Genomic DNA, 72,089 nt, shown 5'->3' with positions numbered 1-72,089 from the left:
AGCTGCTCCCAACCGCCTCTCGTGGCGTGTATGAAACTAGACTTGATGCGGGAGGTCTCTTTCATATCCTGCGAACCAAGGATCGAACGGTCAGAGCGCAAAACCAAAAGGCTCCATGAGGGTTGAAGATCGAAAAGCACTTACGAAATAAGCCGGGCCGAGCCCGTTGTTGATAACGTCTGAGAGGAGCCCCACCACATGCTTCATCCAAAGGCGGAGCTCCTTGACGTGCTCCCACTTCTCTGCCTCCTTCCGATCGTCCAGAAAGGTGTTAGGCTCGGACGGGTCGTGGGAGGCCGGGATACGGATCCGATCGGGGCACCAGTGCTCCATCTCCCGGTCGGCCCGTGCCTTGACGCCGCGGATGAGGCCCTCGACGGTCTCGAGGGAGCCCCCATGGCGCAGGAACAGGTCGACGAGGCATGGGAACCGCCCGTCGTCGTCCACCGTCTTCCAGGTACCGTCCTGGGTCCCCGACGTCCTGATTTCATCCTCCTCGGAGGGAAAGCGGTCCTCCCATGCCCGACGCTCCCGGAGGAACCCTGGGGCGATCCCGTCCATGCCGTAGATCGTCCGCTTGATCTCGGACTCAGGGTCGGTGGGGGTGCGCATCATGCAGGCGAGCGCCACCACTCCATCCGCACGCCCCGGCTCTGCCCGCATCGCGGCGGGTGCCCCCGGGAGGAGCCACGCTGGGGTCGGGGGGCCGTACACCGGCAAATCCTCTTCTTGTTCGCCGGGCCCTTGCGGCTCCGGCAGTACTGGCTGGGCCGGACCTTGGGGCGGGGGCTCGAGCAGCCCCTCCTCTTGGCCCCCCTGCTCCTGCTGTTGTTGTTCCTCCTGCTGCTGTTGCTGTTGCTGCGCCTCAGATTCCTGCGGCTGCCGCGCCGCCTCGCGCTCCCGTTGTTCATCCTCCTCCCTCTTCTTCTTCTGCTCCTCGAGGCTGCGGAGGCCGGCGGGCCAGGGAGTCGATCCCGCGACGTTGGGGGTCGACGCTTCCTCTTCCATAGGGCAAGCGCCCCCAGACGCTTCGTTACCATTGGACGTATCGCTGATGGTGATGGGTTCCACCTCGACCCCCAATCGAGGGGGCTCGGGGGCTCCCTCTGACGCTTGCGTCTGGGGCGCCTCATCACGAGTCGGCGGAGACGGAGTAGGCGTGGGACGAGACGGAGCCCTCTCGACGCCGGCTGGAGGTTGGGAGCTGGAGGAGCCTACAAAACAAAGGGTAAAAAGGTCAGACGTTATGATAACCGACACAAGAACATCGCAACGCCCAGAAATAAACTACGAACCTGGTTCCTTGGAGGCGGCACCCGTTTTGAGCCTCTTTGCCATGGATGGTTGGGCCTGCTCGAGGGTCCGCTTTAGCCTGAGAAAAGATCGGTTTATGAGAAAAGATCGGCACAGGGACAGGAAAACAGAAGCCACAACGTCGAAAGGGCTTACCCCACAGGGAGAACAGCTCGCCTCCCGCCGCCCCGACTAGCGGGCCTCGAGCCACCCCGCGTCAGGGCTCCAGGTCCCTCGAGGGCAGGCGCCGGCCTAGGCGCGTCGGTTCCTGCCTGACGGGCACCGGGACTGGCGCTCCTGCGGCCGACCTCTCCTTTCTCGGAGGCCGCGGCGCGACCGCGAGTCAATGGCCCCTTCGCCTGGGGCCTAGCCTGACCGCTCTCTCTGGGCGCCGGGGGAGGGCGCGGTGCGTCTCGACCCGTCTTAGGCGCAGGAGGTGTCTCGGCCCGGGGGCGAGGAGATCCACTCGGACCCTCCCTTGACATCTCCGTCCGGGGGGCGTCGACGTCGCCTCGAGACGGGCCCTCGAGGATCCGGTCGAGACGTGACGCCATCCCCTCGGAATCATCGCTGTCGTCGTCGTCATCATCGTCATCGTTGGGGGATTCTTCCTCAGGCTCCCCCCTCTGCCTGGATTTGGCCCGACGCGCCTCTAACGCTTGACGGTCGAGGTTCTTCTTCTTCTCCCCCTTCTTGGCAGAGTCCTTAGCAGACTTTAGCTTTTCGGCGGATTGGCGCCGTTTGTCACGATCGACACCGTCCTCATTTACCGGGGGCCTCGAGGACCGGACGTCGATCCGTCCCTGTCAAAATGAAGGCAGACTTAGAAAAGAAAAGGAGAGGGAAAGAAAAGGAACCCAGAATCGAGGTTGCGCGCAAGAAGAAAACATACCAGATCGATCGAGCCGGCATCTGGCCTCATGGGGAAGCCGTTAACATGCTCCGGCTGAAAATCACCGGCAATGGCAGCCCTGACTCGGGCCGCGACTTCGTCATCCGCCGGAGCCTCGTTGGACATCCGGCACGCCTCGAGGTCCCGAGATGGAACGCCGGGGCCCATCTCATCCATCCTCAACGGCCGAGACATCAAAGGGAGAACTCTCCGGTGATGAACGGCCGAGAGAACGAGGGCGGCGGTCAAGCCCTCCGAACGCAGCTTCTTCATAATGTCGAGGAGGGGGTCGAGCCAAGATTGGTGAGCTTGGACGACGCCGTACGTCCAATTCTCCGGTCGCTCCGTGATCAAGCGCCCGGTGTAGGCGGGCAGCAGGTCGTCGTCGTTCCTCAAGTAGAACCATTGGGAGTCCCAGCCGGCGTGGTTAGTCGACAGTCCCACCGGGATGTACTCGCGCGGCCTCTCCGACTTCCCCGTCTTCAGCACGAGATTGAGGCAACCCGCCCGCACAGGTTTCCTCACGCCGGTGGTCCCAGTGGGGGCGTTGAAGAGCTCGCCCCTGTAGAGATGGAGCCAAAGCTCCCAGTGCGGCATCATCCCCAAGTAGCCCTCACACACGGCGGCAAAGACCGCCGCGACGGTGATGGCGTTCGGGGAAAAGTGCTGGAGCTCCACCCCGTAGTGGAAGCAGAGGGCCCGCATGAAGCGACTCGGGGGAGCACCCAGGCCATGGCGGTGGAACTTGGCAAACGATACCACGTAGCCCTCGGGCGGCTGGGGCTCCCTGTGACTCGCCGGCGGCGCGATCCACTCTGGCGACGATAGTGAGGTACGGTGGCGCAGCAATCCCTCTTTCTCAAGCTCTAACAACCGGCGCTCTGTCATCGACGATGGGCGCCAGTCGTCGGCGGCGATGAGTCTTACAGGCATCTTGGCCGGAGAGGCGGTGGATCCGCTACTGCGTGAGGAGGCGTCTGCGCGTAAGACGGCGAGAGAGCTAAGGCAGCGAGAAGGCAAAGACAACGAGAGAATGGAAGTGAGAAAGCGGAAGGAAGAGGAACGGCGGCGGCGCCACGACGTATTTATAGGCCGCAATCCGCCAATGGACAGATCCGGGAAATGAGGTAACGTCCCCCCATTAATGCGCCACCTAACAGTCTTTCCCCCTTCATAGGCCGGGCGTTCCGAATCCCACGCCGATACAGTGTCATAACGTCACCCGCCTAAAAAGACGCGCCCAACGGGCAGAAAGGCGAACCGTCGTGGCCACTTCCTTCCCTTGTAAGCCAAGGGGCGTACCCGCGAGAGTCTCGAGAGGTCGATGGCTGAAGGTGAACCGTCATGGCCGCTTCCTTCCCTTGTAAGCCAAGGGGCGTACCCGCGAGAGTCTCGAGAGGTCGATGGCTGGCCCGTCAAAAGGGTTCGACAGCCGATCTCGAGCACCAGAGTTAGGGATCTCCAGCGAGCGGTCGAAGATCGAGGCCTGCCTCGAAAACTCGCTGGCGATGTCCAAGGTAGGGTCGAGACAGTCGAGAGGAATCCCCCCGACGGGAGGCATCGAGCCGCTGGACTTTATCGAATGAGACCGGTATCCCCGACCACGTCGACCCAGCTTTATGAGGATGCCTCCGGGCTACAGCTGACCCCCTCGAAAGGGGCACAGGTTCTCACTTGGACTACCCGCTAGGAACTCGATCTGGAGTGGAAGACGCTCACTCTATCGAGAGTACGTCGAAACCTCCTCGCAAGGCAAAGCCGATCAGAACTTTCCACCACTGGTGTCGACAGTGTCTCTGCAAATTAGGCAAAATAACCCTCGAAGGAGTTAAATACTCCCTCGAGGGCTCGGGGGCTACCCCCGCGGGGTCGCTCGCGCGCCCCCACGGAACCTCGACTGTAAAAACAAAAGTCTCCACTCGAGCGCCAGCGCTCAAATGGAGACTCGGGGGCTACTGTCGAGGGTATCAACAAGGGGTACCCTCACCAATACATGTAACGACACCATCCGTACATAAGACTAGATCTTCGATTCGACGCTCCGTCCACACATACGCGCAACCATCGACGGCCGCGGCCTCGAAGACGGAAGTAGCGTCGAGCGAATCGATCAGGGCTCGAGCGCCAACTGCCGTCGAATACGGAAGCGGGCTCGAGCGAATCAAGAGGCGTCGAGCGCAAGGACACTGTCCGCCGCCTGACGCGCGCACGAGAGCCAGGGCATTTAATGCACCTGACGCTTCCCCACCTAACACACGGGTCACGGGAGACGTGATAAGGGAACAAGCATCTGTCCCATCGTTCTTTTTGTAGCCTTCCCACCAGACGACCCTGGACGTGTCAGAACGCGGGAAACGAGGATGGAACGTCTAGTCGGGACCCCCTCGAGACATCTGAAGTCAGCGCTCCAGATATCGGCGCAATGTACGGCATCCGAACCTCGACCAGACAGGGATCCTTCCAGGGGACGAATTGGGCGTCGACTGACTACATCCCAACCACTCCGCCGGGTTTGCCGTCGGGTCGTACGAGCGTACATCCGGTAAACCAATCCAAGACGGGGCGCAGAGCAGGATAACAGGGCACGCGTAATCATCGCCAGGCTACCAAGACGGGACGGCTCGAGGCCACGCCGGTACGGAAGCCTCGAGTAGGTCAGCACTCCATGCTGCTATTGACTCCTATTCTGACGCCTATACATGTACCCTGGGTCTCTCCTTGGAACTATAAAAGGAGGGATTCAGAAATAGAACGACAGGCGGAATACCACGCTCATACGTAGTAGAGCTCCACACTTCATACCGCGCTTGTATTCACCCCTGTACAAGCACTTAGGTGCAAGATAATACAAACTCTCTCCCCCCCGCTGGACGTAGGGCCTTCTCTTGCCCGAACCAGGATAAATCTTAGTGTCTTCTTGCATCACCATCTGGGAAAGGGAGCACGCATACAAATTTACTCGTTGGTGTGACCCCCCGTGGGGAAAACACCGACAACATAAAACTATTATATATTACTCAAAACAAAAACTGTGTTTGGTTTCATGGTTATGCATTTTTTTTATTTCCGAATACTAGTAAATAAAACTAAGAAAGAAAAATAATACTTATCTTGATTTATTTTTTTTATTTAGCAAACTAAGCAAAGATATATATATATATAAGCATAAAATCTTTATTTGGGTTTTTATGATTATGCATCTTTTTATTATTTGAGTAAAGTATAAACGTGAGTAGAACACTTAGCTGGATAAATGGGGGTGCTCTCCCCCAAGCTGGATTTCGACATAATTTCTTCTGATGTAGCTAGCAGGTGGCGGAGGTGTATTTGAATGTCGGCAGCACTCTGACAGCAATTAGGATGTCCTTCGTCTGCTAGTCTTCTTTGATCCTTGAATTCTGTGGAGCTCAAATAGACAACAAAGCTTTGTGGAACTAGTTAAGTGTTAGTATAAATATCTAGCCTTTATCATGTTGAGCCTCCTCAATAAATGTTACTCATTAGTAGGATCATAATTTTATTTTTATAATTTTATTTTTATAGGACAGGAATATATTTATTTTATTTTTATGCCACCACAGTGAATGTACTTATGGGTTTTATGCCATGAGCATACTCACATGGGGCTTACTATTTTTAACATTTTTATTTTCTTTTTAAGATGATATGAACCTGATTAACTAAGCAAACTATTTTAAATAATTGAAAGGGAAAAAGGATAACTACCAAGTTTAACTCTTACCAAGGCGTTCGGTGTTTTTAAGTCCTCCGAACGGGACTCTCTATTTTCTCAGTTGTCCTGGGATTCGCTGGATGGCGTAGTCAGTGGTTCCGGCAGCGCCTGGTCTTCATGTATAACTATCTTCTCTCTCCACACCTGACACGGTGCTACGGTCTCCTCAGGACAGTTCTGTTCAAGTTGTATGTCTTCAGACCTTACCACTTCTCCTTCATAATCCGCCCATTCGTCCTTGATAATATGCCTACTCTGGTTGCGGTTGCGTCGTCTTCTTCTTGTCCTGACCTGCTTAGAGTCTTTCAACTATGTAGTTAAGGTTAGTAAAATAGCTCTGTACCTTGTCAGAGGAGAAGTGCATGTGGACTTCTCTGGTTCCAATATAGATGATTGCTTTAACGGTGCTGAGGAACGGTCTTCGAAGGATGATGGGTGGATCGTACTCGTCTTCAACCTTTTGGAATGTCTGATCTGCCATCTGGAGCTGAATGTATGTCGGTTTTAGGGGCATGGTTCCAAAGAGGAGCTGATAGGTGACTGCGGCCATTATGTTGACGCCTGATCCGGTGTCGTAGAGTGTATTATGAAAAGAATATCCGTTGATTTTGCACTCGATGCTTGGAACACCAGAGTCGTCCTTCTTGATCAAGAAAGGTGACTTGAGTCAACGATCTTGACCTCCTTGAACTCCAGTGACCATCTTAGCTGACTTGGTCCACATTTGCTTGTTCTTGTTCCTCCTGTTGGTCCTCTTCCTTAGTTCATGTCGGGATTGCTCTGAGATTTGTGTAGTCTTGTTCTTGAAGGAAAACGTCTCCTTCCTCCCCTTGATGTAGAAACTGATCTTGGCAGCACTAGCGTAGATGACAACTCCTGAGGTGTTCAGGAATGGCCTCCCTAGGATGGGTGCCCTCTCATCAATACCAGTCTCTATCACCATGAAGTTTGCTGGGGCGTATAAGGTACCAACTCGAACGCAGAGGTTCTTCAATATTCCCTTTGGGAAACTTAGTGTCTAATCTGCAGGCTTGGGCATAATGTTGACGCTGGAGCCAAAGTCGCAGAGTGCTTCTAGGAAGTCCACCATGCCGATGGAGATCGGGATGACGGGGCGTCCTGGGTTGTCTCTCTTGACCGGCAGAAGGTCAGTAATTACTTCCACTACGGGGTTACTCCAGTAGTTACGTCCTCAAGCATCTCAGGGCAGTGATTGCCTGAGTGTCTAGTATCTCCAGTGTGTTTGTGCTCCTAGATCTAGGTTCTTCACTTGGTTTAGTCTGGGAGTTGTAAAACTCCTTCATATTTTGTTCGAAGTGTACCTGCTCATAAAGACAAGGCAGAGATCAAGTGCATGGGCCCTGTTGGTGGAAAACACCAACAGAACCAAAAGTGTATTTGTTCTTCTCTAACCTTAAGCATAGTGAGCAAGACAAAGTTGAAGGATAATAAGATCATGAGTGTAGCATTTAAAGCATTTGTCAGATCAGATCGCTCAACCTAATGGAAAGATAATCTATCTATATTTATGTTGTTTTGTTTTTTTTTATAAAATATATCTTCCAAAGATTGAGTGTGCAACATTTTAGCTCATATGATTAGGAGTGTGGGATCACAAAGGTGGAATGACTAAACATATTGAATCGACTGGGTCGGTTAATCTAGATTTGTAAATCATACATGTTTGTCTCTTTTATTCATGTGAACGCCAGAACCAAGGAGAAGCTTATAAAAGTGATAGTCAAGTACCTTAAGATGTTACCTTACTTGAAGAGTGATGGTACGGTATCTCCTTGTGGAAGCTTTCCTTTCTTAGCGGTTGTGCATCGTGTTTGTAGCACCCTCCATGGATCATCTCTTGTGAGCTATGCCTTCCTTGTGTAAATTGTTAAACTTCATGTGCCTCTCTCTTTGTCAAAAATGTGAGTGTATCTCAGGACTTCCCAGGTCGATAGTGAAAGTTTTCCTGCAGGGGTTAGTCCAACAAAATATCCCATATCTACTATAGCATACTATCGGCTCAAAAATCAACCTAGACACCATGTCTAATTTGATTCAGGAGGGCTTTTTTAACCTAAGCACCATGCTTAATTTAAAACCCCTTGGAAGTAAGATCATCATTCCTAAACTAAGCACCAAGCACAATTAAGAGATAAATGAAACTACTCCAAACCTAGACATATACTAAAGCAAATAAAGGTAGCATGAGAGCATTTATAGAGATCTACTCAAGTGGAGATGAAGTAGTGTGATTAGTATTTAACAAATTGAGCATGTCTCAATGGTAGGGTCAACCAAAATAGCAACATGGCAAAGGATGTTTTTATGTAAAGTACTCCCCCAAGCTTTAATTTTGCAAAATTCAAGTTTGGATGAATTTAATTCAATGTTGTATGATGATTGGTTGGACATACCTTGTGCTTGTCATTCATCCGATCTTCTTGCTCGAATCCTGGAAAGGTTAGTGACAATAATACCCGAATGAATATTTTTACAATTATCCTGATATGCTCAACACACAAGGTAATGTTGTAAATAATTAAGAGCTCATGTTACAATCTGATCAGTGCTTGTTTTAGGACACTAAGCTTGTCCTTGGGAAACCATCAATTTATGTCAGTGAAGTGGTTTCCCCTCCAACGCTGACCTATATCAAGATCAACTCAACGAGATCTGCAAAATTTATTATAAACATATGCATCGACAACCGCCCTTTTAAAGTTTTTATAAATAGAAAGGAAGAGGGGGTTGGAGATCTCGAATGTGGTGATGTTGGAGAGACCAATGGATTGTGAAGATGTTGCATATGAGCATGGAGTAAATGAAGTGGCTATAAAATAAATTCCATGCTCATTAATGCTTAGAGTGAAATCCATGTGGTACGGTGAAAATGATAAGGTGAGTATGGTAAAAAAGGAAAAGAAAAAGGATATACGGGCGACTTGGTTCGAAACTAGCACAGCTACCGTTCCCCGGCAACGGCGCCAGAAAGCTTGTTGGGTATTTTAAACGCAAACAGAAAAATCCGCAAGCGCACGGATACCGATGTAGCTTTCACCCAGGAGTATTCCAGAGTATCGATTTTCCACAGAGAACGTGAGTGTACTAATTAAGATCCAAGATCGCCCAAGGATAACTATATAATTATTTTTGGTGGGAAGAGAGGAAGTTTCCTGAGAGTTCTCTAGTTGATCTAAGAATCAAGAATTACTTCAAGATTATCTATATCGGGACATCAGAGCACTAACCACAGAAAGAGATGAGAAGGGGGCTAGGAAGGTCTGACTACGGTCCTACAAACACCGATCCGAACGTGGTGGAATACGTCGACCGTTAGGGCTGCCACTACCCTAGGGCTACCACAATAATCCGTAGAATTGGGTGCAATTCCAGGTAATCACAAGACTAAACACCACGTCTAATCTATTAATTACTACTCTAGCGTTATAAAGACTAGAGCACTTGATGCAAGCGGGAATCCAATAAATAACTTGAATGTAAATAAAAGTAATTAGAGAACTCAGGAGTTATGAATTGAAGAACCTGGAGAACGATGAAGAACGAACCAGTTGCTGCAAAAGTACAATGTTGAGGAAGATCCGACAGATCCGGCTCCTCCTCCGCTCTCCTCTTCTCTCTCCCTATTTTCTAGATTACAACTAGAACTAACTCGAACTAGAACTAGAGGAACTAGAACTAGAACTAGATGAACTAGAAGTAGATCTAGATGAACTAGAGGTAGAACTAGAAGAACTAGAGGGATCCTCTCTACTTGGATGAAGAATTGAAACCCTAACTTTGATTCTGTAGAAGATGTATGCCTCTAGGGGCTGGTGGGGGTCTGCTTATATAGTCCAGGAAGAGTAGCCCCCAAGAAATCTAGGAAGAGTAGCCCCCAAGAAATCTAGGAAGAGTAGCTCCCAAGGAATTTCCACGTTATTCTCCACCATCCGATCAAACCGACCTTCATCGTGTGATTTTCCTCGATCCTTAGAGTCGGTGGAGCATAATCCCCGAGACTCGTGCTGATTGGCCAGCAGAGGAGGGCGGGCGCCCAGGGGGGTAGGGCGGGCGCCCTGCCTCCGGGCCCGCTCGGCCTCCCGTTCGTTCCCGTGGCTTCTGGAGTCTTCTAGATGATAGAAAATTGCGCGGCACGTTAATATCTCTATGTAATCCCGACGTGTGGGCCTTTCTTCCGTATTTCCTGATAACCCCCTGCAGAAATAGACAAACACCAAAACTCGTGGAATTCTGTCAGATAAAACCCTAAGTCTGGGTGTTGGTTGCATTTGGATCCTTTTCCATGATTAATTGATGGTTAAATGTGAGCATTAAGGACCGTCAACAAATACCAAGATATGTATTGCCTTCTGCTTGTTAGATTTGCATTATGAAACATCGTGCAAGCACGGGCAATATTCTATATTTTAAAAATCAGTTTCCCATCTCAGTCAGTAACCTTTGTTCATACACGATGTAGCTTCTGCTTGAAGAAGGGAAAGATACCACAGGATTGCCATATATAATGGTAATTCTGATTTGACTTCTATCCACATATATGAAACATGTTGTTATTGCTGTTACTGATAAACATATCTGCTTCTTTTTTTTCACTTTCTTTGCCAATGCAACAGCATGGGAGCAAGGATACAAGTCAGTTGTGCACCTTCTCATGGACAGGCTGAAGCGACAAGCTTACTCTGAGTAGTATGAACCCAATGCTGCTTCTTGCTAATGAATTAATGAGAATTGTAATTTCTACCTGTTGGGTGAGGAATATGAACATTGTTTTTTCTTTGTAAAAATCAACTTCATAGGTATGTTGCCTCTTTCGCTTCTTTCTGTCTACTGGCTTGTGGTAATGAGAATTTTCAATAAAATAAGCAAACAGACAAGATCTGTAGTCTTGTATTATTAGTTGATTATTAATTTATTAGTTACGTGCCTTTATAAGTTGTCTAGTATAGTCAATTAGCTTTGAACTTAATGTGTCCTGTAGCGTTAGCACAGGCAAATATTAAATGTCGTTGCCTTTTGCCACATTCAAGGAGTGGTTTATCGAGATTTCAAACAGGTTTAGTAAATTCTTGGTAGATATTTTGAAGAGCCATAGAAGTGAATATTTTGATAGCTTTCCTTGAAGATCTCCAAGGCATGTTTAAGAATTTAGGCAGATTCTAAATTAGACAGTTAATGCGAGAAATAAATTTATTATGTATGCAAAAGTGTTTTCAGATTGTATACATGTTGAAATACAATTTTGTAAAAGTTGAACTATAAAAAAAAATCATTGTTCGGTTGTTTTAATGTGTAACCCAAAAATAAAACTGTGGCATTAGCTCGGGCATTATACTAGTATAGATATGGAGGGACTACCCGGGAATCTTCCGGTCCGAACGTTCGGACAGGAGACGCCGTCCCATAATTCCCGCGCGATGACTCCCGCGCGCGTGAGACAGGTACGTATGTTTTCTTTTCTATTTTTCTTTCTTTTTCTTTTCTTCTTCTTTTCTTTCTTTTCTTTTTCCCTCCCGATAGTTGCTGTTAGTTTTCTTCTCTTTTTTTCTTTCTTTTTTCTTTTTCTTTTTCTTGCTATATTTTTTTCTTTAATTTCTTTTCTTTTTTCTTTCTTTTTTTTTCATTTTATATTCCGTTTGGTTCTCTTTTTTATCTTTTTTGTGCTTTATTTTTATTTTCCTTTTTTGTTTTATATTATTCTTTGTTTTGTATCTTTATATTTATCTTTTTTTCTTATTTTTATTATTTTTCTTTGATGTTTACGTGCTGATGTTCTATTTTTTATTTTTTATTTTTTCTTTTGATTTTGTTTTTCCTTTTATTTTTTAATTATGTTTTCTTTTATTCATGTTTTATTTCTTAATCTTTCATTGTTTCTTTTCTTTAATTTTTTTCCTTTTTACTTTCTTTTTTTCATTTTATATTCCATTTGATTCTTTTTCTATCTTTTTTGTGCTTTATTTTTATTTTTATTTTTTGTTTTATATTATCCTTTGTTTTGTATATTTTATCTTTTTTTATTGTTATTATTTTCTTTGATGTTCACGTGCTGATGTTATATTTTTTATTTTTTTCTTTTGATTTTGTTTTTTCTTTTAAATTTTAATTATATTTTCTTTTATTCATGTTTTATTTCTTAATATTTCTTTGTTATTAATATTTTTTTTTGCATCATATGCGATGTTCTACAATACATTAAGTGTTGTTTTATGGTTAATTCAGCGATGTTTACTTAGTATACATACAATGTTTTATAATGTGTTGAGTGATGTTCTATTGTGAATTTAGTGATGTTCGCTTAGTATGATATATCTAGTGATGTTCACGTAATATATATACGATGTTCCATAATGTATTTAATAGTGTTCTATTGTGTATTTAGTGATGTTCAGTTTAGTACACATGTGATGTTTTATAGTTTATTTTTAGGATGTTTTAAAACTATCCATATGATGTTCTTTTAAATTTTTCTCTATTACGTGTTTTTTTTCCTTATGCTTTGCTCTAGATTTTATTTTTTCTGTTTACATGATGTATTTATTTATTTATTTTAAATATTATAATATCAGTTTCATGAATCTAAACTAGAACACTATTTTTTAAACTGAGAACATTTTTCTTACGAAGATGGAACATTTATTTTATAAACCTAGAACATTGTCTATCATAAATAAAAATGTTATATCTTTATAAGATAAATGATTATTAATAAAATTTTATCTAAATATATCCATGTGAGATCTTGTTTTGAAAGATTTATTATAAGAAACACTATAGTGTAATCGGATTTTGATTTAGATATTTAGTTTAGGAGCTATGACTTTTTAAATTTTGTTGATGAAAGTGGAGAATATATGGATGAGGTGGGCTCTGTAGGATGGACAGCCTCAACCGCTAGCTGTACTACTCTGATCCATCAGCCAGGAAATGTTATTGGCAGTCGTGCGCCATCAGCCGGAAAATTCGGGTGCCATACACGCGCAGACTGCTGGACGCAGAAAAATTTTGGGCGAGTGTCTGCCCGACGCGGGATTCGGTCCGAACGGCCGGACCGCAAGCGCCCCCGCCCCGGTACTACCTGCCTATCTCCAAGGCAAGCATCCGATTTTATAGTCGTAGCGTTGAGATTCTTGCATGGGCTATTGGGCTTTCTAGTTGAGGTCCAACTAAACAGGCCCATAAAGCATAAACGGAAGATCCGTGGGATTAGGAACTGTGTAAGAGAGCAAGTCAAAGAAATGACAGACTTTGAAGAAAGCATTGATTAATTCAAGGTTTCAGCGAAGTTATCATTCCCTCGTTATTCCACAGTTGCAATTAGGCCGGTGTCAGTGGAGTTTTATTAAAGTTTCATGTACATTAAATATGTTAATATGATGTTATATTAATGAAGAGGGAGATGATAAAAGTTTTATGAAAGTAGAGAGCGTTTCATCCCCGTAAAACTCATATGCACTGTTTCCAAAATATGGATGTATTAGAAATGGGTTATGAAAACTCACACTTAAGATTGCCTTAGGTCCTATTTGGTTGCTGGTGATTTTTTAACATCTATATATCATATTGAATATTTGGACATATACATAGAGTACTAAATATATACTATTTACAAAACTAGAAACATAACTAGAAAATAATTTTTGAAATGAATAGTCCATAAATAGAGTCTAATTACCAAATAAGACAAAAATACTATAATAATAACTGTAACATCTCCAACATAACACCCCTAAGACAACCCGGTCCCAGCTGAAGTTGACATGTAGGGATCTGTTCAATGCTAGCGACAGGCCGGGCATGAGAAAAATAAATAAACCTGATTTGAATTTTTGGCATGATGAGGACCGGGGGTGATTTCTAGAGATGGCCCGGTCAAGAGCGGAAGCCATTTCTTGCGAACTAGAGACGCCCGTCGTCTAAGGCCTCGTTGTCCCATCAAAAACTTTTCATCCTATACTATTGATACATGCATAAAGTATTAAATATAAATAAAATAAAAAACTAATTACACAAATTAATTAGATTTTACAAGATAAATCTATTAAACCTAATTGATCTATAGCAACACATGTGGTAATGATATATTAATTAGACTTAACAAATTCATCTCACGGTTTCGTGACGGATTCTGTAATTTATTTTTCTATTAGTATCGAACACATCATACAATACTCCCCTTGTGTCCTCCGATGTGACACCCAAAAACTTTTCAACCTCAAACTAAACAAGAATCAAACTATTTCTACCTTTAGTTCCGTTTGGCAGAGCTCCATCTCTGAAAACGCAGCTCTAAAGCAGGTGCTCCACCATAAAATAGCTCTACGGTGGAGCTGATCTCACACTAAACCGTTTGGTAGAGCTCCAACTCTAAGATAGACCTATATGTAATAATTGAAACGGTAATAGAGGCACAAATGAAAAAACATGTTTCTTCTTCCCCCTTCCTCTTGCAAGGGGGGCTGGAGTGGGGGAAGAGCGGTCGGGGACGGGGCGCATGGGGCCAGGCGTGTGGCCATGTGGGCACAGATTGCACAAAGAGTTCATGAGCAACCATGGTGATCGTGGTCTTGGGCTCTCGTAGTGAGCCGCTGTGCGCTGATTTAGGGTCAGGATGGCAGCAGTAAAATGGGCCTAGTGGAGCACGTCCATGGGTGGCTAAAGGCTGCGGTACAGGCCCATCGGGGCAGCTAGGGTGGTAGGGAGGTGAGCGTGGCCAGGGCGGCGGGGAAGCGAGCATGGCCACGGTGTGACGGTCATCACAAAGGAGAAAGAAAGAAATTAACATAAATGAACCGATATCTATGTGTAAATTTGTTATTTTTATATCTCACAAACGAATTTGAATTTGGACAAGTTATTTTACAGGATTGTATATAATCATATCATCTACATATGTGATTTTTTTGTGACTTTGGACGACTTTTTTGTTGTGGTTGCATGGTTTTTAACGAAGGTTGTGGTTTCCACCAGATATATTCCCAATATATATCCCTCTAATCTGAGCATGTTTTAATCTATTTATGATAATAGTTAGTATCTAAGAGGAACTCCAATCCAAAAGACTCTTTATATCCTTCCTAATTGTTAGGAATAAAGATTTTGCTAAAAAAACACCCTTCAACAGCTTCTTTAATTGATTATTCAAATACAGTCATCCTCTATTTCAAATTTCTCGCTAGTCAAAGATAGATAGTGGGAATGACTCTCTAGAGTACACAAAAGATATAGAAATAGTTGTTAGAGAGTGAGAAGATATATAAAGCAATTTTTATACAAATAATCCTATAAATGATGATTTAGAGTGTAAATTTTAGAAAGTGATGAAGATATAAATGATGAAGAAAATCTGAAATTAGTAGTTGGGATCAAGGATCTCTAGGTAACTATTAGCAAAGTGAAGGTGCTAACAATGGGCCATTAAAGCAACACCAAAAGACTTTTATACTTTCCTATTTATAATAATAAAGATTTTAGTAAAAAAAATATCCTACAATAGTCTTTTTAATTGGATATCCAAATATAAACATCCTCTATTCTAGATTTATGGTTAGATAAAGATGAAGAGCGAGAATAACTCTAAGTGCGCACAAGATGTAGAAAAGGGATTGTGGGGTACTAATATATATAAAGCGCTTTTTACTTAAATAACTCTCTAAAAATGATGATTTAGATAGAAAATTTAGGAAGACTCCTAGATGCTCCAAAAAAGTTGTTATACCAATGAGTTTTTTAGGTGGCTACAAAAGTTAGGTTTCTCCAATGGTTTTAAAAATCTCGTTCCTAGTAGAAGACAGTTTTACATCAGAAATCTCAGACTATTGCCACATAACATTTTTACTTCTTTCTCTCTTATACATTTATGTTAAGAACCTTGTCCTTACTCCTCACATGCTTCCACCTTCAGATTGGTCGATTGATACACGTGTGTATATTTCCAAGTGATTGGATCTATTTTTTTAAGTGTGAAAAGATTTAGAGTTGTTATAGGGAGTTGTTGGAGAGTAGTGGCATGCTGAATATGTGCTCACATGGAGCTTATATGTGGTCTTCCAAATTTAAATTTATTTTTGAAACTTAATTTTCTAAATATAGAGTAGAAAATCTATTCACAGCTTAAACTGATTTTAAATTCATTTTTCACACAATAAAAACTAATCCAGTGGCGCTGAAAGCCAAGAAATTGAGTTTAAATATGAAGCAATTTTTTATTTAGTTAAATTGACAACAACTTAACTAAATAAAAATCCTAAAGTTTTTCTTACATTTTATTAATGTCGGTGTTTTTCCCCCGGGGGTCACACCAACGAGTAAATTTGTATGCGTGCTCCCCTTTCCGGATGGTGATGCAAGAAGGCACAGAGATTTATCCTGGTTCGGGCAAAAGAAGGCCCTACGTCCAGCGGGGGGAGAGAGTTTGTATTATCTTGCACCTAAGTGCTTGTACAGGGACGAATACAAGCGTGGTATGAAGTGTGTAGCTCTACTACGTGTGCGTGTGTTCTTGTGTTGTGATCTCCCTCTCTTCTATTCCTGAGTCCCTCCTTTTATAGCTCCAAGGAGAGACACAGGGTACATGCCTAGATGTTAGAGTAGGGATCGATAGCCGCATGGAGCGCTGACCTACTCGAGGCTTCCGTACGGCATGGCCTCGAGCCGTCCCATCTTGATAGCTCGGTGATGATTACGCGTGCTCCTGTGTTCTGCCCTGCCAGCCGCCTTGTGCTGGTTCTTAGGTCGCATGCTTGTACGGTATGATGGCGGACCCGACGGGGTAGCTGTGACGAAGTCAGTCGACGCCCAACTTGTCCCTAGGAAGGGACCCTGTTTGGTCGAGGGTCGGACGCCGTGTAATATGCTGGTATCTGGAGCGCTGACCTTGGGTGTCTCGAGGGGGTCCCGATTAGACGTTCCATCCTTGTTTCCTGTGTCCTGACTCGCCCTGGGTCGTTCGGTGGGAAGGCTGCAAAAAGAACGATGGGACAGAAGCTTGCTCCCTATCACGCCTTCCGTGACCTGCGTGTTAGGTGGGGAAGCGTCAGGTGCATTTAATGCTTCGGCTCGCGTGCGCGCGTCGGGCGGCGGACAGTGTCCTCGCGCCCGACACCTCTCGGTTCGCTCGAGCCCGCTTCCGTCATCGACGGCAGTCGTCGCTCGAGTCCTGAACCGATTCGCTCGACGCTATTTCCGTCTTCGAGGCTGCGACCGTCGATGGCGGCGCATACGTAAGATTAGAGCGTCGAATTAAGGTTCTCGACCCTCGTACGGGCAATCTCATAATGCGCATCGCTGAGGGTACCCCTTACCGATACCCTCGACAGTAGCCCCCGAGCCTCCATTTGAGCGCTAGCGCTCGAGTGGAGGTTTTGATTTACGGTCGAATTTTCGTGGGGGCGCGCGAGCGACCCCGCGGGGGTAGCCCCCGAGCCCTCGGAGGAGTTTTTGACTCCTTCGAGGGTTATGTTATCTAATTCGCAGAAACGCTTTCGACACCAGTGGTGGAAGGTTCTGACTGGCTCGTTTTTGCCCGGGGGTTTCGACGTACTCTCGATAGAGCGAGCGTCTTCCATCCCAAATTGAGCTCCTAGCGGGTAGTCCAAGTGAGAACCTGTGCCCCTTTCGAGGGGGTCAGCTGTAGCCCGGAGGCGTCCTCATAAAGCAGGGTCGACGTGGTCGGGGATACCGGTCTCATTCGATAGAGTCCAGCGGCTCGATGCCTCCCTTCGGGGGGATTCCTCTCGACTGTCTCGACCCTATCTTGAACATCGCCAGCGAGTCCTCGAGGCGGGCCTCGATCTTCGACCGCTCGCTGGGGATCCCTGACTCTGGCGCTCGAGATCGGTTGTCGAACCCTTTCGGCGGGCCAGCCATCGACCTCTCGAGACTTTTGCGGTTATGTCCCTTGGCTTACGAGGGAAGGAAACGGCCGTGGCGGTTCGTCTTTCTGCCTGTTGGGCGCGTCTTTTTAGGCGGATGACGTTACGACACCGTATCGGCGAGGAATTCGGAGAGTCCGGCCTGTGAGGAGAGAGAGAGAGCTGTCAGGCGGCGCATTTATGGGGGGAGTTACCTTACTTCTCGGATCTGTCCGTTGGCGGACAGCTGCCTATAAATACGTCGTCGCGTCACCGCCGTTCCTCTCCCTTCCGCTTTCTCGCTCTTGTTCCTTTGCTGCCTTTGCTTTCTCGTCATCTCACGCGCACACGCCCCCTCGAGCCGTAGCGAACCCACCGTCCCGTTAGCCGAGATGCCTGTAAGACTCGTCGCCGCCGACGACTGGCGCCCGTCGTCGATGACGGAGCGCCGGCTGTTAGAGCTCGAGAAGGAGGGACTGCTGCGCCGCCGCACCTCGCTGTCGTCGCCAGAGTGGATCGCGCCGCCAGCGAGCCACAGGGCGCCTCAGCCACCCGAGGGCTACGTGGTGTCGTTCGCCAAGTTTCACCGCCACGGTCTGGGCGCGCCTCCAAGCCGCTTCATGCGGGCCCTCTGCTTCCATTATGGGGTGGAGCTGCAGCACTTCTCTCCGAACGCCATCACCGTAGCAGCGGTCTTCGCCGCCGTGTGTGAGGGCTTCCTAGGGATGATGCCGCACTGGGAGCTGTGGCTCCACCTCTACAGGGGCGAGCTGTTTCACGCCTCCACCGGAACCACGGGCGTGAGGAAACCCGTGCGGGCGGGTTGCCTCAATCTGGTGCAGAAGACGGGGAAGACGGACCTGCCGCGGGAGTACATCCCGGTAGGGTTGTCGACCAACCACGCCGGTTGGGACTCCCAATGGTTCTACCTGCGGAATGACGACAACCTCCTACCTTCCTACTCGGGCCGTTTGATCTTGGAGCGCCCAGCGGACTGGACGTACGGCGTCGTTCAAGCTCATCAGCCTCGGCTCGACCCTCTCCTTGACGCCCTGAAGAAGCTTCGCCAGGAAGGTTTGACCGCCGCCCTCGTCCTCTCGGCTGTCCATCATCGGAGAGTTCTCCCTCTGATGTCACGACCGCTGAGGATGGACGAGATGGGCCCTGGCGTCTCGTCACGGGACCTCGAGGCATGTCGGATGTCCAGCGAGCCTCCGGCGGACGATGAAGTCGCGGCCCGAGTCAGGGCCGCAATTGCCGGTGATTTTAAGCCGGAGCATGTCAACGGCTTCCCCATGAGACCTGACGCAGGCTCGATCGATCTGGTACGCTTTCTTCTTACGCGCATCCTCGATTCTGGGTTTCCCTTCTCCCCTCTCTTTTTTCTAAGTCTACCTTAGTTTTGGCAGGGTCGGATTGATGTCCGGTCCTCGAGGCCTCCGGTAAAGGAGGACGAGGTTGATCGCGACAAACGGCGCCAATCCGCCGAAAAGCTGAAGTCTGCCAAGGACTCCGCAAAGAAGGGGGAGAAGAAGAAGAATCTCGACCGCCAAGCATTAGAGGCGCGTCGAGCCAAATCCAGGCAGAGGGGGGAGCCTGAGGAAGAATCCCCCAACGATGACGACGACGAGAGTAGCGACGACTCCGAGGGGATGGCGTCGCGCCTCGATCGGATCCTCGAGGGCCCGCCTCGAGGTGACGTCGACGCCCCCCGGACGGAGGCGCCGGAGGAGGGTCCGAGCGGATCTCGTCGTCCCCGGCCCGACGCTCCTTCCGCGCTCAAGGCGGGCCAAGACGCACCGCGCCCTCCCCTGGCGCCCAGGGAGAGCGGTCCGGCTAGGTCCCAGGCGTCGGGGCCGCTAACTCGCGGTCGCGCTGCGGCCTCTGAGAAAGGAGACGTCGGCCGTAGGAGCGCGAGTCCCGGCGCCCGCCAGGCGGGGACCGACGTACCTAGGCCAGTTTCTGCCCTCGAGGGGCCTAGCGCCCCGACGCGGGGTGGCTCGAGGCCCGCTGGTCGGGGTGGCGGAAGGCGAGCCGTTCTGCCCGTGGGGTAAGCCCTTTTGTTGTTGCGGTTTTTGTCCCCCCATTCTTTCACCCTTCCTCACATGCCGACTTTTTCTCAGGCTGAAACGGACCCTCGAGCAGGCCCAACCATCGATGGCCAAGAGGCTCAGAACGGGTGCCGCCTCCACGGAACCTGGTTCGTAGTTAATTCCTGGGTGTCGCGACATTCTTACGTCAGTTATCATAACGTCTGACCCTTATCCTTTGTTTTGTAGGCTCGTCAAGCACCCAACCTCCAGCCGGCGTCGAGATGGCTTCGCCTCGTCCCACGCCTACTCCGCCGCCACCGACTCATGATGCGGCCCCCCAGACGCGAGCGTCAGAGGGAGCCCCCGAGCCCTCTCGATTGGGGGTCGAGGGGGAACCCATCACCATCAGCGATACGTCTGATGGCAACGAAGCGTCTGGGGGCGCTCGACCCATGGAGGAAGAAGCGTCGACTCCCAACGTCGCAGGACGGACTCCCTGGCCCGCAGGCCTTCGAGCCCTCGAGGCGCAAAGGAAGATGGTGGAGGAGGAGGGGCGGGAGCGCGAGGCGACGCAACCGTCACTGGAGCAGCAGCAGCAGCGACCCCAGCCGGAGGAGCAACTGCAGCATCAGCAGGAGGAGCAGCAGCAGCAGCTGGGGCTGCAACGGCAGCTGGGGGGCCAAGAGAACGAGCCACTCGAGCCCCCGCCTCAAATTTTGGCCGAACCGGCGCCGCTGGCGTCGCAAGAGCCCGGCGATCAAGAGGGAGATTTGCCGGTGTACGGGCCTCCCACCCCAGCGTGGCTCCTCCCGGGGGCGCCTGCCGCGATTCGGGCAGAGTCGGGGCGAGCGGACGGAGTGGTGGCGCTCGCCTGCATGATGCGCACCCCCACCGACCCCGAGTCCGAGATCAAGAGGACACTCTACGGCATGGACGGGATCGCCCCAGGGTTCCTCCGGGAGCGTCGAGCATGGGAGGACCGCTTTCCCTCTGAGGAGGATGAGATCGGGTCGTCTAGGAGCAAGGACGGTACGTGGAAGACGGTGGATGACGACGGGCGGTTCCCTTGCCTCGCCGACCTGTTCTTGCGCCACGGGGGTTCCCTCGAGACCGTCGAGAATTTTCTCCGCGGCGTCAAGGTGCGGGCTGATCGAGAAATGGAGAACTGGTGTCCCGATCGGATTCGTATCCGAGCTTCCACCGACCCGTCCGAGCCCAATATCTTCCTCGACGACAAGAAGGAGGTCGAGAAGTGGGAGCATGTCGAGGAGCTCCGCCTTTGGATGAAACACGTGGTGGGGCTCCTATCGGACGTCATCAACAACGGGCTCGGGCCAGCTTACTTTGTAAGTGTTTCTCGAATTCCAATCTTTATGGTGCTTTCTGGTTTCCGTATTCTGATCCATCCGACCCCTGATTCGCAGGATATGAAAGAGACCTCTCGCATTAAATCTAGCTTCATACATGCCACGAGGGGCGGATGGGAGCAGCTTCCCCTCCTCAAGGATCAACTCCTCGAGTCGCAGGAAAAGCTGCTTAAGGCTTACAAAGATCTCATAGCACTCGAGGAGGAGAAGAAGGCGAGGGAGGCTGCTCTGGCCGAGGCCCGGGAGGTCTCGAAGAAGGCGGAGGAGGAGGCAATGCGGCTACGGGAGCGGGCTCTTACGGTCGAGGAGGCCGCGTCCAGAGCCCGGGAGGAGGCCCTGTCCTACAAGAGCGTCATTGCGGATCTGGACAAGGAGAAGGGCCTTCTCCAAACCGACCTGGACTCCCTCCGCGATACCTTCCAGAAGATGAAGGTGGCGTACGTGGACAATGAGGTCGCCAGGGGTGCCGCCGAGGACGCAAAGAAGAAAGCCCTCGAAGACCTCGAGATGGAGCGAGCTCGATCCCGCAGTTTCTCTGACGACGTCGAGCGTCTGAAGGGAGAACTGCTGGAGAAGAGTGGAGCCGTCGCTCAGGCTGGCAGGGTGATCGAAGATCTCCGTGTCGCCAATACTGAGCTGACGCGTTCCAACAGAGAGATCGAGCGTGCCAACACCAGATTGGTTGGCGAGAACACGGCTCTAGAGGAGAGCATCAAAGGTATGTTCCCTTTGTCGAATTTCTTTTTCGAGGTGTGCTTGAGTTTTTCCTAAAGCTCCTTTGTATTGGCATTTGTAGGGCTCAAGGACGAACTCCTGGCCGCCCAAGCCGAGGCTCGCAACGCCAAGGCTCAACTCGAGGCTGAGGTTGCTTTGAACCGTCGAGTGCGGACGGCGATAAGCGATCTCTCGACCTCTTGGGAGGTCGAGCCTATGGATGAGTCGAGGGAGGACTCTCGAGGCGACGCACTGGTCGATCAGCTGTGCTACTTAGGTGCGACGCTGCGAGATCGGGTGCGGGATGCCCTCCACATCGGGGTGAAGCGGGCGATGGCGGTTGTGTGCTCGGGCTTCTCCTACGACATGGAGGTAGTATCCCACGGCTTCGTCACCGACATCTCTAAGACCGACGCGGAGAACGAAGAAAGGCTTCACGCTTTGATCGACGACGCGGAGGCTCCTGGAGAGAGGCTGGCCAAGCTATTTGAGCCTGAGGTGCTTCCTCCTGAGACTGGCTCGGGCGGAGGTGAGGGTGGCGAGGATCGTACCATGGACTGAGGCCTACGAGCCTGTTCGGGGTGCCTGGGGCCCCTTGTATAAGACTTTGTTAATCCTGTTTTTAAGCGATACAGTATTTTTGTGGTTGTTAAATGTTTGTTTGTCTTTCCACTCGAGGTTCTTTTATTTCTTTTTGCGCCTACATATGTGTTCCTTGTTCGATTTTTCGTAAAAGACAGCTTCGATCGCCTCGAGGGTGAGGGAGTGAGTAGAGTTTCCATAGCCCGGGGGCGTAGGTGTTCTCAGGCTCGCTATCCTTCGGTCCTCGAGGGGCTCGAGGCGCCTCAACTACTCGATCGTTCAAGGTTTACTAAGTAGGAAAGAGAGGAACTTTTTGGCTTTTTCGACGCTTGGGGAGGGGTCGTCCCTCTGGTAGCCCCCGAGGGGGTGCGGACTATGATGGGTCATGGTCGGCATCCCCTTTTGACGTCGAGATTATAACTCGTAACTATTTTTGGTACAGAAAGAAGCCGCTCGAGGGAAAGACTTTATTTATTCATGCGTTCATTTACAAAGTCTTCGTACAAAATGTAGGATCGTAAGTCTAGGACTTCTAGGGGTAGAATCGACGTAGCTGTTCGATGTTCCATGCGTTGGTGAAGACTGCCCCCTTTTCGTCCGCCAATTTGTACGTTCCTGGCTTAAGGACCTCGGCCACCACATACGGGCCTTCCCAAGGTGGGGTCAGCTTGTGGCGTCCTTGGTTGCTTTGCCGGCGTCGTAGGACAAGGTCGCCTACGTTGAGGTCCCGCTTGCGCACGTGCTTGTCGTGGTAGCGTCGGAGTCTCTGCTGATATCTAGCAGAGTTGAGGAGGGCCATGTCTCGAGCCTCCTCGAGTTGGTCGACCGCGTTTTCTTGAGTTTCTTTGTTCGATTGCTCGTTGTAAGCCTTGAGTCGAGGTGACCCATACTCGAGGTCTGTGGGGAGGATAGCCTCAGAGCCGTAGACCATGAAGAACGGGGTGTATTTGGTGGCCCTGCTTGGCGTTGTCCTTAGGCTCCATAAGACTGAGGAAAGCTCCTCGACCCATTTCTTGCCGAATTTCTTCAATCGATTGTAGATCCTTGGCTTGAGTCCTTGCAAAATCATGCCGTTGGCACGCTCGACCTGGCCGTTAGTTCGAGGGTGGGCTACTGCGGACCAGTTCACACGGATGTGATGCTGATCGCAGAAATCCAAGAACTTTCTGCCAGTGAACTGGGTGCCGTTGTCGGTGATGATGACATTGGGGATCCCAAACCGATGGATGATGTCGGAGAAGAAAAGGACGGCCTGCTCGGAGCGGATGTTGGTGATGGGTCGGGCCTCGATCCATTTGGAGAACTTGTCGATAGCCACCAGCAAATGGGTATATCCTCCTTTCGCCTTTTGTAGAGGTCCTACTAAATCGAGCCCCCACACCGCGAACGGCCAGGTGATGGGGATCATCTGAAGAGCGTGGGCGGGCAGGTGTGTCTGTTTGGCGTAGAATTGGCATCCATGACACGAGCGTACGAGCTCGATGGCATCCGCCACGGCCGTTGGCCAGTAAAAGCCTTGCCGAAAAGCGTTTCCTACAAGGGTCCGTGGAGCGGCGTGGTGGCCACAAGCCCCTGAGTGCAGGTCGTCGAGGAGTTTTCGGCCTTCCTCTATGGTGATGCAACGTTGTAAGACCCCCGTCGGGCTCCGTCGATATAGCTCGTTGTCTTCGCCATAGATCACATATGATTTTGCCCGTCGAGCGATACGACGAGCTTCTGTCCTGTCTTCTGGCAACTCACCGCGGATAAGGCAGTCGAGGAACGGTGTGCGCCAATCGAATGGTCGACCCGGTCGTCGTTCTATTTCCATCACCTCTTCCTCCATCAAGAGCGCATCGACAGCATTGGTTGGTCGGGCGATGGTGATGTCGACGCCAGCCCCCGTGCCTAGGTCGACGGATGGCTCGTGAAGATCCTTTGAGAATGCATCAGGCGGCACTGTGCCTCTGGTAGATGCAATCTTGGCGAGTTCGTCGGCTGCCTCGTTGTAGCGTCGAGCGACATGGACAAGCTCGAGGCCGTGGAATTTGTCTTCGAGTCGACGCACCTCCTTGCAGTATGCTTCCATTTTTGGGTCATGGCAACTCGAGGTTTTCATTACCTGGTCGATGACGAGTTGGGAGTCGCCTCGGACGTCGAGGCGACGGACTCCTAACTCGATAGCGATCTTGAGACCGTTGACGAGGGCCTCATATTCTGCGACATTGTTAGATGCGGCGAAATGAATCCTGATTATGTACCTCATGTGGACGCCCAAGGGTGAGATGAACAGTAGGCCGGCCCCGGCCCCAGTTTTCATGAGTGACCCGTCGAAATACATTGTCCACAGCTCCGCCTGGACCTGAGTTGGGGGAAGCTGGGAGTCCATCCATTCCGCGACGAAGTCTACCAGGGCTTGCGATTTGATGGCCTTTCGAGGCGCATAAGTGAGAGTCTCGCTCATGAGCTCGACCGACCACTTTGCTATTCTTCCCGTGGCCTCCTTGCTCTGGATTATCTCGCCCAAGGGGAAAGAAGAGACCACCGTGATAGGATGACCAAGGAAGTAATGTTGCAGTTTGCGGCGGGCAAGGATTACGGCGTAGATCAGCTTCTGGATTTGGGGGTAACGTGCTTTGGTCTCCGAAAGCACCTCGCTGACGAAATAGACTGGCCTTTGGACCGGCAGCGCGTGACCCTCCTCTTGTCTTTCGACCACCACCGCCGCGCTGACGACCTGGGTCGTCGACGCGACGTAGAGGAGTAGCGGCTCCGCAGGTTGAGGTGGAACCAGGACTGGTGCCGAGGTCAGCGTCTTTTTCAGTTTTTCAAGTGCTTCCTCGGCCTCGGGGGTCCAAGAAAAGCGCTCGACCTTCTTTAGGAGTCGATATAACGGTAATGCCTTTTCTCCTAGCCTCGAGATGAAACGGCTCAGAGCCGCCAGGCACCCCGTGACTTTCTGTACACCCTTGACGTCTCGGATCGGCCCCATTCTCGTGATGGCCGAGACTTTCTCGGGGTTGGCCTCGATGCCGCGCTGTGAAACAATGTATCCTAGGAGCATGCCTCGAGGCACGCCGAAAACGCACTTCTCGGGATTAAGCTTGATCCGGCTGGTGCGTAAGCAGCTGAAGGCAACCTCGAGGTCCTGGATCAGGTCTTCTCGTTGCTTTGACTTGACGACAATGTCGTCGACATAGGCCTCGACCGTTGAGCCTATATGTTCGCCAAATACGTGGAGCATGCAACGTTGATACGTGGCTCCCGCGTTTCGAAGCCCAAATGGCATGGTCACGTAGCAATACATCCCGAAAGGTGTGATGAAAGAGGTCGCGAGCTGGTCGGACTCTTTCATTTTTATTTGGTGATAACCAGAATAAGCATCAAGGAAAGAAAGGGTTTCGCATCCCGCGGTAGAATCGACAATCTGATCTATGCGTGGCAATGGAAAGGGAACTTTCGGACATGCTTTATTCAAACTAGTATAATCGATACACATCCTCATTTTCCCATTCTTTTTCTTAACTAATACAGGGTTCGCTAACCAGTCAGGATGATGAACCTCCTTGATGAATCCGGCCATCAAAAGCTTGTGGACTTCCTCGCCAATGATCTTGCGCTTTTCCTCGTCGAATCGGCGCAACCGCTGCTTCACTGGCTTGGAACCGGCTCGAATCTCCAAGGAGTGCTCGGCGACTTCCCTCGGTATGCCCGGCATATCCGAGGGACTCCATGCAAACATATCAGCATTTGCACGGAGAAAGTCGACGAGCACGGCTTCCTATTTGGGGTCGAGGTCGGTGCTGATCGTCAGCACCTTGCCGTCGGAGTTGTTGGGGTCGAGCGGGATCTTCTTAGTTCCTTCCGCCGCCTCGAAGCTGCCCGCATGACGTTTAGGCTCTGGAGCCTCAGCGGCCATGGCTTCGAGCTTTGCAACGAGCTCGGTGGAGCTCTCGACCGCCTCTCCGTACTCGACGCACTCGACGTCGCACTCGTACGCGTGCTCGAAGGAGGAACTGACGGTGATGACGCCTTTGGGACCAGGCATCTTCAGCTTCAAGTATGTGTAGTTGGGTATAGCCATGAACTTGGCGTAGCCCGGGCGCCCGATGATGGCGTGGTACGTGCCTCGGAACCCAACCACCTCAAAGGTGAGGGTCTCCTTCCTGAAGTTGGCCGCCGTGCCGAAGCAGACCGGTAGGTCGATTCGACCTACTGGCAGTGCCTTTTTCCCTGGTACGACGCCATGGAAACCGCCGGCGCTTGGCTGGAGGCGTCCTCTATCGATGCCGAGGAGATCGAGGGTCTCGAGGTAGATGATGTTGAGGCTGCTGCCACCATCCATCAGCACTTTCGAGAGTCGGGTGTTGATGATGATGGGGTCGACGACGAGCGGGTAGACGCCTGGGGCGACTACCTTGTCAGGGTGATCTTCTCGGTCGAAGGTGATGGGAGTGCTTGACCAGCTAAGATACTGGGGCACCGCCATTCTTGCTGCAAAGACTTCGCGACGCTCCCTTTTGCGCTGCCTCGCGGTCAACTGAGTCGAAGGCCCGCCATAGATCATGTAGCAGTCGTGGACGGCGGGGAAACTGTCGTCATCTTTGTTGTCCTCCTTGCCGCCAGCCTTCTCCTTCTTGGAGTCCTCGCGCGTATCTTTTTTGAACCCCTGACCGTCGAAATGCTTTCTCAGCATACGACAGTCCTTGAGTTTGTGGTTAGCGCCTCCCTTATGGTAAGGGCACGGCTCCTCCAACATCTTGTCGAAGATGCCTCCCTCCGGAGGGCCTCGCGGCTTCTTTCGATCCATCACGGCGACGAGGTCGTCACCCGAATCTCCTTGGTGGAACTGCCGCACTTTCTGCTTTTTTTTATTTTTCTTGAGGCCTCGACTGGAAGTCCCATCTTCATCGACGGGCTGCTTGCCTTTTCTTCCTTCTGAGCTGAAGAAGGCGCCGACTGCCTCCTCCCCCGCCGCGTAGTTAGCTACTACGTCCATCAGCTCGTCGACGGTCTGAGGTCGATTGCGGCCTAATTCCCGCACCAAGTCTCGACTGGTGGTGCCCGAGACAAACGCCAAGATGACGTCGTGGTCGGGGATGTGTGGCAACTCAGTGCGCTGCTTCGAGAAGCGTCGAGCGTACTCCCGAAGAGTCTCTCCCGAGTTCTGCTTGCATTTGCTGAGGTCCCACGAGTTCCCTGGCCGTATATAGGTCCCTTTGAAATTACCCTCGAAGACTCTGACCAGGTCAACCCAGTTGTGAATCTGATTGGCTGGGAGTTCCTCGAGCCATCGACGGGCGGTGTCGGAGAGGAAAAGGGGTAGCTGTCTGATGATGGCTCGATCATCCCCCCGAGCGCCACTTAGCTGACAAGCCAGCCTGAAATCGGCTAGCCACAGCTCTGGCTTGGTTTCTCCATTGTACTTCGCGACGCTGGTTGGGGGTCGGAATGGACTAGGCAGGGGCGTGCTGCGAATCGCCCTGCTGAACACCCGCGGGCCCGGTGGCTCGGGGGCCACCCAGTCCTCGTCGCTGTCGTACCTCCCACCGCGATGCGCGCTATAACCACGTTCTTCCGCGTCTCCGTGCCGGCGGCGTCTATTTTCTTTGACGTCGTGTCGCGCGTCGTGTCGACGTTGATTGCCGGCAGGGAGGATGAGAGCGGTCTTTCTACCTCGAGGGGGAGGTTGTTGCTGGACAGACAACTCCTCTTCGATTTGAGGCTGTTCGTCGCGCTTTTCTGTGGCAACCCCTCGTCGTCGAGATGCCGAACTTTCGGCTTGTTGAACTGCTGCCACCTGGAGCAATGTCTGAACTTCATCTCGAATTCGTCGGGCCTGGGAATTTGATGGTTCTGGCATGTTACGTAGCAGCATCGTCGCTGCCACTACATTCTGGCCTGCTCGAGGGAAACGGCCGACAGGTTGCTCCGCCTCTGTGTCACCGACGATCTGTCGATGTACCTCTCGAGCGCGTCTGCGGACACTTCCGCCCGGCGGGTAGGGCAGGTCTTGTTCGAGGATTTGCTCGAGCAGGACGAGGCGCTCGCGATCTTCGTCGAGCTTCATCTTGAGCTCCCGCAGCTGCGCGAGCTGCGCAGTTCTGTCTTCCTGAGGAAGAGGGTCGAGCCGTCCGTCGTTCCCAGGCGTCCTGGGGTCTTCTTGCGCCGCGGGGGCTCGACCACCCGCAGCAGCATCCCGTGTCTCGTCGGTGGTTTCTGCCGCCCCGTCGAGGTGATAGCATTCCCTCGTAGGGTCATAGCTGTCTGCCTCGGAGTCGGAGTCCGGTTCGGCAGCGTGGAAACTCCCACGTCCTTCCTCCAGCCATCGTTGCCTGAGGGAGGTGATCGAGTATCGTCCGGGGCCTAGACGGCGGAGGCCTCGTACTCGGGAAAGGTCCGGCAGTTCGGACGCCGGCCACCGCGCTTCAGGGCTACGTGGGATGACCATTGGTCTTTCCACGTACGTCTGGGCGTTTGGGCATATCGTCTTGGCGAGCGACGCCGCGGCGTTGTCCATCCCGAACGGCAGTGCCGCCCTTGGAGAGAACAACCCGTGTGGAAGTAGCCTAGCTGCGGTGGGGGAGGGCGCGCGAGGCGCGTCTCCCCCCGTCGTCACGTGGTGCTGAGTCGTCGTGCTTGTTGCTCGGTCACACGGTGTCACTGACTTGTGGCCCACATCCTGCCTTGCGCGAGTTGTTGGTCGCGCTGAAGCAGAGGGGCCGCGGTGGTGCTGCCCGCGCCTCTTCTTAGGCGGGGAAGCGTGGTGGTGAGGACGTCTTGGAGCCTTCAACCGTGCTGGCGTAACGCGGACTCCTCCTGGTCCTTTGACTGAGAGCAAGATCATGTCGTAGCCGGAGCCCGTAGACATGAACTCGAGACTCCCAAACCAAATCACCGTGGAGTGCGGAAGCGGCGAGGCAGGAGTAGCCATCCGGAAAGTGGTGGGAAATCGGTGAAAAACACGCAGGACCCCTACCTGGCGCGCCAACTGTCGGTGTTTTTCCCCCGGGGGGTCACACCAACGAGTAAATTTGTATGCGTGCTCCCCTTTCCGGATGGTGATGCAAGAAGGCACAGAGATTTATCCTGGTTCGGGCAAGAGAAGGCCCTACGTCCAGCGGGGGGAGAGAGTTTGTATTATCTTGCACCTAAGTGCTTGTACAGGGACGAATACAAGCGTGGTATGAAGTGTGTAGCTCTACTACGTGTGCGTGTGTTCTTGTGTTGTGATCTCCCTCTCTTCTATTCCTGAGTCCCTCCTTTTATAGCTCCAAGGTGAGACACAGGGTACATGCCTAGATGTTAGAGTAGGGATCGATAGCCGCATGGAGCGCTGACCTACTCGAGGCTTCCGTACGGCATGGCCTCGAGCCGTCCCATCTTGATAGCTCGGTGATGATTACGCGTGCTCCTGTGTTCTGCCCTGCCAGCCGCCTTGTGCTGGTTCTGAGGTCGCATGCTTGTACGGTATGATGGCGGACCCGACGGGGTAGCTGTGACGAAGTCAGTCGACGCCCAACTTGTCCCTAGGAAGGGACCCTGTTTGGTCAAGGGTCGGACGCCGTGTAATATGCTGGTATCTGGAGCGCTGACCTTGGGTGTCTCGAGGGGGTCCCGATTAGACGTTCCATCCTTGTTTCCTATGTCCTGACTCGCCCTGGGTCGTTCGGTGGGAAGGCTGCAAAAAGAACGATGGGACAGAAGCTTGCTCCCTATCACGCCTTCCGTGACCTGCGTGTTAGGTGGGGAAGCGTCAGGTGCATTTAATGCTTCGGCTTGCGTGCGCGCGTCGGGCGGCGGACAGTGTCCTCGCGCCCGACACCTCTCGGTTCGCTCGAGCCCGCTTCCGTCATCGACGGCAGTCGTCGCTCGAGTCCTGAACCGATTCGCTCGACGCTATTTCCGTCTTCGAGGCTGCGACCGTCGATGGCGGCGCATACGTAAGATTAGAGCGTCGAATTAAGGTTCTCGACCCTCGTACGGGCAATCTCATAATGCGCATCGCTGAGGGTACCCCTTACCGATACCCTCGACAATTAAGTTGTTTGCATTTTAGTTAAATAAATAGTTTCTTTATAAATATTTTCAAATAACTTTTTTAGAGATGTCATTTTCATCATAGTTGGATCAATTTTACTATGTGATAATAAATTATAAAATCCGTTTAATCTGGTCTCTATATTAAAATTGATAGGTTTCAAAATTAATTTTAGATTTGGATGATCACATGTTGGTTCTTTGTCAATATACATTTAGGATACCTGTTCTAGACCTGTTTGGATGTCCACTAAGACCTGAATAGAGATTAAGGCTGAAACGATACAGTTTGAAAGTACAAGGATCGATATGACACACCTTGATAAGTTATGGATTAAAATGATGAACTTTGTGAGTACGACGACTGGTATGATATACCTTGACCAATTGAAGGACCAAAAAGATGCATTTTGTGAGTATGAGAACCGGCATAAACATCTGCACAAGTTTGAGGACCGACCATGTATTTTACTCTATTTATTATATCTACTTATATAGTAAAATTTATGTATATAGAAAACTAGAACTATTTACAATTTAGAACGGAGGGAGTATTAGATAACTAACATTAGCACTAGTGAACTCAAATAGGAATACCCGTACATTGCAGCAAGAACTAAAATTAACACCACGATAATTTTGGTTTGTTATACCCTAAATAAACACGATATTTTGAATGCTTTTGTTTCTAGTGATAGTAACCCAGCAATTATTTAAGACATTCTTGTGATGATACATCTTTTTAGGAAGCCATCTAGCGCACTTTATTGATTTGAAAATAGAGTTATATCGTTCACTAGGGTTTCAATAATGAAGCTATGTGGTTCATCGACCCAAATACACGAATTCTGAATAGCTAAACTCATTAAATTGTGTGCTACGGTATTAGTATCCTTATTACAATAATGGCTGAAGCTAACCTGTAGAGATAGAATTAAAATCTTACCAGAGTACCATACATTCATTTTATATTGGCGCACCAGCTGTTGCTAGGAGAAACCTCCTGCTTCATTTAGACTAAAGCAATTCAAATCTCTCATTGGAAAAATATTCTCTGATGACTGTAACCGTGTATATCCAAGCTTGATATCTTATTTACGGACTAATTTCATCAACCAAACAAAAAGACTAAGGCTCCGTTTGGTTCTCCTTGCTAAAGTTTAGCTAGCTAAAATTATTTTAGCTACTCTTACGTGACTAGTAGAACTAATTTATTTTAACTTCTTTTAGTCAATGTGTTTAGAACTTTAGCTACTAAAGTGACTAAAATTTAGTTGGCTAAAATTTAGCAATGGGAACAGGGTAAAATGACGATGAACCCCTTCATTGCACGTACCGAAGTCTACCTTTGCCAGGCTGTTTTTCTACTTCTTTCTATTTCTATTTCCTCTATTTTCCATAATTCCGTAACTTACTTCCGTTGCTATGTGTACCAAACAAAACTATGGTAGGGGCTTTCCTTTCCCATCATTTTGCTAGAAGAAACAGCCAGACCAGGAACTTTTCTTTCGTCACGGGGCATGCGGATCGTGTAGATAAAACGGAGGGTGAAGAACGCAGAGGAGTCAAACGGCAGAGGAAAAACAGAGGCTGAGAGCAGATCACAGGAGGCAAGCCAAAAGCTGTGGTGGACGACTAAGGCCTTGTTTAGTTGGTGACACTGTAGCACTTTTGTTTGTTTATGGTAATTATTGTCCGACCATAGACTAACTAGGCTCAAAAGATTTGTTTCGTCAATTTCGACCAAACTGTGCAATTAGTTTTTATCTTCATCTACATTTAATACTACATGCATACGTCTAAAGATTCAATGTGACGAGAAATCTTAAAAATTTTTGGATTTTTGGATGGAAGTAAACAAGGCCTAACTGACTAAGCCTCAACAAACCGCTCTCATCCTCTTCTCTCTCTAGCGCGTGGGAAGCCAGACCAAGGAAAGAGAGGAGATTGACAGACGATGGTAAATGAATAGTGGGCCCAATTGAGAATGACCCCGAACATAGGAAAGGACCCATCTGAGGAGATGACCCCGCCCGTAGAATCTATTAGGCCTTGTTTGGATGTTGTCGTATTTACTTTAATCCATGTGTGTTGGTGTGGATTGGAGTGGAATTTAGTTCAAGTTCCACTCCAAGCCACCTCAACACATGTGGATTGATGTGAATACGACTACATCCAAACAAGGCCTTAGTTGTAGAGGTAGAGATATTGAGAATTATTAACATTTATCATATTATTAGATAGACTAGGTAGTGTACCTGTGCGATGCTATAAGATAACTAATATTTTATACTAAAAACACATAGATCACATGATAAGATAATAATATAAAATTCAAATCTTAAAATGTCATTTAATCCAAAAAATAAAGTATGTGAAATTAATGCAGTCATGGAGAGCTTAGCATCATAGGGCTCACAAATTCTACTTTATAGATTTTTCCATGATATGGCTAAGATAATTATATTGGCGGATAATGTTTTATATCGGTAGAAAGAAATCTCTAATATCCATTTCTTTTGTGCGCCAATGAATCCAGCAGTAAATTCTGCCACATTTACATACTACCTTGTTCACATATTCGAGTATATATGTAAATAAACTAAATATTAGTGCATGTCTACTTTATAAGCCTTTCCGTGATGCTACTAAAATAATATTTTATATCGGCAGGAAGAAATATCTGATATCTATTTCTTCCGTGCGTCAATAAATCTATCGATAAGTTTTGCCACATCTCCGTACTCTCTGTTCACATATTCAATTATATATGTAAATATTAGTGCCTTCCATATAGATAATACTATCTGTCTTGAAAAATCTCCCACAAAAACTTAAAACAAAAGTATGTTATACTCACATTCTCACAGTCTCGCTCCACGGCTCCACCTCCCTCTGCTGATGACGTGATGATGACCCTCCCACTGTCGTCGGCCTCATCTCCTCTGCCTCCCTTGACTGCGACTTCTTGTTCTCCAACCGGCCACGCTCCCTCCGCCATTGCTTGAGCTCACCATAGCACCACTCGAGGTCACCCCAGCCGCTCCCTCTCCTCACACCTCGGCCATGTCCCCTGCGCTGCAGCTCAATAACGCACCCGTCCGTGACTCAAGCTTGCCACGAGAAGCTCTATTTGCTTGTGCACATGCAAATTTGTCAATGCTCTGTCCCTTTTCAGCATGAGTGATTTTTGTTTCATAAGAAACATATTTCAGCATAAATAGGTGGACGAATCAAAAAATTATGATTATGATTTTCTATACTTTTTAACTTTGCTATTTTATTTTTTCGTGTCTTTTGAAATTAAAGACATCGTTTGTCCCTACCTTAGTTAAATTTTGATTAGCATTTTAAAAATCGTAATATTTAGGATAAAATAAGAAAAGACCAAATACCTATAACCTTATCCACACTCACACTGTCACACCTACACGTGCACCTGCTCTACTCTTGCCCCGAAATCACAGCCTCCTTTGAGTCCCCTTCCCGTCCCTCTCGCCTTCCTTTGCTCCCTTCATCATCTTCGACGTTGAAGAGGTTGACGAGATCGTGGACCCCGATGGGGACTCCCTCATCGTCGACGCCCTCGAGGTCTTCTCCCTGCCGGCTCCTCCCGCGCACACCGCTCTCGCTCCCCATCCTATCACTACACTGTCCCAGTCCCCAATGCTAACCCCAACCCCGATTCCACCTCCGGTGCGGACCTCGGCATCAACAACGCCTCCGCACCCATCCCCGCTGAGTGGGCGGTTGCAGTGGACGAGTACCTTCGATGGCTCAAGTTGCTTCTGCGGCCGGACTGGTTGGAGTCCTGCACTGCGGCACTTTCCCTAGGTAATCAACCACTTTCCCTCCATCTGTATGTTCAGTTCCACCAAAAAGTATCTACTGGTGTCTTTGCTAAAGGCTCTTGCATCGCTGTGTGACGTAGTTGGGTATTTGGAAGTGCATGAAGCCACCGGCGCCTTCTCTGTCACCACGTCCGACGCAAGTCACTGCCATGGTAATGTGTCCATTCTAATTATTCCATTTCTGTTAGTGTCATAACTTTGGTAATCATAAGGGAGTGGAGTTTAGTTTTGGTAATTAGACAAAAATAATTAATTAGGAGCTTCTCGTGAATGCTCTGTAATTTATTTGATATGGAACCTAATAAAATGTATTGTGATCATATCTCTTTGTGTAGAGAACATTTGTCCATTGTTCTGTTTGATTTGAGCTCAGTACGCTCATTATGCGCTTCTAGGAGTGAGGGATGGCTTATGCTTGGCCTGTTTGGTGATTTAAGGGGCAGTCAAGTTCTTGTTTGAATGTCAATTTGGTACCATACTTCACACTTCACACAGGGGAGTGTCGGCTTACACCAACTTGCGTACAGAATTTGCCATTGAAGTACACAACAAAGGAAGGAAAAAAGCATTTGCTGACTTGACTTTATACTGGAGAATTTGCAAATCTTCAGGAAGTGTTGGAGATGAGCACTAGCATCTTCGTGTGCCTTCCCACAGAACTGGTTGGATTGCACCATGTTGATAAGTCCAGGCTTGAGCTCAAAGTTGCCATCGATCTCTGCAGCAGGTCCAGTGCGTATGTTGTCCGCAGTGGGAGCTGAGAACTCGCGGATTGATTTGTTCGCCATGGCTTCCAACTCTGAAGACAAGTTCCGGTGATCTTCTTGATTGGATGAAGCTTCTTGCTGAAGTGTTGATGATCTCTTCTTGAGCTTGGCTCTTGTTTTTCAGAATAACGCTTCGGGATTGTCAACAAAATTTTCTGAAAGATGTCTTCTATTCATACATTACCCTACATAAGATAAAATAGAAAAATATCGGGGTAAAACTGTATGAGAGAATTGATAAGCTCAATCATATTAGTGACGCGAATGATAACTCAAAATTCTATATTCATTCCTCATTAGTAATCAACCTTCCCCGGCAACGGCGCCAAAAATGCTTGTTGGGTATTCTTAACATCATTACCAAAAGTAGACTTAGTTTTCTAATTCTGATAATGGTGCCAAAAATGCCAAACCTATCCCTCATACCACTTAAGCCAAGTTGTCATCCCCAGCATGACATGAGAGACGCGGTATTGAAATATGCAATTGCTCTTCTAAATAAATAATGAATGGGATCTGCAAGCGCACAGATTAATACCGATGTAGCATTTTAACCGGAAAGTATTCCAGGTATCGTTATTTATATTTTTACCACTGGGAAGGGATTAGCAACCATCAATATTGATTACAGAATGGAATATGAGATTGAGTATCTATCATTGCATGTATAATGGAGAATATTTATCCAATTCTTTCATACAGGGATAAGTGTCACATAAAAGATATATGAAGTAATGAATAGTGACAAAGATAATTAATCTGATCAGCATAACTAGCCACATAATAAATATGATAAGCACCTCAATTAGATACTCTAGAAAGTCATTAGCATGGAATTAGAACGAACTACAAGAATATTTCCTAAGTTATTCTCAACTATATAGTCTAGCATTATCATAGTTAGTGCAAGCATACTTAGCAATCATTGTAAGACAAGACTACGCCCATGCATAGTGATATTATCAAGGTAAATGAGAAACATAGCAATCACTCCCCTGTAATAATGTTGCTCTGCCAGCCCAATACACGAGAGGGGGACTATATAAGAATCAATGAAGCTGTCACTATCACGAACTACCCCACGATCTGGCATATTGTGTACAATCATAGATAAATACGGTATAAGCACCACGCCTACACAATATATCATTTACCCATGGATCCGATGGATAAACGCTATACGATCCTAAACATGTATATAGATCCAATCTAACTAAGCCAAGTATATAACCATGATAAACTAAGAACAATATAATCTTGAATATAACCAAGTAGAGCAAAGTCATAAGCAATATATTAAAGTAGAACAAAGTCATATTCATAATATTGAACAACCAAGAAGATTAGAAGAACAATTAGAAGCACAATTAGAGAATTACCAAGAATCCTCTTGGCAGATCCGGAAACCAATCGAAGATTGACTCCTTCTAGTTCTAATCCTATGTAGCTATGCTAATCTAGATATCTAATTGATGTGGTGGCTCTAATCTTGATCAGAGGCTTCTTCTCCCTTGAGGAATAATGAATTAGGGTTGACAGCCTCCCTCCTCCAGGGGCCAGGAGGTCTGGTTTTATAGTCCCTTCAAGTGAATATGGGCCGTTGGATCAAACCGACATTGATTGAACGGTTATCCTTGATCCTTTAGGTCGGTGGAGATTAGTCCCGAAAGAGAGTCCTGATCCAACTCAGAGAGGGGGCGGGCGCCCAGGTCAACTGGGCGGGCGCCCAGTGCCTGGCCCCGTTCGGCCTCCGCTTCCTTCCCGTGGCTTTTGGAGTCTTCTAGATGTAAGATAATTGTGCGGCATGTTGATATCTCTATGTAATCCCGACGTGTCGGCCTTTCTTCCGTATTTCCTGATAACCCCTGCAGAAATAGACAAACACCAAAACTCGTGGAATTCTGTCAGATAAAACCCTAAGTCTGGATGTTGATTTCATTTGGATCCTTTTCTTTGTTTATTTGATAATTAAATTTGATACTTAAGGACCGTCAACAAACTCCCCCAAGCTTACCTCTTGCTCGTCCCTGAGCAAGGATAATCTCAGTGATGGATCAGAAGTTGTTGCAATATCTTTAAAAATTGACGGTACACATGCTTTTAAATAAGATCTCATTTCTGAGTTAGAGTAAACTGTCAAGACTTAAAACTTATTCATTTTACCTTTCACCATGGGACTTGTAACCGTCACTTCTATCTTGAGTAGTTAAAAGATAGAACAGTCTAGTCAAGTGCCATGTCTCTTATTCTTGATCAGCTATAGCTCTGGAGTTTTTGCAGATTTTCAAATAAAACTCAGAGATTCCTTGTATGACTCTCTTAGATCTCTCTTTTGTGGTATTTCTGGATCCTTACCAAGGCAGTGATGGTATATGCCTTCTCTCAAAAAGTATGTAGTATTTGTGGTATGAGGCATTGTGACATTGCCTTCTCTCTCATCCTACTCTAATAAGGCTTTTGATATCTAGAGCTCATAGGTGGGAGATAAAGTATACATACTCACAAGACATTTATTGTATAGTCAAACCATGGATCCAAAGAAACAAATCAATAAGTCAAATCAAGATGTGTATGTGTGGTGAATGAATGGTGTATGGTGATGATGGTGATAACAATGGTCTAAATCTTTTGCTCTTTGAGAGGATACATACCTTCCTTGCTTTTTGAAACTTTGTGAGGAGAATGAGATGCTCTATATTTTATTTTTCTTTCCTCTCATGTGGGTATTTTGTACCCCTAATTCTACTGTCGGACACTTGTCCATTTTTACCTCTCGTCTCACTTTTTCTTTTCTTTCGAGGTTCCGGGCACTTGCCCCTTTTTATTTCCTCGTACCTCTTTTTTCTTCTCTTTTTTTAGAGCACTCATCTCTTGAGATAATATAGCAAGTGGTAGTAACAAGATAACTTGAGCATTTATTTCACAGGGGAAAAATAGAAATATTTTTGCCTATTCTCTTCCGGATTAGGAGTAGAATATTTTTAGGTGATTCTGGAGATGGAAATGAATGGATATATGTGGATGGTACTTCTGGGGTAGAAGCAGCATATGTGAGTGAACGTGCAAGTGAATCTTGAGTTTAACCACATGACAAGCTCCTAAGGGTCTACACAGCTTGACCACACTCAATGCTCATAAGTAGTAAAAAGTAAATGTGTGGATCAAAGTCTAACAAGCATGTATATATGGCTGTGGTAGGAATTTAAACTCTCATCATACAGGAACTCATCATGCAATATGTTAAAGATTTTTAAAAGATAAAATTCTCCAGAATTCTAGCATCTCTAGGAACAGATAAACAGCAGCTCAACCTTCCCATATCATATCCGTTAACAATTTAGACTTCAGATCAAGTTTTCTTCCCACAAGTTTAGGTTTAGAGCAAGCTTTAAATTATAACAGTTATGTCTAAACTTGAGAGAGAACTTCAAAATTTTAAAATTAGGCAGAGCAACTATTCATCATATCCATGCTAGAGTTTTATTATTAAGATTCAGATTAGCATAGCCACTTTATTTATTTATTAAACATACTAAGCAAAAGACATATATATATAAGCACAAAATCTTTATTTGGTTTTCCATAATTATGTATATTTGTATTTTAATATAGTATAAGTATAAAGATAGAAATACTTATCGGGATAAATGGGGGTGCTCTCCCCCAAGCTGAATTTTGACGTAATTTTCCTTGATGTAGCTAGCAGGTGGTAGAGGTGTATTTGAAAGTCAGTAGCATTCTGACAGCGATTAGAATGTCCTCTGTCTGCTAGTCTTCTTGATTCTTAAATTCTGTGGAGCTCAAATAGACAACAAAGCTTGTGGAACTGATTAAGTGTTAGCATAAATATCTAGCCTTTATCATGTTGAGCCTCCTCAATAAATGTTACTCTCTATTTTTATATTTTTATTTTATAAAGCAGAAAAGAAATATTTATTTTATTTTTATGCCACCACAGTGAATGTACTTATGGGTTTTATGCCACTCGTATATTCACATGGGGCTTACTATTTTTTCACATTTTTATTTTCTTTTTAGGATAGTATGAACATGATTAACTAAGCAAAATATTTGAAAATAATTGAAAAGAAAAGGATAACTACCAAGTTTACCTCTTGGCAAGGCGTTCGGTGTTTCTAAGTCCTCCGAACGGGACTCTCCATTTTCTCAATTGTCCTGGGATTCGTTGGGTGGCGGAGTCGGTACTTCCGGCAGCACCTCCTCTTCATGTATGGTTATCTTCTCTTTCCATTCCCGACTCGGTGCTACGGTCTCTTCTGGATAATTTTGTTTAAACTGTACGTCTTCTGACCTTACAACTTCTCCTTCATAGTCTGCCCATCCGTCCTTGATGATATGCCTCCTCTGGTTGCGGTTGCGTCTTTTTCTGACCTGCTTAGATTCTTCAACGATATAGTTAGGGTCAGTAAAATAGCGGCGTACCTTCTCTGAGGGGGAGTGCATATGGACTTCTCCGGTTCCAATGTAGATGATTACTTTAACAGTGCTGAGGAACGGTCTTCCAAGGATGATGGGTGGATTGTATTCATCTTCTCCCATGTCAATAACCTGAAAGTCTGTGTAGACAAAATGATCGTCTATTTTGACTAGGACATCAGTTACTGTTCCTTTAACTTCTCGAAATATCTGATCTGCCATCTGGAGCTGAATGTATGTTGGTTTTAAGGGCATGGTTCCGAACAAGAGCCGATAGGTGACTGCGGCCATTATGTTGACGCCCGATCCGGTGTCGCAAGTCGTCTTATAGAAGTTGTATCCATTTATGGAGCAATAGATGCTTGGCATTCCTGGGTCGTCCTTCTTGGTCAAAAATGGTGACTTAAGTTGATGATCTTGACCTCCATGAATTGCAGTGACCATCTTAGCTGACTCGGTCCACACTTGTTTGTTCCTGTTCCTCCTGTTGGTCCTCTTCCTTGATTCATGTCTGGATTGATCTGGAATTTGTGTAGTCTTGTTCTTGAAGGAAAACGTCTCCTTTTTCCCCTTGATGTAGAAACTGATCTTGGCAGCACTAGCGTAGATGACAGCACCCGAGGTGTTTAAGAATGGCCTTCCTAAGATGATGGGTGCCCTCTCATCATTACCGGTCTCTATCACCACGAAGTCTGCTGGGGCATATAAGGTACCAACTCGGACACAAAAGTTCTTCAATATTCCTTTTGGAAAACTTAATGCCTGATCTACAAACTGCAAACACATGGTTGTCTCTAATAAAGGATATGTAAAGAATTTTTCATAGAGTACCCTGGGTATAATGTTGACACTAGAGCCAAAGTCGCAGAATGCTTCTGGGACGTCCACCATGCCGATGGAGATCAGGATGACGGGGCGTCCTGGATCGCCTCTCTTGACCGGCAGAAGGTCAGTAGTGAATTTAGTGATGGGGTTACTCCAGTTATTACCTGCATCAAACATGTCTACAAGATTTGTAGATTCTAATCCTTCCAGTTGTGATGGTATACCGGGGTTAGTAGTAGGAACAACAGCAGCTATTTGATTTAACTGAGATTCAATCATTTTATTAAAGCTAATTTGATTCTTGATGGCAGTAGACAAATTATCCATTCTATTATTTATATTTTCTAGCATTTTATCATTAGATGCCAATTTCTTAGATAGATTATCCATGAGCTTTCCTTGATTAGACACTAACTCTCTCAAAGGTGGAAAATTATTATTATTATTGTAAGAATTGTTACCTTGATAATTACCTGAGTAGTTAGGCCTCTGTTGATTCCAACCTTGATTTTGTTGAGGACGGTTGTAGTAGTTGTTGTTGTTATTGTTGTTGATGTAGTTCACATCCTCAAGCATCTCAAGACAGTGATTGCCTGAGTGTCCAATATCTCCACACTCCTCACAAGTCATGTGAGAGTCGTAGATGTGCATAACTTCTTTCTTATCTCCAGCTCTATCGTCGAGCTTCTTGATGAGCAGGTCTAGCTTTGCAGACAACATGTCTACCTCCTTGAGTTGATGCATATCTCCACCTCTCTTGCGTGTCTGGGTTCTTTCTTCATTCCAGCTTTGGTTGGACGCTATCTTCTCCACAAGAGCTGTGGCTTGTGATATGGTGAGTGATAAGAATGCTCCTCCAGCTGCAGCATCCATGGTTTCTCGGGCACTGTTGCCGAGCCCATGATAAAACGTCTGCATTAGTAGCCAGCTCTGCATTCCATGATGGGGACATTCTAGGATGTAGTCTTGGAAGCGCTCCCATGCTTCTGGAACAGATTCATCATTTTGTTGCTAAAAACTTGTAATCTTCCCACAGAGAGCATTGGTCTTGCCCATGGGAAAGAACATAGCCAGAAAGTTTATTGAGCAGAGTGCCCACGTAGTATTCTTCTCCTTTGTAGCGTAGAACCACTGCTTCGCTCTTCCTAATAGTGAGAATGGGAAGAGGCGAAGTAGTATAGCATCTCTGGGGACTCCTGATATGGTAAATGTGCTGCAAATCTCCAGGAAGTGTTGGAGATGAGCACTAGCATCTTCGTGTGCCTTCCCACAGAACTGGTTGGATTGCACCATGTTGATAAGTCCAGGCTTGAGCTCAAAGTTGCCATCGATCTCTGCAGCAGGTCCAGTGCGTATGTTGTCCGCAGTGGGAGCTGAGAACTCGCGGATTGATTTGTTCGCCATGGCTTCCAACTCTGAAGACAAGTTCCGGTGATCTTCTTGATTGGATGAAGCTTCTTGCTGAAGTGTTGATGATCTCTTCTTGAGCTTGGCTCTTGTTTTTCAGAATAACGCTTCGGGATTGTCAACAAAATTTTCTGAAAGATGTCTTCTATTCATACATTACCCTACATAAGATAAAATAGAAAAATATCGGGGTAAAACTGTATGAGAGAATTGATAAGCTCAATCATATTAGTGACGCGAATGATAACTCAAAATTCTATATTCATTCCTCATTAGTAATCAACCTTCCCCGGCAACGGCGCCAAAAATGCTTGTTGGGTATTCTTAACATCATTACCAAAAGTAGACTTAGTTTTCTAATTCTGATAATGGTGCCAAAAATGCCAAACCTATCCCTCATACCACTTAAGCCAAGTTGTCATCCCCAGCATGACATGAGAGACGCGGTATTGAAATATGCAATTGCTCTTCTAAATAAATAATGAATGGGATCTGCAAGCGCACAGATTAATACCGATGTAGCATTTTAACCGGAAAGTATTCCAGGTATCGTTATTTATATTTTTACCACTGGGAAGGGATTAGCAACCATCAATATTGATTACAGAATGGAATATGAGATTGAGTATCTATCATTGCATGTATAATGGAGAATATTTATCCAATTCTTTCATACAGGGATAAGTGTCACATAAAAGATATATGAAGTAATGAATAGTGACAAAGATAATTAATCTGATCAGCATAACTAGCCACATAATAAATATGATAAGCACCTCAATTAGATACTCTAGAAAGTCATTAGCATGGAATTAGAACGAACTACAAGAATATTTCCTAAGTTATTCTCAACTATATAGTCTAGCATTATCATAGTTAGTGCAAGCATACTTAGCAATCATTGTAAGACAAGACTACGCCCATGCATAGTGATATTATCAAGGTAAATGAGAAACATAGCAATCACTCCCCTGTAATAATGTTGCTCTGCCAGCCCAATACACGAGAGGGGGACTATATAAGAATCAATGAAGCTGTCACTATCACGAACTACCCCACGATCTGGCATATTGTGTACAATCATAGATAAATACGGTATAAGCACCACGCCTACACAATATATCATTTACCCATGGATCCGATGGATAAACGCTATACGATCCTAAACATGTATATAGATCCAATCTAACTAAGCCAAGTATATAACCATGATAAACTAAGAACAATATAATCTTGAATATAACCAAGTAGAGCAAAGTCATAAGCAATATATTAAAGTAGAACAAAGTCATATTCATAATATTGAACAACCAAGAAGATTAGAAGAACAATTAGAAGCACAATTAGAGAATTACCAAGAATCCTCTTGGCAGATCCGGAAACCAATCGAAGATTGACTCCTTCTAGTTCTAATCCTATGTAGCTATGCTAATCTAGATATCTAATTGATGTGGTGGCTCTAATCTTGATCAGAGGCTTCTTCTCCCTTGAGGAATAATGAATTAGGGTTGACAGGCTCCCTCCTCCAGGGGCCAGGAGGTCTGGTTTTATAGTCCCTTCAAGTGAATATGGGCCGTTGGATCAAACCGACATTGATTATACGGTTATCCTTGATCCTTTAGGTCGGTGGAGATTAGTCCCGAAAGAGAGTCCTGATCCAACTCAGAGAGGGGGCGGGCGCCCAGGTCAACTGGGCGGGCGCCCAGTGCCTGGCCCCGTTCGGCCTCCGCTTCCTTCCCGTGGCTTCTGGAGTCTTCTAGATATAAAATAATTGTGCGGCACGTTGATATCTCTATGTAATTCCGACGTGTGGGCCTTTCTTCCGTATTTCCTGATAACCCCCTGCTGAAATAGACAAACACCAAAACTCGTGGAATTCTGTCAGATAAAACCCTAAGTCTGGATGTTGATTTCATTTGGATCCTTTTCTTTATTTATTTGATACTTAAGGACCGTCAACATTGTTCTCTGTTTTGTGGTCAGAGATATTCTCTCCTCTATGTACCTTGTAGAAGTGCTCTTCTGACTACATGGATAATTACAATTGAGAAATGATTCAGTGATTGCAGGTTATATCTTGCACAAGGAAGCATCCACATACACCATTTGTTTCCTTGCTTGTGATCTGCTTGGGCATGAATGCCAAGGCACAGACCCAGCGGTGCTTCGAGCAATTCCTCTTCGCCGAGATGATCTCCTCAGGGCTGGGGTGCTGCCAAAGGGCGTTGGGGGCATGCATGCTGAGTTCCTTGATGGCCCCTTCATGCTTCAGGTTTGACATTGCATAATCCAATTTGGTGAAATGGTCGCTATACTTTGCCCTGGTGAGCTATTTGCAATTGAGATCCATACTGTTTCTATGCTCCTATTGGTGATGAGAATGTTTGATCGAGAAAATATGAAGTGAATTTAAAAAGTGAATTAACTTTACATACTTAAATCATCTTCAAAATTATGAAGAAACCCAAAGCAATGCTTAAAACATCTTCAAATTTATCTCTCTGTACTTTTCTTTAACCAAGGATTTCCCGTTTCCATTATCAAATGGAAATACACATGCTATTCTCCCTCTTATCTCACTCCAACTGCTACCCTTAATTTAATTTGATCCCGAGCCATTGTATGTATTTGGTAATATCAAACACAAGACATATCCTGGTACAGATAACCTGGTTAGTGTACTCACGCAGCTTTATAGCCAACTGAATGAAATGCACAATTTCTCAAGTCAAGTATCCATCCAGAGTACAATGAAATTTAATTGTCATACTGCAAATAGCAGTGAGTATACAGAGGATGTTTAGTTTCTTAGAACAGTTGCACTGCAGAGCATCAACTGGATGTTTAGTTTCTAATAATGATTTAGAGACAATATTGTTTATCCACTGAATTCTCACACTAATGTTGGCCCATGAAAGTTGAACCAATCAAAATTCAGAACAAATATCATAAGACACAAATGAATATTTAGGGATGTAGATAAAGTCTGAACGAATTAACAGGGTAAGCTTCAATATACAACTACTCGCACTATGACCTCAGATACACCTCTGAATTTTCTGAACTTTGATATATATAGCACTGACTACCATTATTCCTATTCCATAAAGATTTGTGACCAGCTACTGAAGATAATATATTGATTCGCATAGGCTCCTAGTTGGCACACAAAATAAAGACAACGATGACAATGAACAGAAGCAGGGGACTGAAGGAGAATGATGAACACCACAGTTTCACTAGAGGAAGGGAGGGAACACCTGGATTGCAGTGGCCAGAGGACCCCGTGATTCAGCACTGGGCAGGCACGGGCGTCGTCGGCGCGGCGAGGTCTTGGTCGCAGACGGCGGTGGGATCTCACGGCGCGCGTACGTAGTCACACGACCTGTATGGTCACGGACTTGGTCGCCGAGGCCGATCGCGCAGAAAGAAGGTCGCAGAGACGCACGATGGTGATTGCGATCCCACCTTCCAACGTCGAGGGTCGAGCGGATGTCGCACGGAGGCGGCAGCACTGATGATGGAGGCTGCAGGATCCCAAGATCGTGTCCATTCCAATGCCGATGGTCGAGCGGTTCGCACGTAGGCGGCGGCGTTAATGATGATCCCATGCTTGGGGATTTCCTTTTTTACAGGATTGCTAGTGTGGGAGGGCACAAGTGTTTCCTTTACGGTGATTGAGGAAGGGTCCATCATGCAAGAGCGTTGGTTGATCGCAGGGGGTTTCCTTTTACTTGGTTTCCTTTTACTGTGTTACCTTTACGGTGATTTAGGAAGGGTCCATCATACACTGTGTTGGCTGATCACAGGGGGGTTTCCTTTTACAGGATTACGATGCCCGGTATAGCAAGGGGATGGGTGGAAGCGACCTAAAAAAATATCGCACCATTTGGTGGTCTTACTTTTGTTCTTTTTAGTTGTAGAAGATACTCTCTGTTCTAAAATATAGTTTATTATGCTTCTCAAATTTATACTGAAATATAATCCATTCTATGTTGTGCTTATGCACAAATTTTATTTAAAACAAAACCATAATTTGAGAAGAAACTTTTTAATTGGTTTTGAGTATTCTCTCAAATTATCTTAAATCTTTTTAGAATAAATTATAATATAGAATGGAGGAAGTATACTATAGAAATATATTTTATTATAGATTTAAGTATACTTATTTGATAATATAAATATTAATTTTTATTAGCTTATAGTTTAACTTAAAATAAAACGTGAATGACATGTCCTTTGGGATGAAGGTAGTATTTAATTTATAACAAACATCACTATTATCTATATACCTATATCTGTATCTATATCTATACCTATACCTAATACTAAAGAGGCAAAATTTCTGCCACCAATTTTTTTTGATTCAACCTAATCCTAAAGCAGCTTGGCTTCGGTCATCAGCTGTGGCGATCGAGACCAGGGGCACCAGGCTTTTTTTCCCCTGAACAGTAGACCACGAACTGACGTGGGTAGTCTTAAGCGCCGGAAAATTCCCTGCGAGTTATAGGTAGCAAATATGTCCGTACGTTGCAACGGGAGAAAAATATTAAATGGCCATAGAAAGTGATGACATAATGTTACATATCTATTTATATTTATTCTTTTCATAAAATTTAAATTCCACTATTTTATTGATAACCATGACATCTATGGTATTACATAGTTAATATTTACAATAATATGTAGCTTAAAGACATATTTATTTAATAATAAAAATAGAAATTAGTCAAACCTTATCTTACTCTAATATTATCTCTTAATATAGCTTAGTATTATATCAAAACATGAGAAGTTTGTTGCTAATTTTTTTTATTTAGATTAGATTTCTATGAAATATGATATATCAGTTAAATGTGTGTAGATTATGAATACGTGCGCTTATAAAGTGTTCATATGACATAACAACACATCGTGCAAAGGTAGTGTAAGAATCCTCAAGCATAAATTTAGGTAAATTAGTAAATTAGTGAGATATGCAGAAATAGTGCTAAAACTTTTACCACAAATCAAGCATCACATTAAATAGACTACCATAAAAATTTCATAATAATTGGAGCAAGATAACTATAATTTCAATTTTACACTAAAAAAACATAGGCAAGCATCTTCAACAAAAAAATATACTACAATTTTTGATATTTTTTTGTTTACTGCATTGATCTACATATGTGAAGCTGAACAAATTTTTTTTGTAATTTTTAGATTTTTCTATGAATTACTACGCATTTATCAATTTCAGTCGATCAATTTTACACTAAAAAGCATAGGCAAGCATCTCCAGCAAAATAAAATAAAATAAAATTTGTGATATTTTTTGTTTACTGTATGGATCTACATATGTAGAGCTGAACAAATTTTGTTTTGTAATTTTTAGATTTTTCTATGAATTACTATGTATTTATCAATTTTCAGCCGATTGAAATAATAAAAGAAAAGTAAATTGCAGCTGAACAAATTTTGTTTTATAATTTTTAGATTTTTCTATAAATTACTATGTATTTATCAATTTTCAGCCGATTTAAATAATAAAAGAAAAGTAAATTAATAGAATAAATATTTTGTATTAGGCCTTTATAGTTTCTTTAATCTCAATGTGCTGTAATATATAAAGGAGATTTTATATTGGAAATCTAAAAAACTTTTATTTTTTTTCCTCTTTGCTATCGGAAGCCACGATTCCATCATCCAGATGCAGGCGGTCAGAGTCGGCACCGAGGCAGAAAAAATTTTGGCAGATTGAAATTTTTACAATTTAGTAGTAGTATATATAATATAAGGATATATATCCCCATATGTTATAGTAACTCAATTATCGTAAATATATATACATATTATCGTAAATTAGTATATAAAATTATCGTAAATAGAGGTGGCTACAAAATAACATAGTTTGTAGCTAGCTACAGAGTATAATATATATATATATAAGTGCTATTCTACACTCTAGGTGTAGAATAATATTCCACACCGAACTGTTATACTGAGCAAAATTCAGTATCGCTCAGTATTCGTGTTTCAGTATTGTTCAGTATTTCATGGTCCTGAGTGTTGGACAAGTTGATACTTAACACTCTCCAGTACTACTCAGTATTTTTTCTACTCAGTTTTGACTTGCGGTGTAGAATAATATTCTACACCTAGAGTGTAGAGTAGCGCTACCGTGTGTATATATATATATATATATATATATATATATATATATATATATATATATATATATATATATATATATATATATATAATAAACATTCACTTGATCAGGCCATCACGAAAGCGGCGAGTTAGGCCCTGTTTAGTTCCCCATCCAAAATTTTTTCATCCATCACATCGAATTTTTGGACACATGCATGGAACATTAAATGTAGATAAAAAAAATAAACTAATTACACAGTTTAGTTGAGAATCGCGAGACGAACCTTTTAAGCCTAGTTACTCTATGATTAGCCTTAAGTGCTACAGTAACCCACATATGCTAATGACAGATTAATTATGCTTAATAAATTTGTTTTGCAGTTTCGTGACGAGCTATGTAATTTGTTTTTTATTAGTTTCTAAAAACCCTTCCCAACATCCTTCCGACACATCCGATGTGACACCCAAAAAATTTTCATCCCTAATCTAAACAGGCCTTAGAAGGCCCAGGAAGGCAAGGCAGGACATACACGCCTGTACACGACACACGCGTTTCATTTTATCGGGGCTGAGGAGTCGCCAACTCACGACGCCGCCGCCTGACAGTTGACGCCGACGCCTATTCCGAATCCGACGCGGTGAGGCGTGACGGACGTCGCTGCCCTCTAGCCTCCAATTTTTTTACTTTTTGACTTTTTTAAAAAAAAAATCAAATTTAGTCTCCTCCGAAACTTAAACTCAAGTTTGGACCCAGTGGTTCGGCGCCAGGACTCGTGGCTCCGAGGTTAGATATCTCGACGCCATAGATCTTGGCTCCGAGGTGGTAACCCAAATACAGCATGGCAGCGTATGTGGTGATGACGTGGCTGATAGCTCGGCACCACAGATCTTGGCTCCGAGCTCGGAGCCACAGATCTTGGCGTCGAGGTCGCACAATTAGTCGCCACCGGCCCGTGAGTCCCAACTCACTGGCGCCCGTGACCACCAAAAAAATTTCGCTTGGCCAACCCGCTGGTGCCATCGCGCCCCCGTCTGCGCCGTCGCGGCTCCGTCGCGCCCCCGTCGCCAAGCCTTCGGCGCCTCCGTCCCCCAGTCGCGCCCCCGTCTCCCGAAGCCCAGTCGGTGGCCGTCTCCCGAAGCGCAGTTCAATCGGCGCCTCCGTCCCCCAGTCGAACCGGTGCCCCCGTCCCCAAGCCGGCGGCGGCCGTCTCCCGAAGGTAGCCTCGCCCCGCTGCTAGTCCACGGCGGCCCCCGCTGCTAGCCGGCCACCCGGCTTGTGGCTGGCCGGTGGCGGCTGCGCCCTGCCCTCCGCCAAGTCCCGTGTGGAGGTGCCCAGGCCGTTCCCTGCCCCTAGGTGGTCAGGTAATTTTTTAATTCGTTTTATTCTTTACTTTGATGTATTTGTAGAATGTACCTAATTATTTTATTTGTTTATATATATAGGTAATTCAATTTTAGCTATTTAGTTGTAAAGTCGGCGCATATATTTAGTTATATTCAGTTTTACCAAATTGTGATACATATTAAGTGATATAAGTATGTTTCCCAAATTGAGATACATATTTAGCTTATTTAGGTAGTTGGGCAATGTCGGTACCAAATGTAGTTATTAGGTTAGTAATGTAGAGTTAGCTAGTTAGATAGCTATTTAGTTAGGTTAGTTAGTAGCTTTGGAATTTGGTTTGAAAATATATTTGTGTAGTTGACATGACATAATCTGGAAACCAAACTAAGATAAAAATTGATAGAGAAATCTAGAAACCAAACTAAGATAAAAATTGCAATCCTCTATTATTATTAGGGCCTACTAAAGTCTTGTGTCTTGTATGACATTAGCTGTTTGAAAAGGCACATATGTACATCATGGTATTTTTAGTTAGGTTATATTTAGGAAATGCAGTAAGCACATATATTTATATACTTATTATGTAATGTAGAGTTAGGTAGTTAGATAGTATGTAGTTAGGTTAGTTAATAATTTTAGTGTATTAGACCAGTATTAACTTTGGTGTTTTGCATACCACCTAGATGGACAACGTAGTCAACCTTTTTTATGGAGGAAGTTTGGAGGAAGATGAGTTTTGGAATGTTAGTTTTGTTGGAACGCAAAGGGTTCCTCTCATGTTCGATGATCGGCCATTATTTTCTGAGGTGCTTAGCAGTGCTCGTGATGAGCTTAAGTGCAATGCTAATGAGGATGACATCTCAGTTGAGGGGGTACTTCACTATGGTAAATCGGGTCGTATTTTTAGGCGGTTGGTCCCCATTACATCAGAGGCTCAGTGGGACAAATATGTGAAAACTGTGATGAAGAATGACTTTCAATGTTTGGATTTGGTAGTACCGAAGCTGTCCAATAATCTCTCCATTCATGGGTATGCATCCCCTAATGGACATTCACCCACTCATGAGTTGTTGCCAGAACGAGATAATTTGCCAATCCCTGAGCCTCTATTACCGAACCGCGAGGTGGATGGGGAAGATGTGGTTGCGGTGCCTGATGCTCAATCTGCTCCGGATGAGGTTGGTGTATGTCCTGGTGTACGTGCCTCATTTGGCGCTGCTGATGGTTTTCCTGCCCCTCAGGAGATTCCTTTGACCTAGAATCATCCTAGTAAGTGCGCCCTGAACATATTGTTTTTCCTATTCTTCATTACTTTCCTTGTCTCAAAGGTAGCCATGTTTCTTGTTTAAATGCAGGAGACAATCCTGATAATGATGGTTGTGCCCCTGTTCGTCCATCAACCAACATGGACCCAGGGTTTATAGCCTCTAACAGCTTGGATGTTGAGATTGTGGATGATGAGGAGCCTTATGGCACAGCAAGGGCTGTTCATTCTGATGATGACTGTCCCGTTCCTAATTTGAGTGAACAAGAAATGGAGCTCATCAGATGTTTTTGTCCTGATCGTGATCCACTCATTCCTGAGTTCAGCTCCCTTAGTCATTCACAAAATGCTTATGGTCAAGGAAGAGATGATGAGTTGGTAGAGGCTCCTGAGCCAGGCGATAGTGTGGAGATTCAGAAGGGCATGGTCTTCAAGGACTTGCCCGCTTTAAGGAGGTGGTTCCAGGACTATTCTGTGAGACGTAAAAGACCTTTCAAGGTGAGGCACTCCTATGTGGAGCGCCGTTACACGGTGGTGTGTGAAATGGCGGATTGCAATTGGAGGGTCTGTGCTCGCAAACAAAAGGCCACAGGGAAGTTTATGATCACCAGAATTGTTGGTCCACACACTTGTGCTCAGACGGATTTACAACAGAAGCACCGCCAGTTGACCTCTACCCTCATTGCCAGCGCGTTGTACACAACTTTGAAGGAACAGCCAAACTTGAAGGTTAGGACAATTATGGACATGGCTCGGAAAATTTTCAAGTATGACATAAAGTATGGTAAGGCATGGAGGGCAAAGCAACGAGCCTGGAAGATGATATATGGGGACTGGGAGGAGGGGTATGAACAGTTGCCGGCAATGTTCAATGCAATAAAAGTAGCAAATCCAGGCATGCATTATGAGTATATCCCAAAGCCGAATGAATGGAAGGATGGGAGGCAGATATTCTTTCGAGCATTTTGGTGCTTTTCTCAGTGCGTTGAGGCCTTCAGGCATTGTCGTCCGGTGTTATCCATTGATGGTACTTTTTTGCTTGGCAAGTACATGGGCACACTTTTGGTAGCCATTTCATGTGACGCGGACAATGCATTGGTTCCTTTAGCTTTTGCTCTAGTGGAGAGAGAGAACAAAGATAGTTGGGGCTGGTTCATGCGGCTTGTTAGGATACATGTCATTGGCCTCATAGGGAGGTTGGTGTCATATCTGATAGACACCAAGGAATACTCAGTGCAGTACAAGAGCAGATTCCGGGGTATGCACCTTTGCAGCACCGTTGGTGCACTCGAAACCTTGCAGAGAATTTACTTCGGAAGGATGGAACCAAAGACAACTTTCCTCTTTTCAAGGAGGTTGCCCGCATGCTTGAGGTTAAATTCTTTGAGGAGAAGTTGGAGCAGCTACGAATGGCAACGAACGCAGAAGGTAGGCAGTGGCTAAGAGAATTGATGAGAGAACCGGAGAAATGGACAAGAGCATACGATGATGGTGGATGGAGGTACGAGTTTCAGACTAGCAATATGGCTGAGTCATTTAACAGTGTGCTGAAGGGCATACGTGCCATGCCTGTCAATGCAATAGTATCATTTACCTTTTATCGGTTAGTTGCATGGTTTAACCAGAGACACGCTCAAGCTTTGGCATTACGAAGTAATAATCAAAAATGGGCACCTAAACCCAAGAAACATCTCGATAGGGCAAAGGAAAGGGCTACCACACATGACGTCGATTGCTCCTTTGACCATAACACTGGCAAGTACCAGATCACAGAAAGGGGTGGTACAACGACCGATGGTGAGATCAGACCATCAAGGAGTTATATTGTGGTACTTAGTGAATTTTCGTGCAAATGTGGGAGAACCAGGCAGTACCACTTTCCTTGTTCTCATTATATTGCAGCATCTCAGCATCGAAACTTTGCATATAAGGCCCAGATACCCCAGGAGTTCAGTGTTGATAACCTTGTGCAGACTTGGTCTCCCCGTTTTGAGCCTTTCCTAGACGTCGGCCAGTGGCCGCCTTACACTGGACCCAAATACATTGCGGATCCAGGTACTCGCTGGGACAAACGTGGAACCAGGAAGAGGACAAGGCACAAAATGGTCATGGATCAGGTTTCCGGTAGATCTAGGCGAGGGAGAGCAACTCCCTTTCTTATCAGAACCAATGTGGCAAGTGTGGTAGACTTGGGCATAACCAACGTACATGCCATTGGCCCCTTAGTCAGGTGAATTTTTTTTTAACATGTAGGTGTACTACTATCAAAGAACAATTTATTAGTTCATATAAAACTAATCTAGTCTTTCTGATTATATTTCTAGGATGGAGGCGTTCCACATGCTGGAGCCACACTATGAGAAGAACCACCGAGGACGACTCACCGCGGAGGGGGAGGTAATGACTTTGACCTACTACCTATATTTCTTCTTAATTATAACTTGCTATACTGTCAGTTTTTATGACTTGCTATCTTTATATGTACTTGGTCATATCATAATTGCTTCATTCTTTATTAGGATTCACAAATCGCAAACATGTTCTTAGTTATATTTTATTATCGGCTTTTTAGGGGAAAAATTAAAAAAAATGAGAACAGCTTTCAAAGAAATCTTTCACTCCGATCTTGATTGCTTGATCTTGATGGTGGAGCCTGATTAGGTGCTAAAGTAGTTGCAGAAATAGAATCACTAGATGCAGCATTGGTACCCGGAGCACTGCAAGATGCTAAATTAGCAGCAGATATAGCAGCACAAGATATTGTGTTAGCAGCCGAAATACCGCTAGGTGCTAAGTTAGCAGCCGAAATACCGCTAGGTGCTAAGTTAGCAGCCGAAATACCGCTAGGTGCTAAGTTATCAGCTACAGACCTTTGAAGCACTGCAGTAGAGGACACCACATTGCTAGGTGGCAGACTAGTAGTCACATCATTAGCTGGCTGAGCAGCAACCTTCCCTGGAGATTGCTTCCCAAAAGAATGGTGAGCAGGCAAAACTGCAGATTGCAAAGCAGGGGAGGGTGTAGCTGCAGCTGCAGCTGGAGATGCAGATTGGGAAGCACACTGGGCGTGAGATGTATTGTTCTGATGCTTCAGAGTTCGTTCCTGTGACTGCAAGCTGCCTGCACCAGCTTTCTTCAAGCTTGTACTATTAAAACTGTAGTCTCCAAAAGATCTTATAAATGCAGCTTTAAGCGTACTATTAAAACTTTAGTTTCTAACCTTCAAAGAGTTACTATATCATCAGCTTTAACAAATTACCATAATTTAACAATTTCCAATTTTTCAGGAACTGCACCCTCTTCGTCCTCGAACCCACGATAAGTTCGAGGACATGCGGTACGACGACAGGTACACTCCTCTCCTTGAGAGGGCTGGACTTGACGTTGTATCGTTCCAGGTTCGCCGTGGGTTGCCCCCCTTCAACCCCGCGGCGATCTCTAGTTGACAGGTAACTAAGTTACAACAAGCACAAGTTGTGTAGTTTTATTTTTGCATAGTTCTTGGATGAATTCAACAAGAAGTTGAATTTGTTTTACACTAACAGAATAATAGCATTTCTGACTAGCCTGACGACTTCCTGTATGTGCTTCTGTAGATGGAGACCGGAGACTCACAGCTTTCACCTACCTTGTGGTGAGATGACTATTACTCTTGAAGACACACAGAAGTTTCTTGGTGTCCGTATCAGTGGCCGCCCAGTTATAGGAAGGTGCAGTGCTGCTGGTTGGAGAGAGAGAGTGGAGGTCTTCCTTGGAAGAGAGCTTCCTCCAGATACACCGAGTTCCCGCACCTCTGGAGTACTCCTCAGCTGGTTGAGGACTAACTTTGGTCAGTGTCCTCCGATTAATGCAGACGACCAGACCATAACTTACTACTGCAGGGCATGGGTCATGCATCTCTTTGGTTGTGTTCTCTTCCCTGATGGCACCGGAGACACCGCATCTTGGATGTACCTGCCATGTCTTACTGATTGGCACACGGCGGGGGGCTACAGCTGGGGTTCAGCAATCCTGGGCTACTTGTACCGACAGCTCTGTGAGGCTTGCCGCTGGAATTCAACGCACCCTTCCTTAGGTGGATGTGTCTACCTGCTCCAGCTTTGGATGTGGTCTCGTATACCTGTTGGACGTCCCAAGGTTAACGAACCTCGCTAGTGGTTCGATGTTCCTGGCCTTCGTCGTCGGCCGACCTATGCCTACCTATGGGACCAGGTAAAGGGTCCCTTCGCTCGGAGTAAACGCGCCTATGTCGAGTTTGCGAACGAGCTCGACGCACTGACACCAGGGCTGGTAAGTAAGCTGAATTTGACATACTTATTCTGTTTCCCGTCTAAGCACTATTTGATAAATGAAATTATGCTAGGTGACTTGGGAGCCATATGATGATGAACAGTATGCAGACATTGGGTTAAGCGTCATGTGCAAGATGGACGAAGACCTGTACCTGATGCGTTGCCCACTTATCTGTTTCTACGCGGTTGAGTGGCACTTGCCACACCGGGTTGCACGCCAATTTGGGTTGAAGCAACAGTTTCCCATAGAGCCCTTCTCGACGTCAATAGACTTGCACAAGTAAGCTTCTTTGTAGCACTTTATATGGTTTCTGGATTAAGTATCAGCCATACATGGTATTCCTTGCTGTTTTCACTAATTACAAGCATACAAATGACTGGATATTTATTTCCCTGAACATATAGGATCGATCGTCAGAAGCAAAAGAAGGAGACGGACTTTGAGAGCTTGCACCGTCACTACATTGACCAGTGGGAAAATGTTCATGAAAATATTTATGAGAATGACGAACCCCACACAAACGATAACTTCAGAGCATACCTAACCTGGTACAGAGGGGCAACAAGGACCAAGCTGAAGGTGCAATGGACCCAAGCAGACTATGCCGATATTACTTCATCTGATGAGGAACAAACGTCTTACGACCTTGCTACGAGGGAAGGGACACAAGTGGAGTGTGCACCGATCCTGGACCGAGTGGTAATGTCAGCTATAACCCCATCATTTAAATACCATGCTCACTACATAATTTAGGCCTTTGAAAATTAAAGTGCTCAGTAAGTAATAAAGTGCAGCTTTGTTCTGGTTTACAATAAGATACCATGATCAAGCTTTATGGATTACGAAGATACCCTGCATCATTAGACCACCTGGCTGCTGATTATACCTACAACCAAAGATGCTCTCAAATAGTAGCTTTGGTCTAGTACCTTTTATTGTTTCTCTTGTGTACCAACTGCCCACCCTACAACCAAAGATGCTCTCAAAACATTTATTCTTTTCGCAGAAGTGGGTGCATTATTTAGACAGTGTTTTCAAAAAAAAACAGCTGACGTTCAGTCCATATCAGAAAACATTTATTTGGCACATATATGTTGAACTGTTATTTTGTAACTCCTAATTATTTCTGCATTTCTGACTAGTAGGCATACTGTGCTTTCATTTTCAGTAATCATACTTTCAAGTCCATGTTTTATTTTGCAGGGTAACTCGTTAAATAAATCGGTGGTCGAGATAGAACGGTTTCCAAGGACAGGCGTGGACCAGAACACAATAAATACCTTTCTCACAGTAAGTCAGTAATCTTGATGTTCCTGTGACAATGCATAGTAATTGTGCAAATATTTAGAGAGTGGGTCATTTCCTTTCATACCAATAAGCTGTTCTCATGATATTTATAGAGTGTCAATCCATGCTCATGCTGTTAGACTTGCACAAGTAAACTTCTTTGTATTTTATTTTAATTATCATGCTGTTCGATCATTTATATACTGAAAATTTGCATGCAATTATTAACAACTAAAGCAGCACCCTGTTTATCTAGAATTATTCCACTGTATACTGTGTTACTCATCTATCCACATACTACTTTTGTGGATATTGCATGATGTTGATGTGCCATTGAAAACAATATTTGCTCAGCTGCATGTATTCAGCAATGACCTAATTTATTTCTATACAGCTCAGAGGCTAGCACGTAGGCTAAGGCGCGCTGCACGTCGTTGTGGTTGTGGCACTAGCACGGCGATCGACATACACGAGCCACATGCACAGCAATGGGAACGATGGCCCAGCAGCATTTCTGCTCCAGGAGGTATATTTTCATTACATGTTTTCTTCAGTTCAACGGTGCTGCATTATACAATCATGACATAATTTGATCAGTCATTTCCACATCTCATTTCACCTTTTGTATTAAGGTTCTAGAGGACAAAGCTCTTCCACGGGAACTGTCGACACTTTCCAAGTCAACAGACTTCAGGACGACGAGGAACAAGATGAGGAGACCGAAGACCATGGCTATGATGAGCTTAGCGACTCTGAGATCCCGGACGCTCCTACGGATCAGGCAACGCAAGGTGCAGAAACTAGGCGACGCCATCCGCCTTCGAAATACACTCCAGGAACCGGTGCTCTAGGCCATAAGGGAAAGGGTAAGAGAAGGCGGCGTTGAAGATTACTTGTTGGTTCATATTATATGGTCTTCTTGTACTGTCATTATTTTGGGTGGCTGGAAAGTGTGGTAACTTGTAGGGACTACTATGCTGTAAGCCTGTAACTATGTTTTAACTATTTGGGACTGTATGGACATTCTAAAACATTGTTGTGTTGGTTTATTTGGATGACTAAATGTTTGGATTATATTATGATGTATGTATGTAATTGTGGATGCTCCTAAAACAAGGGAGGCTCTGGAAAAAAAATTTCGGACAAACATTCAGAAGTATCCAAATTTTTTCCTTCTACATGATGTCATGGAGCTGTTGTTTGACAGCGTTACTGTTGGGTTCATTCAAAATTTATTGACAAGCTTCTAAATAAATAAACATTATGGGATTTATTGGTAGCATTATGTTTTGATGACAATTGTTTGTGGTTGAGCCTCTGGTTGAGCAGGCTCAACATCGGCATCTAGTTTCTTAGTGCAACCAGTATTATCCTTTGGTTTTCTCGAACTAGCGCCCAAGGTATCTTGGTTTTGTTGTCACCTAGCAGCCTTGGATGTGGCACCTCACTTTTTTGGTAGCCCTGAACGTATGAATATAGACTTTTCAGAAACAGTGAATGAATCTAGGTTGTACATTGAATCATCACGTCCGGAACATTAATCAAATCTAGCCTTTTTAGATGACCTTACAAGTAGATGTTGATATTTGGTAACGCAATTAGAAAATGATCTGCAAGCGCACGGATATCGGTGAGCATTTCACCCGGGAGGTTATCCAGAGTTATCGTATTTATATTTTTACCACTGGGAGAAATGGTGCATCTGACTAACCAAATCTATTGCTACTATCCCTTTAGGCTACAAAGAATGTCTCTCGATGTGAGTGATGTATAGAGAAGACTGCAACCTTAGTCTCGTTCTAACCTTGGTAAGGATGATCTACTGTTCTATTGGGGAGGCTCACGGAATCTAGACAACACAAAGGATGTTCGACCCGCACCTATAACCCTACCCATCCTGCTAACGAGATGTGATCTACAAAGGTAACTCGGAAATGTCACGTTCCTCGCTACTACCACGGTCCAGCTAGTCAGGGGATATCTATGAGTACCCTAGCCTAAACACCGCGTTTACGCTAACAAGTGATTACTCTAATACTCAACCGGAAGAGGATTAAAGTAAACTCATAAACCAAAGAACAATAAAATAAGAACTTACTAGTATTAGAAGTCGAATTACTGAAGAATCTTAGAAGCAAGCCTCAGGTTAGGAGACTTGATCCCGTAGGTACAACTCGGAGTAGACACCGAGAGGCCGGCCTTCCTCCGATCCACACCTCCACTCTATCTCTCTCAATCTAGTAGAAACTAGAAGATCTATTTCTACTTTACATTGGTTGCTAAGCCTAAAAAGAAATATTATTTAGAGAAGAGGTTTTCCTTCGAGGGCACCCCTCAATCTCTATGATAATTTCTTGTCTCCTCCAGGGGCCAGGGGGCCTTGCTTATATAGTCCTCCCCTTCTATGCGTTTTTGGGTCGATAGGCGAGGTGGTACTATGTTTTTCTTGATCCAATAGGTCGGTGGAATATCCCGAGCGAAAGAGTCCTGATTTGGCTCCAACAGGGGGGCGGGCGCCCAGGCTACCAGGGCGGGCGCCCTGGGCCTGGCCCCTTTCGGGCTCCGCTTCCTTCCCGTGGCTTCTGGACTCTTCTAGATGGTAGAAAATTGCGCGGTGGGTTGATATCTCTATGTAATCCCGACATGTGGGCCTTTCTTCCTTATTTCCTGATAACCCCCTACAGAAATAGACAAACACCAAAACTCGTGGAATTCTGTCAGATAAAACCCTAAGTCTATATATTGATTTTATTTGGATCCTTTTCTTTGTTTATTTGATAATTAGATTTGATACTTAAGGACCGTCAACAAACTCCCCCAAGCTTACCTCTTGCTCGTCCCTGAGCAAGGATGAACTCAAGAGTTTCTACAGTGGTTTCATTTCTTAGAAGTACACACACATTTAAGCAAGATCTCATCTCTGAGTTCGAATAAACTGTTAAGACTTAAAACTTACTTACTTTATCTACACCATAGGACTTGTAACCGTCACTTCTGTCTTGAGTGGTTAAAAGATAGAACAGTCTAGCCAAGTGCCATGTCTCTTATTCTTGATCAGCTATAGCTCTGGGGTTTTTGCAGATTTTCAAATAAAACTCAGAAATTCCTTGTATGATTCTCTCAGGTCTCTCTTTTGTGGTATTTTTGGATCCTTACCAAGGCAGTGATGGTATATGCCTTCTCTCAAGATATGTGGTATTTGTGGTATGAAGCATAGTGACATTGTCTTCTCTCTCACCCTACTCTAATAAGGCTTTAATATCTGGAGCTCATAGGTGAGAGATAAAGTATACATACTTACAAGACATTTATTGCATAGTCAAACCATGGATCCAAAGAAACAAATCAATAAGCCAAATCAAGATGTGCATGTGAATGGTGTATGGTGATGATGGTGATAATGGTGGTGGAAGTCTAATTCTACTTTGCTCTTTGAGGGGATACATACCTTCCTTGCTTTTGAAACTTTATGAGGAGAATGAGATGCTCTATATTTTCTTTCTCTTTCCTCTCAGGTGGGTATCTTGTACCCCTAATTCTACTGTCGGACACTTGTTCATTTTTACCTCTCGTCTCACTTTTTTTTCTTTTTCTTCGAGGTTCCGGGCACTTGCCCCTTTTTATTTCCTCGTATATTATTTATTTTATTATTATTATTTTTCCTTTTTTTCCTTTTTTTTAGAGCACTCATTTCCTGAAATAATATAGCAAGTGGTAGTAACCAAGATAACTCGAGCATTTATTTCACAGGGAATAACAGGGATAGGAAAATATTTTTGGCTATTCTCTCCCGGATTAGGAGTAGAATAATTTCGGGTAAATGTGGAGATGGAAATGAGTGGATATATGTGGATGGTACTTCCGGAGTAGAAGTAGCATGTATGAGTGAACGTGCAAGTGAATCTTGATTTTAACCACATGACAAGCTCCTAAGGGTCTACACAGCTTGACCACACTCAATGCTCATAAGCAGTAAAAAGTAAATGTGTGGCTCAAAGTCTAGCAAGCATGTATATATGGTTGTGGTAGGAATTTAAACTCTCATCATACAGGAACTCATCATGTGTTATTTTAAAGATTTTTCAAAGATAAAATTCTCCAGAATTCTAGCATCTCTAGGAACAGATAAACAGCAGCTCAACCTTCCCATATCGTATCCGTTAACAACTTAGACTTCAGATCAAGTTTTCATCCCACAAGTTTAGGTCTAGAGCAAGCCTTAAATTATAACTGTTATATCTAAACTTGAGAGAGAACTTCAAATTTGCAAATTAGGCAGAGCAACTATTCATCATATCCATGCTTAAGTTTTATTAGATACAGATTAGCATAGCCACTTTATTTGTTTATTAAACACACTAAGCAAAATATATATAAGCATAAAATCTTTATTTGGTTTTTCATAGTTATATGTATTTATATTCTAATATAGTATAAGTATAAAGATAGATAGAAATACTTATCGAGATAAATGGGGGTGCTCTCCCCCAAGCTGAATTTTGACGTAATTTCTCTTGATGTAGCTAGCAGGTGGCAGAGGTGTGTTTGAAAGTCAGCAATATTTTGACAGCGATTAGAATGTCCTCCGTCTGCTAGTCTTCTTGATTCTTAAATTCTGTGGAGCTCAAATAGACAACAAAGCTTGTGGAACTGATTAAGTGTTAGCATAAATATCTAGCCTTTATTATCTTGAGACTCCTTAATAATTATTACTCCCTGTTTTTATATTTTTGTTTTTATAAAGTAGAAAAATATTTATTTTATTTTTATGCCACCACAGTGAATGTACTTATGGGTTTTATGCCACTTGTCTACTCACATGGGGCTTACAGTTTTTTTTTCACATTTTTATTTTCTTTCTAGGATAATACGAACATGATTAACTAAGTAAACTATTTGAAATAATTAAAAGGGAAAGGATAACTACCAAGTTTACCTCTTGGCAAGGCGTTCGGTGTTTTTAAGTCCTCCGAGCGGGACTCTCCATTTTCTTAATCGTCCTGGGATTCGCTGGATGACGTAGTCGGTGATTCCGGTGGCGCCTCCTCTTCGTGTGTAACTATATTCTCTCTCCACACCTGACTCGGTGCTATGGTCTCCTCAGGACAGTTATGTTCAAGCTGTATGTCTTCAGACCTTACCACTTCTCCTTCGTAGTCTACCCATCCGTCCTTGATGATTTGCCTCCTCTGGTTACGGTTGCGTTGTCTTCTTCTTGTCCTGACCTGCTTAGAGTCTTCAACTATATAGTTAGGGTCAGTAAAACAGCGGCATACCTTCTCAGAGGAGAAGTGTATGTGGACTTCTCCGGTTCCAATATAGATGATGGCTTTGATAGTGCTGAGGAACTGTCTTCCAAGGATGGTGGGTGGATCATATTCATCTTCTCCCATGTCAATAACTTGAAAGTCATCTATAGCTGAATGTATATTGGTTGTAGGGGCATGGTTTCATGCAGGAGCTGATAAGTGACTACGGCCATTATGTTGACGTCAGATCCGGTGTCGTAGAGTGTCTTCTGAAAAGAGTATATGTTGTTTGTGCATTCGATTCTTGGAACACCAGGGTCGTCCTTCTTGATCAAGAAAGGTGACTTGAGTCGACGATCTTGACCTCCTTGAGCTGCAGTGACCATCTTAGCTGACTCGGTCCACATTTGCTTGTTCCTGTTCCTCCTGTTGGTCCTCTTCCTTGGTTCATGTCGGGGTTGCTCTGAAGTTTGTGTAGTCTTGTTCTTGAAGGAAAGTCTCCTTCTTCCCCTTGATGTAGAGACTGATCTTGGCAGCATTAGCGTAGATGACAGCTCTAGTGTTTAGGAATGGCCTCCCTAAGATGATGGGTGCCCTCTCCTCAGTACCAGTCTCTATCACCATGAAGTCTGCTAGAGCATACAAGGTACCAACTCGGACGCAGAGGTTCTTCAATATTTCCTTTGGGAAACTGAGTGTCCGATCTGCAACCCTAGGCATAATGTTGACGCTGGAGCCAAAGTCGCAGAGTGCTTCTGGGAAGTCCACCATGCCGATAGAGATCGGGATGACGAGGCGTCCTAGATCACCTCTCTGAGTAATTAGGCCTCTGTTGATTCCAACCTTGATGTTGTTGAGGACGGTTATAGTAATAGTTGTTATTGTTGTTGATGTAGTTCACGTCCTCAAGCATCTTAGGGCAGTGATTGCCTGAGCGTCCAGTATCTCCAGTGTATTTGTGCTCGTAGATCCTAGTTCTTCACTTGGTGGAATCTGGGAGTTGTAAAACTCCTTCATATTATGCTCGAAGTGTTCCTGCTCATAGAGACAAGGTAGAGATCAAGTGCATGGGCCCTGTTGGTGGAAAACACCAACAGAACCAAAAGTGTATTTGTTCTTCTCTAACCTTAAGCATAGTGAGCAAGACAAAGTTGATGGATCATGAGTGTAGCATTTGTCAGATCAGATGGCTCAACCTAATGGAAAGATAATCTATCTATATTTATGTTTTGTTTATATCTTCCAAAGATTGAATGTGCAATACTTTAGCTTATATGATTAGGAGTGTGGGATCACGAAGGTAGTACTAAGAACAAAGATTAAAGGACTAAACATGTTGAATTAATTGGGTTGATTAATTTGGAGCTACAAATCATACATGTTTGTCTCTTTATTTTATGTGAACGCTAGAACCAAGGAGAAGCTTATAAAAGTGATAGTCAAGTACCTTAAAATGTTACCTTACTTGAAGAGTGATGGTACAGTATCACCTTATGGAAGCTTTCCTTTCTTAGCGGTTGTGCATCGTGTTTGTGGCACCCTCCATGAATCATCTCTTATGAGCTACGTCTTTCTTGTGCAAATTGTTAAACTTCATGTGTCACTTTCTTCATCTCTAATGAGTTTGCATCTCAGGACTTCCCAGGTTGATATTGAAAGTTTTCCTACAGGGGTTAGTCCAACAAAATATACCAATATCTACTCAAGCAGTTTTTAGTTCAGTAACCAAACTAGACTCCATGTCTAATCAGATTAAGGAAGGCTATTTAACCTAAGCACCACGCTTAATTTAAATGCCATTGGAAGTGTGACCAGTACTTCCAAACTAACACTTACTAGGATAAACAAAGGTAGCATGATGGCTTTTATAGAGATCTACTCAAGTGGAGATGAAGTAGTGTGATTAGTATTTAACAAATTGAGCATGTCTCAAAGGTAAGGACAACCAACATAGCAACATGGCAAAGGATGTTTTATGTAAAGTACTCCCCCAAGCTTGAATTTTGCAAAATTCAAGATTGAATGAATTTAATTTAATGTTGCATGATGATTGGTTGGGCATACCTTGCGCTTGTCATTCATCCGATCTTCTTGCTCCAATCCTAGAAAGGTTAGTGGCAAGAATACCCGAAGGAATATTTCTACAATTATCTTTATATGCTCAATACACAAGGCAATGTTGCAAATAATTAGAAGTGCTTGTTTTAGGACACTAAGCTTGTCCTTGGGGAACCATCAATTAACTCAACGAGATCTGCAATATTTATTATAGACATATGCATCGACAACCGCCCTTTTAAAGTTTTTATAAATAGAAAGGAAGAGGGGGTTGGAGATCTCAAATGTGGTAAGGATGGAGAGACCAATTGATTGGTGAGATGTTTGATGTGAGCAAGGACTTGGTGAGATAATTATGAAATAACTTCCATGCTCACTGTTGTTTCTCTCATTCTCAAACTCCAAGGATGATTCTTCATGAATGCTAAAAATTCCTCTAGGATTGTCTCTCAAGTTTGTTTTATCTATCCATTCAATGGTGATAGCACATGGATTTTTAATGCCCTCTAGCCATCGATGTTGCTCTTCTCGATCCTCCTTCTTATGCATGGGATGTCTAGATAGATTCATAGGATTATCGGGAGGTTCAAGAGAAATAGCATAGTAGAGATTATTAAGGTCAAGGATGGGTTGGATAGCCGAATCATGGGATTGAAATGTTTGGAAATCGGCTATTGAAACTTCCTTTCCTCGTCTGGGAGATGATTCCTTCTCTATTTCTAAGATTTTTCTATGAAGACTAGTACAAGAAGGATGTCCACGAATGAAGACATACCTTCCTTTACTAATAGATAAAGAAAGAAAGACTCTACCAAAGGTTATATGATTAAGACCAATGTGAAAATATTTAGGAAAAACATGGTCTTGTAGGGCTAGGTCTAAACCAGAATTTATAGAAAGATTAACAGATTCCCTAGGTGTAGCTAAAAGTGCATTATCTTCTTGATTAAAAGATAGGACCTCGGCTATAGAAAATGGTTGGTTTTGACCTATTGCAATCAACTCCGGACACAGATCATAATTAGGGGCAGGACGTGTTGACTCCCATGGTCTATGGCTGGTCTCCGAAGGTGCAAAGAATTTAATAATAGGTATGGAATTTGAGTTATCCATAAAGATAAAAATAAAAAGATAAAAGAATAAAAGTATAAAAGTATAAAAGTATAATACAAGATAATAGCAAGACTCAAAGTTATCTCAGCAAACCGTCTTTCTCCCCGGCAACGGCGCCAGAAATGCTTGTTGATATTTGGTAACGCAATTAGAAAATGATCCGCAAGCGCACGGATATCGGTGAGCATTTCACCCGGGAGGTTATCCAGAGTTATCGTATTTATATTTTTACCACTGGGAGAAAGGGTGCATCTGACTAACCAAATCTATTGCTACTATCCCTTTAGGCTACAAAGAATGTCTCTCGATGTGAGTGATGTATAGAGAAGACTGCAACCTTAGTCTCGTTCTAACCTTGGTAAGGATGATCTACTGTTCTATTGGGGAGGCTCACGGAATCTAGACAACACAAAGGATGTTCGACCCGCACCTATAACCCTACCCATCCTGCTAACGAGATGTGATCTACAAAGGTAACTCGGAAATGTCACGTTCCTCGCTACTACCACGGTCCAGCTAGTCAGGGGATATCTATGAGTACCCTAGCCTAAACACCGCATTTACGCTAACAAGTGATTACTCTAATACTCAACCGGAAGAGGATTAAAGTAAACTCATAAACCAAAGAACAATAAAACAAGAACTTACTAGTATTAGAAGTCGAATTACTGAAGAATCTTAGAAGCAAGCCTCGGGTTAGGAGACTTGATCCCGTAGGTACAACTCGGAGTAGACACCGACAGGCCGGCCTTCCTCCGATCCACACCTCCACTCTATCTCTCTCAATCTAGTAGAAACTAGAAGATCTATTTCTACTTTACATTGGTTTCTAAGCCTAAAAAGAAATATTATTTAGAGAAGAGGTTTTCCTTCGAGGGCACCCCTCAATCTCTATGATAATTTCTTGTCTCCTCCAGGGGCCAGGGGGCCTTGCTTATATAGTCCTCCCCTTCTATGCGTTTTTGGGTCGATAGGCGAGGTGGTACTATGTTTTTCTTGATCCAATAGGTCGGTGGAATATCCCGAGCGAAAGAGTCCTGATTTGGCTCCAACAGGGGGGCGGGCGCCCAGGCTACCAAGGCGGGCGCCCTGGGCCTGGCCCCTTTCGGGCTCCGCTTCCTTCCCGTGGCTTCTGGACTCTTCTAGATGGTAGAAAATTGCGCGGTGGGTTGATATCTCTATGTAATCCCGACATGTGGGCCTTTCTTCCTTATTTCCTGATAACCCCCTGCAGAAATAGACAAACACCAAAACTCGTGGAATTCTGTCAGATAAAACCCTAAGTCTAGATGTTGATTTTATTTGGATCCTTTTCTTTGTTTATTTGATAATTAGATTTGATACTTAAGGACCGTCAACAGTAGACTTTTCAGTTTTTAACTAGGCTTTTTAGGAATCGAATCTAGGCTTTTCAGGTGCATTTATTCCACTGCACAATAGCTACTGAGTCTCGGGTTCTATATATACGCAGTGCTGAGAGCGTTGCTACTCACTTGAGCTAGTTTAGCACAGAGAAGAAATGTCTGGAGGGTCGTCTAGAGGAAAGGAAAAGGGAAAGGGGGTGACGAAGGGAAATCCCTTTATGTGGGAGGGTCCTCTTGGTCCTGAAGACTTTGAGGAAGCAATTTGTGATCGGTTCCCGCTTGAGAGCAAACATGATTTTACTAAAGAGGCACCACTGAGAGGATATGATGACCGGAAAGAAGAGTGGCCTAAATGCATGCATAGTGAGGATTGCTTGGTGCAGATGTACATGGATGGGATAGATGGAGGCCGTCGTTTCTTCAAATGCCCGCGAGCATGGGTAAATCATATTACAAACCCTAAACCCTTCAATAGCTTACTCTCTTGTACTCAGCTTATACGACATAATTATTGCAGTCATCTTTGTCAAAAGAAAATTGTGGCTTCACCAGATGGGTCGATCCTAGACCTATTCATCCGCATGCAGAGTACATCTACTATCTGCAGGACCGTATCTTTGATTTAGAAAGGGAAGTTAGTAGCAGTTACAAGGACGACGAAGAGGACGACAATAGCAATGGTACTGGCTCACAAAATGCACTATGCAATGATCCACACTGCACCTGCCCTAATCACAAGAACAAGGGCCCTCCTTCTCCACCACCGCCACCACCACCAACCACAATGGGAGGATACTATGGATAAGGGGCGACACAGTTTGCTATGTGGCCACACTACTAGGTCAAAGCGAACTCATTCAGAGGCCACATCAAATCGTTTGTTGTTTCATTAAATTACCAAAGGCATATTTGGGTTAGTCAAAAGAACTATGTACCCTTGTTTGGTACATGTTCTCACATGCCATTTCATGTGCTTGTTAATTGCTTGAATTACCTAAGGCATGTTTGGTTTAGTCCAGAGAACTCTGCACCCTAGTTTGGTGCATGTTTTCACATGCCATGACATGTGTTGTGTGCTATGAGTTATGAAGTCTGTTAGTTCGTTAACTTTCATTTCAGGTACTTCAACTATTTTCATTGCCTCTTCAATATTTAACTCAATATAAAGATTACTAAAAACAAAACCATTAACCAAGGTGATAGGTCCAATAACATTCTACATGGAAATAAAACAACACATTCCTAAAGTGCATTACATGATAACAAATTGCAAAGTCCAATAGTAAACAATATTATTCATGAACCAAACATAGAACTAGTAATGAAAACTACTGAGTGCAACGAGGCCACTTTCCCTTCCTCTGGGCATCGAGGTTCTCCTCCATCGCTGCCTTCGCTCGACGCACGCGCTCAAGCTTCTTCTCCCTCTCCTCCCTGTATGCAGCAACACGTCTCCTTTCCTCCTCTTCCTTATGCTCCTTCTATAGAGCCTCCTCTCTGCGTCTCTTCTCTAATATCTCTGCACGCTCTGCATCCCACTCCTTCAGGCCTTGTAGAAGCCGCTTGTCTGACTCCTTGATCTCATTGTCAATCCACTGCTCAAAATCACACAACGGTGGAGGGGTCTGCAACAAATAAATATGTTACAAAAGAAACAAATCATGCTGCATATAACATAACATGCGTAATGCATAATAAAATTTTCTCACAATAAAATTACTGCGACGTTGTTGTGGCGTAGGCTTCCATGCAAAATTGGAACACATCCAATATCTCTGCTTACAGGTTTCCTCATCTTCAGAAATTTCTTCCTTGCAAGGATCACCACAAAACACATGGGTCTTAGAACACCGCTAGGGAGCGGCTTTAGGACGTAAGGACTCCCGGTCGTCTGAACATAGCTACAATTGAAATATTTCTCATTCAAATAACCAAAACCAAATAACATTATACCATAAACCTAGGTTTTCATGTGTTGCACATTCATCATAACATAACATAAACAAGATGATAAGAGATTACCTTGGCTTACTAGCTTTCCCACGCCTTGGCATTCTACCGTTACATAATACAAAAATAAATAACCACTATCAAGAATAAGTATATTTAGAATTGCAAAATACAAGTAATATATATCAAATCAATGCGTAAAAAATAAGGAGGGAAGTGAGATTACCTTGCTAGCAAAGATCTAAGGATCAAATCCAAGTTTTCAAGGCTAAAATTATGGATTACTAGAGTTGGGCGAGTAGAGGAGAGAAGAACCCGAGAAGGAGAAGTATAACAATAAGGAAACTGTCGGTCAGGGAAGCTGAGGCGTGAGCCTTAAATCTGAGCTCGGCGCCAAGATCTGTGGCTCCGAGCTGCCAGCCACGTCAACGCCACAAAGGTGCCAGGTTGTACGCGAGTAACCACCTCGGAGCCAAGATCTGTGGTGCCGAGATGTGTAACCTCGGAGCCACGAGTCCTGGCGCCGAACCACTGGGTCCAAATATGAGTTTAAGTTCCAGAAGGGGCTAAACGTGAATTTTTTTCAAAAAAAGGCCAAAAAATAAAATCCCAATTTTTTACAATTTAACTTTTTTTAAGAAAATTCACATTTGGACCCATAAATGACTTAAATCCAGATTTAGACCCAGAGGTTGACGCCGTGAAGCATGGCGTCGACTGGCACAGCATATCGTGTCGTCTGCATGGCTATTCACGTGGCAGATAGGTCGACGTCGTAGATCACGGCGTCGAGCCTTGGTTTACGAACCACCAGGCACCCTTCCCTAACCGTGGCCGCATTTCACATTCTCTTCTTCTCTCTCGGCTGTTCCTCTCAAAATACCGACCAACAAACTTGGATTCACTATTTTGACCATCAAAAGTTCGATTTGATCCATAGATCTTGAAGAGGCAGGTATACTCTTTCACCTCTTAGTTTTTGACACATTGATTTGACCTATATTACGTGTATTTTGTAGACATACACCATTACTAGATTTTTGAATGGATTATTAATACTTATATTATGCAATCGTAGAATGCCACATCGTAGAAAAGGTAGCAAACCAAGGTAACATTTTCACATGTTTCAATAATTTTCATTCATTATTGTTTATCAATTGGTAAACTCTAGTTTTAGGTTCAAACGTTAATTGCATTGATTTATTAGAATTGAAATGTTTGAACTATAGCTATGGCCGGACGACCGGAAGTCCGTACACCCCAAAGCCTCTTTCTAGCGGTGTTCCAGTACTTTGTGGTGATCCTTACAAGTAAAGACGAGGAAATCTATCGGCGGAGGTATTGGATGTGTTCCCATTTTGCCTGGGAGCCTACACCGTAACAACACCACAGTAACTTTATTGTGAGATAATTTTTCTATTGTGCACTTAGTTTTTTATAACTAATATTTTTGTTGCAGACCTCTCCACCATCGTATGATTTGAGCAGTGGATCGACACTGAGATTAAGGAGTCCGACAAACAGCTTCTACAAGGTCTAAAGGAGTGGGATGCAGAGCGTGCAGAGATATTAGAGAAGAGACGTAGAGAGGAGGCTCAACAGAAGGAGCACAAGAAAGAGGAGGAAAGAAGATGTGTTGCTGCATATAGGGAGGAGAGGGAAAAGAAGCTTAAGCGTGTGCGCCGAGTGAAGGCAGCGATGGAGGAGAATCCAGATGCCCAGAGGAAGGGAAAGTGGCCTCGTTGCACTCAACAGTTACATTACCTGCTTTTTCTATGTTTGGTTCATGAACAATATTGTATACTGTTGGACTTTGCAATTTGTTATCATGTAATGCACTTTAGGAATTTTAATGGACCTATCATTTGGTTTCATTATTAGTAGTCAATATTTTTATTTGAATATTGCATAGGCAATGAAATGAAGTTAAGTAGTTCAAATAGAAGTTAACGAACTAGTAGATTACATAACTAATAGCACACATCACATGTAATGCCATGTCAAAACATGCACCAAACTAGGGTGCAGAGGTCCGAGACTAAACCTAACATGCCTTAGGTAATTCAAGCAATTAACAAGCACATGAAATAGCATGTACCAAACAAAGGTACATTGTTCTTTCGACTAACCCTAACATGCCTTAGGTAATTTAACCAAACAACAAATATATGGATGTGGCCTGTGAATGAGTTCAGTTTGACCTAGTAGTGTGGCCACATAGCAAATTATGTTGCCCATTCTCCTAGTATTCTCTCGTTGGTGGTGGTGGTGGTGGTGGGGGGGGGGTGGTGGTGGTGACGAAGGGCCCTTGTTCTTGTTATTAGGGCAGGTGTAGTATGGATCATTGCATATTGCGTTTTGTGAGCCAGTAGCATTGCTGTTATCATCCTCTTCATCATCCTTGTAACCACTGCTAACTTCCCTTTCTAAATCAAAGATATGGTCCTACAGGTAGTAGATGTACTCTACATTGGGATGAATAGGTCCAGGATCGACCCACTTGGTGAAGCCACAGTTCTCTTTTGACAAGGATGACTGCAATAAGTATGTAGTATAAGCTTTAGCTCAAGAGAGTAACATATTGAAGGTTGAATTAGTAATATGACTTACCCATGCTCATGGGCATTTGAAGAAATGATGCCCTCCATCTATCCCCTCTGTGTACATCTGCACCAAACAATCCTCACCATGCATGCATTTTGGCCACTCTTTTTTCCGGTCATCATATGCCCTCAGTGGTGCCTCTTTAGTAAAATCATGTTTGCTCTCAAGGGGGAACCTATCATAAAGTGCTTCCTCAAAGTCTTCAGGACCAAGAGGACCCTCACAAAGAAAGGGATTTCCCTTCGTCACCCCCTTTCCCTTTCCCTTTCCTCTAGACGACCCTCCAGACATTTCTACTTCAACTGAACAATCTCAAGTGAGTAGCAACGCTCTCACCACTGCATATATATAGGAACCCCAATACTTAGTAGCCGTTGTAATACGGAATAAATGCACCTGAAAAGCCTAGATTCGATTACTGAAAAGCCTAGTTGAAAACTAAAAACTCTATTTGGATTGTCATCTAAAAAAGCTAGATTCGTTCACTGTTTCGGATGTGATGATTCAATGAAAAGCCCATATTCTTTCACTCTTTCTGAAAAGCCTACACTGCGACAACCAATATGATTGGACCACACAATATGTGTATTACATTGATGTATGTGTTAGTGTAGCACAATGAATAATTCATGGAAAAAATTTGCAAGAGTTTCCCCTATTTTAGGACCATCCACACTTATAAATAGACATCATAATATAATACAAACATTGTTTCATCCAAATAGCACAACACAAGCATATATGCCATCAGAAATGATAGTTCAAATAGTCCACAAAGACCATACAGTCCCATTTAGTACAAATAGTCCATAAAGTTCATAGTGTCGATACATGCAAAATAAGAAAAGTCGTGCCATCAATTCTAAGCTGCTAGCATGGTGTTAGCCCAGAAGTCATCATCACTGCCTCCTAGTCTTACCCTTACCCTTGTGGCCAAGAGCATCGGTGCCTAGAGTGTACCTAGAAGGCGAACGACGTCGCCTTGTTCCTGCAACCTGCGTAGGTTGAGTAGAAGGAGCATCAGTAAGCTAAGACGACCCAAGCTTGTCATAGTCACGCTCCTCGGCCACCCCCTCTTCGTCCTCATCATCATCGCTTTGAAAAGTGTCCATGGTTGGCTGAGACGAGCTCTGTCCTCTAGATCCTAGCAACATTGTTCAAATGATGTGTGCACATAAGTCATTATACCATACCATGAACATTGCTCAGTTCAAGTAAACAACAAATGTAATGTAAATATACCTCCCAAAGAAGATGTACCATGCCTAACAGGTGTGCTCCATTGTTGTTCATGTGGCTTATGCACGTCCATCGGTGCATTAGTACCACAACCACAACGAGCTGCAGCACGCCGCAACCTACATGCTAGCCTCTGTTAAAGGAAACCTACAATTAGGCCTTTTTTGCTATAGCACCATACAATTGTAAATGTCATATATGACCCTAAACCCTATTTAGTATGAAACTACTACTTAACCGAGGTTGAAACAACAAGTGGACTTACTCCAAGGAAGTTGGTTAGTGTGTGCTCATCAACACCTGCCCTTGGAAATCGTTCGATTTCAACCACGGATTTCTTTAGCGCATTGCCCTACACAATAAAACAAATATTTACTAATTATGGTCTTTAATGT

General features: G+C 45.0%; 1 protein-coding gene across 6 annotated transcripts; it reads left to right on the top strand.

The window, feature by feature from the left end:
• On the top strand, positions 48,881-57,273 carry LOC110435007. 6 transcript variants are annotated; one of them, XR_002452657.1, is made up of 11 exons: positions 49,970-50,539; positions 50,626-52,764; positions 52,859-52,931; positions 53,822-53,983; positions 54,131-54,824; positions 54,898-55,106; positions 55,232-55,297; positions 55,382-55,526; positions 56,031-56,117; positions 56,514-56,640; positions 56,747-57,273. XR_002452657.1 is itself a non-coding variant. In XM_021460242.1 (10 exons), exons 5-10 carry the CDS (start codon positions 54,952-54,954, stop codon positions 56,998-57,000), a joined length of 834 nt encoding a protein of 277 aa, XP_021315917.1. In that variant the 5' UTR covers positions 48,882-49,287; positions 52,859-52,931; positions 53,822-53,983; positions 54,131-54,824; positions 54,898-54,951; the 3' UTR covers positions 57,001-57,273. The 6 variants fall into 6 exon arrangements, 3 of the variants coding, with proteins under 3 accessions (XP_021315906.1, XP_021315917.1, XP_021315899.1); XM_021460242.1 differs by lacking the exons at positions 49,970-50,539; positions 50,626-52,764 and adding an exon at positions 48,882-49,287; XR_002452658.1 differs by having other exon boundaries at positions 55,232-55,526; positions 56,754-57,273.

The sequence above is a fragment of the Sorghum bicolor genome, chromosome 1 (assembly GCF_000003195.3).
Source record: "Sorghum bicolor cultivar BTx623 chromosome 1, Sorghum_bicolor_NCBIv3, whole genome shotgun sequence".
NCBI lineage: Eukaryota > Viridiplantae > Streptophyta > Magnoliopsida > Poales > Poaceae > Sorghum > Sorghum bicolor.
This window is presented reverse-complemented; position numbering and strand designations above follow the sequence as displayed.

Bases quoted from the DNA above. Each gene is read 5' to 3' on its own strand.
- LOC110435007 (XM_021460224.1), top strand. From the start codon at position 54,952: ATGTGCAAGATGGACGAAGACCTGTACCTGATGCGTTGCCCACTTATC. The intron at 56,118-56,513 runs GTAAGTCAGTAA...TATACAGCTCAG, and splicing joins CAATAAATACCTTTCTCACA to AGGCTAGCACGTAGGCTAAG. The intron at 56,641-56,746 runs GTATATTTTCAT...TTTTGTATTAAG, and splicing joins CAGCATTTCTGCTCCAGGAG to GTTCTAGAGGACAAAGCTCT.